This window comes from Amborella trichopoda, chromosome 6 (genome assembly GCF_054954075.1).
Source record: "Amborella trichopoda isolate Santa Cruz 75 chromosome 6, AtrichopodaSantaCruz75HAP2 v2.0, whole genome shotgun sequence".
Taxonomy (NCBI): domain Eukaryota; kingdom Viridiplantae; phylum Streptophyta; class Magnoliopsida; order Amborellales; family Amborellaceae; genus Amborella; species Amborella trichopoda.
In genome coordinates this window covers 14,253,529-14,321,018 of record NC_142341.1, presented here as the reverse complement: position 1 = coordinate 14,321,018, position 67,490 = coordinate 14,253,529, and the positions used below count along the sequence as shown (strand labels likewise).

The 67,490-nt window shown below is 34.2% G+C and overlaps 3 protein-coding genes across 7 annotated transcripts in view; 1 reads left to right on the top strand and 2 right to left on the bottom strand.

The window, feature by feature from the left end:
- Nucleotides 1-7,166: 7,166 nt before the first annotated feature.
- TIC22-III (Tic22-like family protein) lies at nucleotides 7,167-27,220 on the bottom strand. The gene is made up of 8 exons (XM_006848396.4): nucleotides 26,477-27,220; nucleotides 26,217-26,279; nucleotides 14,449-14,523; nucleotides 10,832-10,888; nucleotides 8,304-8,363; nucleotides 8,144-8,221; nucleotides 7,815-7,850; nucleotides 7,167-7,482 (listed from the first exon to the last, which is right to left on the bottom strand). The coding sequence occupies exons 1-8, from the start codon at nucleotides 27,011-27,013 to the stop codon at nucleotides 7,390-7,392; spliced, it is 999 nt and encodes a 332-aa protein (XP_006848459.1). The 5' UTR covers nucleotides 27,014-27,220; the 3' UTR covers nucleotides 7,167-7,389.
- Nucleotides 27,221-32,633: 5,413 nt separating this feature from the next.
- Nucleotides 32,634-37,703, bottom strand: LOC110007617 (uncharacterized). 2 transcript variants are annotated; one of them, XM_020669730.2, is made up of 5 exons: nucleotides 36,671-37,703; nucleotides 35,964-36,066; nucleotides 33,814-35,741; nucleotides 33,297-33,395; nucleotides 32,634-32,974 (listed from the first exon to the last, which is right to left on the bottom strand). In XM_020669730.2, the coding sequence occupies exons 1-5, from the start codon at nucleotides 37,304-37,306 to the stop codon at nucleotides 32,909-32,911; spliced, it is 2,832 nt and encodes a 943-aa protein (XP_020525389.1). In that variant the 5' UTR covers nucleotides 37,307-37,703; the 3' UTR covers nucleotides 32,634-32,908. The 2 variants fall into 2 exon arrangements, with proteins under 2 accessions (XP_020525389.1, XP_088725902.1); XM_088869776.1 differs by having other exon boundaries at nucleotides 36,805-37,604.
- A 22,061-nt stretch (nucleotides 37,704-59,764) lies between these two features.
- Nucleotides 59,765-67,490, top strand: part of LOC110007630 (uncharacterized) — an 8,185-nt gene continuing 459 nt past the window's right edge. The window contains exons 1-6 of one of the 4 annotated variants that reach the window (XM_088869774.1): nucleotides 59,765-60,083; nucleotides 60,968-63,404; nucleotides 63,507-63,569; nucleotides 63,856-63,903; nucleotides 64,115-64,180; nucleotides 64,872-67,490. The exon at nucleotides 64,872-67,490 is cut by the window's right edge and continues 459 nt beyond it. In XM_088869774.1, coding sequence (XP_088725900.1) covers nucleotides 63,182-63,404; nucleotides 63,507-63,569; nucleotides 63,856-63,903; nucleotides 64,115-64,180; nucleotides 64,872-64,972 — 501 coding nt within the window. In that variant the 5' untranslated portion in view covers nucleotides 59,765-60,083; nucleotides 60,968-63,181 and the 3' untranslated portion in view covers nucleotides 64,973-67,490. Of the gene's footprint in view, nucleotides 60,084-60,967; nucleotides 63,405-63,506; nucleotides 63,570-63,855; nucleotides 63,904-64,114; nucleotides 64,362-64,871 lie in introns of those variants that run through there. The other 3 variants (XM_088869775.1, XR_016057780.1, XR_002281641.2) reach the window with 3 other exon arrangements.

Below are 67,490 nucleotides of genomic sequence, written 5' to 3'. Positions count from 1 at the left end.
ATTTTCTGTCTAACATCAGTAATTATTGATCCATTGAGTTTTCATCAATTGAAATGAAAACAAAGAACAAAAACAAAGTAAATTGATTTTAAGATCATCCATTAAACGGAAGGTTTGTGTTCAAAGTTGGAGGGAATCATTTTTGTCATTTTTTAGGTGCTATATTAGGCTTTTTTTCTTCTTCTTTTTTTTATTTATCCTTTATCGTTTTTTTTTTTGTCGAAATCTAGAGCTAGGACAAGTAGGATACAACCATATATTCTAGCCGTCCCAAAAATCCCCCTTACTAGGTTTTTGCCTAAGGGAGTAAGTGTCCATTTTATTCATGGGGGCATGTATTTATGGCGCTAAAAAAATTTCTAGTTTAAGTGTGAAATGAAGCCACATTAAAAAATTTCTAGGGAAATTTACAAAAACAAAATTCCTGGTTTATTGTTGGAATTTAAAATCGGCCTGTCGTATTTCATATTTTGCCTTAAAGTCCACTTTTTGAGTGCATATAGTGTATTTTAATTTTTATTTATTTTTAATACAAATGATTATGTTTAAATTTGACATATCCATACTTCTCATCATCAAACAACTGGAAAAAAATATCAAAGAACAATTTAAAATAATAAATAACTAAAATCCCCTACAATTTTAAAGGTATAATGGTAATTTTATTTATTTCAATTGTTTTGTATTTTTTATAGGCAAATGATGGTAAGTAATATTGAAATACAAAATTCGAATTTAGTCTTATTTATAGAAAATGAATAAAATTAAAATTCACTACTTGGTATCAAAAAGTAGGACTTGAGTATAAAATATAAAAGGCAATTTATCTATAAGGTGCAGTTGGCATATGGATGCATCCGTAGCTATAGAGGTAAGGAGCATCTTCAAATTCTATCATGGTACATAATTTTGATGTAAAATATATTTAGGATTATCTCAAAATTTATTTTTTTGTCTAATTATAAAATTTTAAATTTTAAAACTGGTTAAAATCAAGTAGATCTATAAACATATGAAAATCTTGAAAATGGACGGTGTGGATAATATGTTGTAAAATGTACTATTTATAAAATTGAAAATCTTTTTATTTTTCATGGTCATACATCTCGATGTCGAGATGATCAATCAAAGGGTTTTTCAACATTAAAACTACCTTTTCCGATGGATTTTTTAGATGCATTCATAGTTCTACATTATAAGGTTGCATCCTTATATAAACTTTTTCCTTTATGTATATACCCATAAGAGATGAACATTGCATGATTCAACCCATATATCTTAATTTAGTATCAAAATACCTATCAAATGACACATGTTTATGAGTTAGAATAATTGTAAATGGTACAATGTTGAATAGTCATCTCTTACGATATTTTCATAAATTTCCCCCATCTAAAATAGCGAAAACTATTTTTTAAAAAATTAATACAATATTTTTATAAAATTTCCACATCTAAAATATCAAAAACTATTTTTTTGAAAATAATACAATATTTTTCTATTTATTTCCCATTTTCCTATTATATTTGTGTATATCATGCGTCCGACGCATCCATTAGTTGTTCAAACAAACTCTTTGCATCTTTAAATGGGGAAGATTTTACAAAGCGACCGTATTCGTGACAGCTCATGCAAAATTTGCATCTTCACCATCCATCAAATATGGGTGGTTAATATATATATATTAATGATCCTATGAGACCCTCTTTCACATATATGTATAGGATCTCAAAAGATCATTCTTAAATTTGACACATCTCTAGAAAGTCAAATCTCACACCCATATGATAACTTTGAGATCCTATAGAACCTTTCCCATCCATGTGCGTAGGATCCCAAAGGATCACCATTAAAATTGACATGAATATCTAGAAAAGTTATCATATAGATGTGGGACTTGACATTTCTATAGCTCCATATCAAATTTAATGATGATCATTTGGGGTCTTACAATAGGGATGGAGGAGAGTCCTATAAAATCATTTCTCATATATATATATATATATATATATATATATATATATATATATATATATATATATATATATATATATATATATATATATATATATATATATATATATAACTTGCTAAAATTTTATTGATCACATGAGAAATTACAAACAAACAAAAATAAATAATCTACTTTACAGTTACTTGTAAACAGTCTAAATTCACCTTGTTGAGCAAATTCCTCCCTAGCTAAGACCCAACTAATAAAATACTCCAAAGCACTCCTTTTAATTCTATATCATCCCTACAAACATTACTAAAAGCCTTTATGTTTCTCTCCTTCCAAATCTCCTAAACCCACGTGATTTTACATACATTTGGTAACAATGACAGATTCATATGGTCAATAATATTTGCCTGTCTCAACTAGAGGTAGAGGAAATCCAATTACTCCCAAATCCCATTACCACACCTTGAAAGAATATGGGCGAAAAAGGAAAATATGATCCCTATCCTCTTCATCACTTTTATAAAGCAAATGTATATTAACCAAGACTTTACCTCTCTTTCTTTAAGTTGTCCACAGTGAGAAGATGATCTAAAGATAATACGCGAAGGAGAGCTTGTAACTTGTGCAAAACTACCCACTTCTAGATTTTCACCAAATCACTCCTTGCTTACTTGTATTTATCAGCCAATAACCAATAATACAGAGATTTAACCGTAAAGACTACCCTGGATCCAGTTCTCACACTGCTGCATCTCCTCGATCCAAGCTAAGATACACCTGCTCAAGATCCTTCAAAGAAGTGAATCTCCTTCACAACCTCATCTAACACACGATTACACTGACATCCAAAGTTCCATGTGATTTGATAATCTCCACTGAAAGCCATATCTTTCGAAGTGACATTCTCATTTTCGACTAGTTTAAATACCCCTGAAAACTTAATTATCAACGGTTCATCCCCCAAACATTTATGATGCCAAAAGAAAACATCATCACATTACCAACAATATATCTGACATTCCTTAAAAAGGAATGGCTTGCAATGCCAGACCCCCTTCTAAATAAAGTAGCCATTCTTCTTAAAACTTGAATCCCCAACAAGGGACAATGATCTATCATTGCCATATTTTGCCAACAAAACCTAATTCCATAAATGATCTTGTCCATGGATACTCCTCCACCACTACTTAGATAAAGGGTGCGGTTTATATAGAGCCTAGGCTCCAAACAATCAAATTAGAGCCTACCTTCAAATACTATTGAGAAATGTGGTTTCAATACTGGAAATCTTTGTGATAGCCTTAAAATATATTTTCATTTTTATTTATAAAGTTTAAAGCTTCAAAAATAGTGTCGATCAACAGATCTATAAAAACTTGAAAATCTTGAAAATTGATGGTTAAAAAATATGTTACAAAATACACTATTTTCAAAACTTGAAATCCTTTTTTTTTTTTTTTTCTGATGTCGAGATGATCAATTTGAAAAAATTTAAGCATCTAAACAACCTTTTCTAATTTAATTTTAGAGATGAGCTCTAATTTAATTGTTTAGAGCCTCAGCTCTATATAAACTTTTCCCTTAGATGAAAGAGTTTTAATCATAACTAATTCCCAATCCCCTCTCTACTCTTGGAGTGCGTGTCTTGTCCCATCCAACTAGATGATATTTCCTGTTCTCATTATATAAACTCGTCCCTTAGATGAAAGAGCTTTAATCATAACCATTAACCTTCTAATTCGCAATCCCCTCTTTACTCTTGGAGTGCATGTCTTGTTCCATCCAACTAGATGATATTTCCTGTTCTCATTATGAACGCTCAAAGCAACACTTTTATCAAGTTTTCTTGCTTAAGCACCACTTCATTTGATATACACAACAATGACACAAGATAAATACGTAAATTAGATTTAATTAAAGCGATCCTCCCCCTACTACCAATTGTTAAAACCTACCACGAACTAAAATTTGACATGCCTAAAGTAAGTCTAGTAGATATTGCATGAGAACTCTCAAGTTGAAAAAGAGAATACCTCCGAATATTCGGAAAACATGCCTTAGGATTTTCCTCTTATTGACTTAGCCCCAAAAAAAAATATTTTCCTCTCATTACGAAAATGGGGTTTTATTCTTTATTTATAAATGTTTTGTTTTTTTTGTTTTTGAATTGTTAACTGTTATTTATTTATAAATGTTGAAAGGGACTTTCCTATCATGTCCAAATTCCATCTCTTAGCCTTTCCAATCATACCTTGATGGTAACATGTTTGTACACTTTCACCTCAAAATCTTTGTTCAAATGCTGATGTGAGTGTGGGTTATTCAGAAATTAGGGCTAATACCTTATTAATTTGCTTCACGCTATGTAGTTTCTAAAATAAAATGCATTTTGATCATTTTCCTTTGTTAAGGTAGAAAGAAGCAGCTTCATCGCATCCCTCCCAACTGCGGGTATTAAGGAAGCTTCACTCCATATCACAATCCAATGTGATTCTGGCTATCTTGAAGGCATGTTTCGATGTACTCATAATCACCGATAATTTATCGATTCAACAAAAATTAATCTCGATAATGGATTATCTAGCAATGTCTATTTTATAGTTATATTCAGTGATTCAAAAGTCGGAATCCGATCCGGTTCTAGTGAAATATCGGAAATCGTCCGTTTCTAAATAAGAATCGGCGATTCCATGCCGTAAATCGCCATGTGACGTCATGATTCGGGGCCCGCCGATTCTTTAATGGGCATTTTTGTAAATTTATTGATTCATGATGTCATGGCCCGCCGATTCTTCAAAGTACACATACTTTAAGGTCCGCATACCTCGTCACGTGACTCTCCTCACTTCGCACACGTTATCCTTGTTAACTACAAAGAGGTATTTATTCACTACAACTTCCTTCTACCTCTTCGATGTGGGATAATGTGAGGGTATTAACTTGAAACATTAATATATTATATATTTTGTTTGGGCTTTTAATATTACTAAGTAGCATGTGGCTTACTGGTTATAACTTTCTTTCTCTCATGTGGGGCCTTTCTTTCTGCATGTGGAGGGCGTTGGTTTCTTTCTTTCTGTATGTGGAGGGCGTGAGTTCAATTCTCCTTGGGATGAAAGGGCATCCAATGAAACAAGGGGCTCTTTTATCAATTCTCCTTGGGATGAAAGGGCATCCAATGAAACAAGGGGCTCTTTTATCAACTATTTTTCTTGTCAATTTTATTTTTTTGAGGTCAAATTTTTTTCTTATAAAAAAAATGAAAAGCTTTTTTATCCATTTCGTTTTTTGTCAAATTTTTTTATTATAAAAAAAATGAAAGGTTTTTTTTATCAATTTCACATTTTGTCAAATTTTTTCCATACCAATAAAATAAAAATTTTCTTATAAAAAAAAATGAAAGGTTCTTATCAATTATTTTTAGGTCGATTCCTAATCTGAATGGGTTTTTGAAATGCCCGATCTGGATCACCGACCCGCTTTTTAAACCACTGGTTATATTATTTTATAGTTATATGCAATAAACATTTAGATATTTTATATTTATCTTTAATAAGCAGTTTTGACTTTATTCAAACTTACTGAAAATCAAACTTTTTAACCAAAAAATACTAAAATTAGTTGAGAATCACCAAAAAGTTCAACAATTAAATAATATTATATATAGGGCAAGCTTTCTATACTTCCCCTATAGCATAGAAGTTCTGTCCTCCCCTTTATCCAACCGTCCATTCTAAACGGAGGGCTAAGAATGCCCCAATCACAATGTCATGTCTTACAGTACTTTATTTTTAATTTTTTTTTATAAATTATTTTGACACCAAATTTTGGACTTCCCTCCCTCTATTAAACTCGCACTAACGAAAAATATAATTTTTTTTTTCAATAAAATAAAATGACCAAAATACCCTTGAAAGTTTCAAAAGGTATTTTGGTTGTTATATTTTACCGAAAAATTATTTTTAATATTTTTTATAGGTGCACCCCAATGAGAAGATGACATGTACCAAACTTCATATTCATACAATTTGTATAAAAAACATTAAAAATAAAATACTTTGAGACATCGGATCTACGCTCAAACGGTGAGTGGCTCTCTTGACCAAAATTGGATGGCTAGATGGTGCTGTAAGGGATGCATAGAAACCTTTGCCTTATATATAATGGTACTTGCCAATCAATCAACAAAACAATATTCTCAAAATATATTAATTTCAGATCTAGATTAAACTAATCGCCATCTAGACATGCTCTTAGTCTATCACACGAATGAGTATGCTTCTTAAGCAACGGGGCATTGTACGATTCAATGAAATGCCTTTCATGACTTCTCCAAAATCATATTTCTTTCTTTCTTGTGTTCCAAGTAGGTAGGATGCGATTCAAATCAAGACCAAATCAATCCAATGGTCTAAAATAAAACACTGAGTTTTATCAAGAATTAATCAAAACTAATGTTTGGTCAAATTTAGCCCGTTAGACAGGCCAACTTTAACCAATTCCACCAGTTAAAAAAACTTGAGCAAATTTTTTTAGTATATTTTATATATTTAAACTATTATGTCTATTTTTTTTTTTCTCCTTTATAAAATTTGACCTAAATCCTATCTAATTAGTTCAACCGTTAATTACCAATATTGACCAGACCAAACCCCTCACCAAATCGGTAACTAGTCCGATCCTGATAACACTATTTCAAATAATCATCATCAAACTTAGGTTTAACCACAAAGCCAAGAGGCTAGACCTCATCCCTCTCATTATCTTATCCAAAACAACTTAGTTGCAACGCGACATTAGCCTCTTTTCTTATTATATTCCTCAATAAGAGCCACCTCCAAAAAGAGATCAAATTCTATATTCCTTAATAAGAGCCACCTCCAAAAAGAGATCAAATTCGAAAGCCTCTGGTTGTCCCTTTTCCTTCTCCTTTTGGATGGTGTTGAATGGGATTAAAACCTCGGTTACCAGTGATGCATACTTCGCTACCTAACCCGTGAACCAAGAGGTAAGAACCTGAACCCTTCTCTTAGCATCTCTGCCAAATGAGCACATGAATCCCAACTGATCCAATACTCTCACCTTAACCAATGCCTATGTGCAGTTATCCTTGAAAATCAAAGTTGACGAAAAATTTAAACCTGCATGCTTAGTGCCATAATAGGCACATTAGAGAGGCAAGAGACCCTATGCAACTAACAAATACATCACAAACACATCTAAAATACTTCAAATTCCTGAACAAGTAGAACACTTTACAAAATTGCAAACCACACAACTCCCATCCAGATCTCCAGATGGCATTCTCGGATACATGGCAAGAACAAACTCCTTTTTCTATGTCTAGAAGTAGAAGCTGACTTTGGGAACCTTACCAATCAAAAGAAAGAACAAGAAAAAAAAGCTTCATGACCCTCTTGAATTGTTCAAGCTTGCCGCCTCTGCTGGGCCACATCCGTGGAGACTTCAAAGCCAGGTGGAATGAAGACAACATTATCCCACTTGGTCACATGGTTTTCCTGCAAATGCTTCCCTTGTTAGCATGGACTACATTAAAAGGTGTTATAACATTTGGGATGGCACCTATTCTACAAGTAGTATATTTTCCATAACTATAAGTGCTCTTTAACAGCTATTTTCTATGACGCACAGGATATGAACCATTCCTTTGCTTGAGCGGACAATGGCAAAAAGATGGATCATCTCCACCATTGGTCATTGATAGGGACAATGGAGACCAACATGTAGTAACACACACAATACCACATGTACTATAGTATAGATTCCGACAACATTTTTCAGAAAGGGAAAGGAAAACGAGAGAGAGAGAGAGAGAGAGAGAGAGAGATACCTTCATTCCTTTTATTATTTCTTCAAAAGCACAGACCTACATTGCGAAATATGGAGGACATTATGGAACAGTGTCTCTCTGTATTACGGAAAGTAAATATAGTCCCATGGACTATCAAGGAACCATAGCATCGCTGTCTGATGAAATGAGGAATAATGATAATGAGTGGGACCCACTGTTGAGATCATATCCTGTTCTGGTGGGTCACACTTCGTCACCATCCAATATTTCATCAGATGGTGATGACCAACATATGGTCTGCCAATAGTCCATCATTCCCTTTGTACTAAGGACAAAATTTCGGAAGAATCAAAAGATTCAGAATAAACCTGAATATCTCCTTTCATCAAAGGATTCAATCTTCTTTGATCTCGGGAGGCTCTAGAGAGAGACAACTCCAGATCCTCCTAAAAGAAACGAAAAAATGTTAAAGGGGTTAAGAATGAGTTTCTTGAGCAGAATCAGCAATAGGTATTTTACTTCCTATACCTTTCTGAAGAATACAGGACAATATCTCTTATCTCCGCTCCTCAATATCAAACTCTGAGACTGAAAAGCAGCACAGAAATAAGGTTGTTATAAAAAAGGAAAAAAATCAAACCAAAAAAGGAGGAACTGCGCTTCATTATTGTTTCTTTCTACTAGTTAAGTGCGCATTACACAATAATGACCTCAGAAGAAACAAAATTAAGGAACTTTTATACACAACTTTTGTCCAACAATAGAGAAACAATACTTTGAAGGCATTTTTGCGACCATCATGGTTGTTTTTTAGTCTAGTTTTTGCCTAGTCCAGAAGCACAAATGAGATTTATATTTTGCATGTGGAAAGAGACATAGGTCAGATAGAGACATCCGAACACAGGGAAAGAGATCAGAGTGAAACTGGGAAAACCCAGCACAGGGAAACGAAAATGGGCTTGTCTACCCTTAAGAAAAGGGGCTTTTGGTGCATCGTCTAGCCTTAATTTATTGGAATGAATGCCAAACTGTTGAGTTTCAATATCGATTAAGTACTAAGAATGAGGTTCTTGAGTTCAATAGAGCCACCTGATATTGAAAATGTTGGTGGAGAGATAAGGAAGTATATGGGAGGAAGAAGTCAATAAAAGCACTGAAGAGAGTGGTACGGTAGTGAATAAAAGAACTCCATAAGTATATGGAGATAAGGAAGTATATGGGAGAAAGGGTATCAGAGAGAAGTATGGGATTCAAAGGTTTATTGGGTATATATCTGGGTAAATATACCTTTCTATTTTGATAAATCCAAGGAATACTGATTGTCGCAATGGGTGATAAATGTAATAGATTGAGGCCAGCAGCATTAGATAAAGCCAGTGGATATCCTATTGTCTAGAGAAAGGTGGAGAGAATGGGAGGACAAGGAGTATTGAGGGGTTAGACAAAAGGGAGAACAGGGGATGATGACAAACAGGATAAGGGTAGAGAATACCAATTTTATTCAAGAAAGGGAAGGCAGGAGTTGGATGAATTAGTGGAGGAGAAATACTGCTCTGAAGATAATGATGACCAACTATTTGAAGATTCAGGGAGGGAGAAGGGATGAAAACAATGACATCCTGATGCTTAAACTGGAGGGATTTTATCACGATGCTCCCATAGTTACAACTTAAGAAATACGGGGTTTTTATATTAGCTTCAATACCCATTTCTATGCTTTATACCAAGTACCTTGAGGTTCAATATCATTTTATGAGAAAAGGTGCTCCATGATGAAGTTGATTTGGTTTATGTTTCTACTAGTGAATCCATAAAGATCTATTCAACAGGTTGACGGCAACTGTTAGGTTTGTGTAGTTTAGAGAGCAGCTCGGTATGTTGAGAATGGCAACCCATTGACATAGGTATTAGAAGTCAATTAGACTCCAAAAATTCAGACTTTACTATTCTACTGTTCATTCGAGTGTAGCTCGGCATGTTGAGAATGGCAACCCATTGTCATTTTGGTTTTTACACACATTCTAGTTTTTCTTGGGCTTGACTGCATCCTATGAGAGTACTGTTGGCACTTTGGATTATTCATAGAACTGTTGAAGTCTTTCTGTACCTCGAAGCCTATTGTATGTACAAGATAGTCGGGTATTGTGTATCAACAGCACTTCCTCCAAAACCATAACACCAGAACTAGTCTGAAAAAATTTATATACAACTACTCTGCTAGCAATTGTTCTGGCATTTAAGACAAATATTCTCCTATCATATTCCTATTCAGCTAGTTATTTTGAATAAGCTCAACTTGAATGGTCCTGATCCTAACCAATTTCTTGCTATTTCAGTTCATAGGACTCTTCTATTTCAGGGTAAAATATTGCATCAACCTTATACGTTCTCCTACTTATTCATCTTGATCCCTTGTATTTTGATAATTTGCAATAAACCTGAAACATCCACTAATGGATTTATCATGTCATGTATTATACCCTAGCAAATAATATGATTCATTTCTCACCATTCAGAATTTACTTATCTGCATACTCATATAAAGACAGTAAAAAATGACCAGAATGCTCCAAGATATACATTCAAAACTTTGAACTTTGCCATCTCATAGATATAAGAGTAACTAATTTTCTCCATGAACAAATGATAATGCACCGCTTAAGGTAAACACCCTACAACATTTGCATTATAGTAATAGGCCAAAGATATGAGAATGCGTGTGTGTGTGTGTGTGTGTGTGTGTGTGTGTGTGTGTGAGAAAGAGAGAGAGAGAGAGAGAGAGAGAGAGAGAGACCTTGTAGACTTCCAAAATACAACAAAAAAGATCAGACAAAAAAAAAATAGCTTCCACATGGCAGGATGGACCTTGAAGAACAAGAGAAATAACTGGAGGAAATTTCGAATCATCAAATGGAAAAAGTGCATGGCATGAGATTTCTGAGTTAACAACTTTCCTAGACCACTGAAAAAGAGAACCCAATGCTCATACTGTTGCGCATATATTTACCAAGAGAACACCACATCACATGATTTTGAGAAGGGTATCTGGATCAGACCTTGAAAACAGGGACTCCACAGAAATCCTGGGCAGGAACCCCCTCCTTTTTCTTCTCCTGCATACGAGAATTATTTTTCAACAATGAAATGAGATCCTTTACTTTCTGATTTAGGGCACACCAAGGAATATATTTTTAGTCCCAAAACAGAAATGAAACCCCCACAACAAAATTCTACAATAAGTAATATGGCACAAAAGAAAATGGAAACCATACAGTGAAGTTGCAATTTGTGAAAAATGCAACATTTGACAAGTTCAATATATGCTAATTCAGTTCAAAGGAATAAAAATTGTATTTTAGTTTCTTCTTCTAGTGACAAAACAGAATGGTAGGCTAGCCAATCACTTGTAAGGAATGGAAGGCACAAAATCCAACTTGAGGTAATCCAAGAAGGAACCCTCTTACAAAAAGGTTATATGGCTTCATTGCTGTGAGATATCTTTTGTAGAATTTTTCTATATCTTATATGAAATTGATTTTAACCAATGTTGTCAGATTCGCTTCGGAACCTACTTCAGTTTGGTCTAAACAATGAAGAAATTTGGTGCTTCGGCTTATCGGAGGGAAGACTTTGGTTTTTATTTTAAAATAAATATAAAAATATTTTTATAATTATGTAAAAAATTTAAAAATTAAAAAGCTAATAATTAATAATAAATAATTTTGTTAATACTTTGTTACTACTTATATGTGAAATGTGGATTATGATGATTCTCAAATGGGGCCGATGAGCTTGTGAAGGAAGAGGGAGGAGTGGAGAACGAACGGGAGAGTTGAAGACTTGAATGCTTGAAGGGTGAAGCAGATCGTAAAGTGGCTTATGAATTGAAAACCCAATATTTTTAACTTTTAAGTTTTAACTTTTAATTCTTAAAAATTAAAATGGCTTGAAATCATAGTATTTTAATGCTACCGGTTTTTTTTAATGCCCATGGAACATCATAGAATTACATGTTTACCCCTATCATCTTCGGCTAAATCCACATTCTTCAGCCAAATCAATTCAAATCTGGCCAAAGCGACCGAATCTAGCTGAATTACTAGGTTTTTTTCTTTGCTTTGCTTCGGCACAGAGGGAAAAACTGAAGGCTTCGGCCTCCTCGGCTGAAGCAAAGCAAACTTAACAACACTGATTTTAACATGTGAAATTTGAGGGAGCATTACATCCAAAATCCTAGAAAATATAATTTAATCAAACAGGTGTCATAATTCAGTTGGCTACCTTCATCACAAAGTCCCTTTTCTTATAATTTGTTTAAGCATGGAAGTGAAAAAATAAGTCAATGTATTAGACATGCCCTTTTTTTAAGGAAATCCACTTTATGAAAGGCAGTGCAAGTTCCTTGGAGAAGGTCACTGACTTTTTATCCCTTTTCATTGTTGAGATGGTTGATGACATTTCAAGAGATCTTTTGCTCCTACAAAATACTTCCTTTCATCATGTTTTAAGAGAGGCCGTTTTGTACCAAAGGCATTAGCAAATGTGGGTGTCAATTGTGAGAGTCCAGATATAGACGGTACACTTCACCTCAAATATTGTACCTACATGAGATTATTCATTTAATAAAATTTTCGTATAGATAAAAATGATTCTTGGAGAAAAAGATGGGGATAGGACACAGACCAAAAACCAAGTTTTCATTGAATAGAAAGTGAACATCTGAACATGAGAAACTTTATATTAGGGCTAATTTCGCATGCCGAACCAATAATCAGATTAGGCCATGATTTTAGTCATATAAACCGCTTATAATTATTGGGATGATTTTTTCCTTTTATCCTTGACAACAATTAGTGGAGTTATTTTCTCCTGAGAGAATAAGGGGTTTCTAAATGCTGTGAAATTTTCATGCACTCAATAAGCAATAACACTCCATTGAAGTTAGAGATTTGAACTACAAAACATCATACTAAAGCGAGCGCATCGTCAAAAACTCGGTAACTATTTCTTGCGTCAAACTTTCTTGGAAAACAATGCAAAACACTTGACAGATAGTAGAAGTAAGGTGGTCAAGAATTTATTTTAAAAGTGAAAAGCATGTGCACTATCACCGTAATCAACACTGCAGTGCATATCATGAACATTGATGAGGTAGGAATAGTGTTTTAAAAGTGCATGATGCGGACCCACTGCGATCAGGGTTCCGATGCCGCGATGCGGGTGCATCACCTCTAATGGAGCCAATAAATTTAAAAAGTACAAAAAATATAATAATGCATAAGAAAAAACATAAATGTGATTTATGTAAGGGTTATGTTAGGGTGCTCAGGCTATAGAGCATTTTATAATTGTACTCAACAAATTCTGGACACTTATATACCCTTGTTTTGTAATATAATAGTTTTTTAGAAAGGGTATGTTTGGTCATTACGAGGGGCATGACATGATCCACATGAGGTGTGATGTCACCCACATGGAGTATTAAATACCACTAGTGTGCTCCATATGAGTGATGTCACACCCCATATAGATGATGTCACACCTCTCTTAATGACCAAAAATACCCTTACATGGAGTATTAAATACCACTAGTGTGCTCCATATGAGTGATGTCACACCCCATATAGATGATGTCACACCTCTCTTAATGACCAAAAATACCCTTACTAAAAAAAATGCTCTATGTACAAAAGAAGAATATATAACTGTCTAAAATTTGTTTACAATTATAAAATGTTCTATAGTGTGAGCACCCTAACATAACACTTTATGTAATTATAGATATTTTTATATAAATATTAGCTATCTGAAACTCTGAGTAGTGTATTTTGTTCTAACTTCTTGCCTTTAATAGTTTAAATGTCTAACGCAAACAACATATAAAACAAAGCAATCGACTCCATCTCATAGAAAATATCCAAAGTTCTAAACTTTAAAGTTTAAACTCCAAAGAGAAAAAGACCAAAAGTTTATGACATAAAAAAGAAAAGGATAATCAACTGTCAATTCTCAATCGGTCAAGTCATCAAATACTTCAATTTCTTCTATCAATTCTTGTTGTCATATTTTCTTCTTTTCTTTGCTTTTCTTGGCTATCTTTGTATGCCTTAATCTCTCTTCCAATCTCATCGGTTGCTTGTGGTTCCCGGCAATGCCGGTTTAATCACCCTAGAGCTATATAAAATGGTTCTAATGTGTTTTTTTTTCTTTTTCTTTTTTCTTTTGTGGGTTTTTATTATGGGTGTATGTATGTGCATTTTATATACCCCCTAAACCCGTCCCCCTCTTCTCCACCCACGAGCACAGAGCACACATCACGCGCGATGCAATGCGGCCACATATGCGGGTCATGAACCGTTTATGAAAGCACATCACATTTTTCCACATATGCAGCCTGGAGAGAGGTGCTCCAGGATTGCATAACACATTATGCAGCCGCATTCTAAAACTATGGTAAGAAACATAGGCACATCAAATGAGTTCCCACAATGACCATAACATTTGAAAGAACAAGCATAACATGTCAGTATCCATGACGGAACTTAACTACTTTTGTCACTGATAGGCATCAATAAAATGCTTATAAAAATGGAATCAGTGGTTGTCTTTTACAATAAAAAATCAGCTAAAATAGTTATTAGTACTTCTGGACATCACAAATTTATATACTGACCTTAAGTGCATTCCTGAGCTGGGAATGATCAGGTATGAACCTGAAGGCAACTCCATCAACTTTAAGCTGGACTACCTGTTGAAACTTGAAGTCAGAAACCTAAATATATATAAAGGAAAATAGAAAAGAAAATCAACAGATAAAGTTTTAGAAGATCCAAATTAAGGTCTACTCAACTGTTATATATCTCACAGAATCTGAATGCGCAATCAACTCTTGCTCAAAACTTTCTCCAAATGTTATCAGAATATGTACTCTACTAGTTGTTATAGCTTTGCTATGAAAAAAACAAAAGTACAAAATACAACAGATCCTCAAGGGCACAAGTATAGAGGCCTAGCCTTTTGGACACTTCTTTTGCAATTTCAATAACTTAAACCAAATACAATACCTTACAAGCCAAATTTACAGCAACATAGACCTCATGGTGATGACAGGTTCACCTTTACATATACTTGAAAACAACACTTAACACCTCACTATGGGTCCTACACAAGTTCTCTTAAGGGCCATTTGGGTACCTGAAAATCTATTACAGTGAAACATATTACAAGGACATATGAGATTTAGGTACACTTCAATAGTAAGAAAATGAAAATAAACTACGCAATATTTCTTCAAAATACGTGAATCTATTACGCACAAAATGGCTGTGAAATCTATTATGCGCTTAACGAGTAATCTAACTATGCGCGTCTTTTACCCAAAAAAAATCCTCTATCTACCGCTCTTGTGCCCTTCCATTCTCCCTCTCTCCTGCGCACATCCATTTCTACATCCCTCTATCCCTAATTTGGGTTGTAGCGCTCATCTGAAACCATTAGCTCTTATATAAAAATAATAATAATAAAAATAATAAGTGGTAATCAATGAGAAATTATACAATACAATTATAATAAAAAATTTCACACAACATAATCCTTATAAGAAATTAGTAAAAGCTTAATTAAAATAAGATACCTCTTTAGTCTCCTCCAATGCCTAAAAATTTTCTACTGCAATTACCAAACCTTCTACTTTACTAATCAAACTTCTTTCCATTTTTTAACTTGTACCATAAAGATTTTGAATTCGGTATCATAAATTTATTGTTTATTCGAAATTATATAGAGATACATTTGAAAGACTTCTATAAAAAATAAATAAAAATAAGGCTTATCACAATAAAATCATGTTATTCCAATGACTTATCATGTTGAAACCAAAGTCTAATCATGTTAGAAGACATATGATTCCATGTAAGTGCCTAAGGTATGCAAAATAAATAGGAAATAGTGTCATGATGACTTTAGAATGGTACAAGTTATTATTAAAAAATATTTTTGGAATGGTGATGATGTTATTATTAGAAAATCTTTTTTGAATGGTGTGATGATGACTTTAATTCTGCATTTCAGTGGAATTTTGTGACAAAAAAGAAAGAAATGATAGTTTATAGGCAAGTGTGGGTAAAACGTTGGTAATGTATTTCCCATATTTCTTCCAGACATAGCCAAACAGTAGCAATGTATTTCCCAGGGTGCATCTAAATACTACCCAAACAGTAACAATCCATTTGTAGGTAATGTATTACGCCAGTAATATATTTCACAGACAATAATATATTTTCAGGTATCCAAACGACCCCTTAAAAGACACTTGGAGCTTGACAAATTACACGAATTACGCCACTTACTTGAAAATTTCAGCGACACAACTCTTCAGATAATACATCCAATCACATAAACCAAATTACAAGTCAAGGTCAATCCTGAAAAAACATACAATCAACCAAATATGTGCATCGAGGTCTCTTAAGCATGGAAAGCGAATAATAAAGCTCAAATTGCCTGGCTTGCTGCCACGGGACTTTAGTCACACACCATATCGATGCTCACTTTTGATAGCATAAGACAAGATAATGGGTCAATTCAATCCAGTTTTAGGGAAGCTAATGCATGCAAGGCTCTCTAAAAAAATTCTCTCTCAAATAGAACAAGAAATTCAAACGAGAGATTGATGTGAAATCACACATAAAAGAGAGATGGCACTGTGACATAGATGGCATGCAATGGAGTACTGTGTAGGATTTTGAGTCAAGCAAGTGGGAGTCAAAGTTTCGATATAGTTTTGGCATGTAAAATCAATGTTTGGAGATATGTAGGGACGCAAAAATATTGCTGTTATAAACTCAAAGATCTCAGAAAATAATCTCAAGAAATGCTCATGGAGATGATGGTAGAACTATGCCAAAATATGGAGTCATGCCAACACATCTAGACTTAAGTAGAGCATGGAAGCAAGTAAATCAATGACCATGGAAAGTTTTATACCTTGCTGTTTGGAGGAGTTTAATGCAGCAAGGAGAGGCCAAGAAGAGGGATGTTGGTTTATTTAGGAAGGCTTGGGTGCTTCACGCTCCATTGGACTCCATAGCTTGAACTCAAGAGAAGCAACAATGGGGGCTGTGCCACCTTTTCTCTCTATTTCTCTCTCTAATCTCAACGTGAGCCTCAAGGGGTGAGAATGAACTTAGATGAAAGAGATTAGGGTTTATGGTGTTATACATGTCCTAGTAGAGCGAGAGTATAGGAGCCTTAACCTAGATCTAGTGTGAGCCATTAATGTAGAGCATCTATGGTGTGAGATAGGCTTGATCCTAGCCTTACACGGTTACACCTAACATCAAGCTATCATGATGAGTGGTGTAGATTTTGCCACCTTATTCCCTTAAATCCAAATTCAATGTCCAAATTTCCCTCTTTATCTTTTGAATTTCAAATTCAAAATTCAAAATTCAAATAAAGCCATTTACACAAATGCCCATGGTCTTTGAATAAAGATGAGAGAGAGATCACTTGGTAGGAGCGTGCCCCTCCTTTTTCCATATTTTTCTAACTCTAGCTTCTCTAATTCAAAACAATACGCCTTTCTCTCTTACTATTGTAATTCACACGTGTTGTCATAACCCACCCACACATTTGTTCAATCAAAGAAACCAACATCTCATATGGTTAGAAAGATTGATTTCAATTGGACCCAAGTCCTTAAAATTGGGAAAAGATCATGATCTTAGTTGGCAACCACATGTGTCAAGGTCCTCACACATGTTATTAATATAAACTTCACCAAAATGCAAATAACATAAGCATCCAAGCTCCACCTTATACTCATGCCACCCATGTGATGATATCAGCCACATGGTGCTGACATGGAGCTGGCGTGGCATGGCCCCCACATGTGAAGCTAGGTAGTCATCACATGGAACCAAAAGAATCTTATAAATCGAATTTTACTCGAACAAAAAAAAATCTCAAAATTACCAAAAGTCATTCTCAATGTTCTCTCATCATTTCAATTCAATTTTGAATCCAATAAAATTGTTTTGAGGGGAATTAGATCCTTTAGGAAATGAAATTGGATAATCAGGCACTTTCTCTGGATTGCACATGTGCGTAGCTCTTTCCAGCGGATTAGGACTGAAAAGAGTGGCTTCTTATTTGCAAGTGTCCATGCACATGTGGTGATTCAGTTCGAGTTTAGGGATTTCGTTTATGTCCTCTTAAAGCCTAACCATCTCACACAGGGCTCCAAGAAATTCTCATAGGAAAACTCGAGCTACAGAAATTCTCATATCCATGACATTTATAACAGGCATACTCGTGCCATGGTTCTAATGATCATGAGGTATTTTCTCACCGACCCTTACTAGGGATAACCCTCGACCCTTTTGCCTTATCGTCCCTTATACACTCACCTCATGATCCAGGGTGTTGTGACTCTAAGGACACTAGATCCCATCTTACAAAGATCTGGCAAGTCATGGTGTTCTCATCCACTCCCACTGCATACAAGAATTATAAAAACTGGCGTCTTAAGGCCTTGAAAGGCCATAACCTCAACACAACTTAAACTTAATTCCTAATATACTATGTTACATTCACTCATCGATTTTCTTACCTGTCCTCACAATCACATTATTACTGGTGTGACAGAAAAAGAAAGAGATTATAATGATGTGCAAATATTCTGGTAAGACATCAAGAGCACATATAGGGGTCCTATGTCAACTTAATGGTGTTTTCAGTGTCCCCTTTCATAGTACAGAGAAATACAAAGATGCCAGCACGTTTGTGACCAAAATACCCCCTTCCATAGTATAGTGATGTCCAAAACTGTGACCATGGATGCATTATCAAAAATACCTTCAAATTTTACCTCTACCATGTTCCACATGAAGACATTATCGAACTCCAGCTTAAAGAGACCATTAAAGAGGTGGCTCTGAAGCTTCCTTCTATATTTCCCTTGGCTTTTTGTGATCAATAAGTTGCAAGAACCATCAATGGCAAAGAGCATCATCACCTCATGGTGGATGAGATCTAACCAGTGCCTTACTAATTATCATCCACTGCCTCAACAACAAAAGATTTGAACACAAGAATCTAAAAATAGAAAGGGGAATCTATACAGCAATGTGATCTGTTTTTAATGTAGCAGTTCAATTGGAGTTGGAATATATTCCAGCTGGTCTATCATCTTCAGAGGAATGCAGTTAGATACTCAATATGTATTTTCACAAATTTGCCTTCTTTTTTGAGTAATGTGCAAATGGTGCTAGTTTATGCTGTGCGTCAAAAAGGAAATAATGGTGAACCTCCATTTTCTATAGCAGTAAAACTAACTAGCCTTTCTCTTTAACACATTCTGGTGTCCAATGATTGATGCCTATAACATTTTCGTTTGGCTCATGATATCGTGCCTCTTTTGTAGAAGACATAAATACTTTTACTTTGTATTCTGCATGGAGCAAAAATAATAAATAAAATTTTTGTTAAGTTCATAAAAGTTTAGGCATTTCTTGAAAAATTAAGCAGTCTGGAAAACAAAGCATTACAGAAACGACCAAAGCAGAATAGGTTGTGAGTTCCGTGGAAGATGAAGATGAAAAGGGATCGCTGTAGGAATATGTGAACGTATCTAATAAGCTTGTTCACCCCGTAACAGATTTCTGGGGTGACATCATGTACCGACTAACTCCAAGAACAACACCAAAGACATCAAGACAGGTGAATGCCATTTAAAAGAGACTACCAACAAACGAGCTGTAAGGTCTAAACCTAGTTCCCTCATAGAAACCCTGTTAGCCGGAAGGGACTATCTATTATCTTGCTACTGGTGAGAGAAGCATTACAAATAAGATCCTCTGCATACTTGTGCTAAGGGCAAACATAACACATATGTCTTTCATAAGAAATAAAATGTTTAAGAAGGCCTCTGTCTTTCATATGAAAGAAAGCTTGAGCTGTCATTTGACAGTCCAAAATAACAATATTATCATCAATTTATCACCAAATCTAGCAGTATCATCAACATGCACAAGAACAATAAATATGACATTGATTATTGTGAAAGCAAATAGTGCAGACTAACTCTACTCCAATTTGCAGAATTTTTATTAAAAATCTAACTGAAGAATTAACTTCGAATTTCTCAAACATTGCTGGAAAATGTTGTTTGAGACTAATAAACAAGTCAAGAAAGATGCCTTGGTGGTGTCACATGAAAGCTTTCTCATGCAAATCACCAGTGAATGAATAAATTCTTAATACAAGCACAGATATATACTAGTTACTAAGGAACATTGCACTTATTAACTATAACAAGACCGATAGTTGTTCTCTTAACAACAGGCGCAAAGGTCTTCACATAACAATTTCAGCCTTTTGTGTAAACCCTTGGCAGTTCATAATCAACCTTGCTTAATAACTATCCACGAAATCATCTGTTCTGGCCATGATTTTGTAAACTCATTGGCATCTAGTAGCCCCTTTTACAAGAGGATAAACAAGATATGAAGCATGACTCTAATATAGAGAATCATAATATTCTTTCCTTACTACTAACAAGCCTAAGAAGATCCCTCATAGCATGTGGAGGATACTAAAGAACATTTCAAGGTTGCAAATAGAGGAAATTTTTATTTTGACAAGGTTACATAGGAATGGAACTTAGACTATGAAAACTAAGCCTCTGCCGTATTGACCCAAATCTGATTCCTAAGGTTGCAAATTGAGGAATTGGGAAGAAAAAAAATACAAGAATAAAGAATTAGACAAATCAGAGGAAAATATGTGATTTAGACTCCAGAATTGGCTTGCGTGGGTGAATTATTAACAAAAAAAAAAAAAAAAAGACAACTATGCTTACTTCAATAGAAAAAACTAAAGATATTCAACTTATTCGGCACCATTACCTAAAGTTGGTTGAGTCTATTTTAAGTGTGGTCGTGCAGATTGATTTGTGAAGGACCAATTTGCCCTATGCATGAAAAAGACCTAAGAGCAAGCTCTATGGGACTTAAAGAGGTGTGGCTTTGTGCAGGACCAATTTGCCCTATGCATGAAAAAGACCTTAGAGCAACCTCTATGGGACTTAAAGAGGTGTGGCATGTGTACCACATATTCTCCCCTTGGTTTGCTTTCTAGGCCTTGCCTCAGAGTCAAGAAACCCAGATGTTGGGCTCAATTTTGGCTTAATTTTTGATGCACTAACAGTTCAGGGTTTCAGGTTAACGCTTGTCGAAGTCGGTAGAAAAGCCCAGTCGTAGGTTTGTAGCAAAGGGGGTAAGGATACTTCTGTGTGGGGTCGACAACCATAAAGATCTGGGATAGGCTTCCTGTGTGAGGGTTGGAGACCTATGTGGCCAAGGGCCAAATCTTCAATAAACCAACCTTATGGCATGGATGCACGATAGCCACGACCGACATAGTTCTACATGTGCATGTGCTAAGAGAGGACAACTCATCCAGTGTTTTCTATTTCTTTATGTTTTATTTTTTTAGCAGACAGGAATTAAATTGAGGTTTATTTGGTCTTTTATTTATTTTTTTATTTTAGGGTATCTGTGTCTTTTTTATTGCAGAGAATTGCGGGGTAGGATTTAGGAGTGATGAGGGTTTCTTAAGGGGTAAGTTAGGGATTTAAGGTTCCTTCTATAAGTATACAAGTGTGAGCAAGGAAAAAAAGATAGAAAAGAAGAATTGACCTTTGGATCTTGTGAAAAGACTTTTTTGGTGTGGACTCCCTTGCACACTCAGAGAGAGGATAGATTCTCTCACCTTTTTTAATTTGTTTCTTTATCCCTCACTCTTACATCAAGTGGTATCAGAGCATTGAGAATTGTGCTGCATGAAGCCATAAAAAACATCTACTGATCCATTTTTGGAGTGCATGGATCAAATATTTGAAAGAGTCCAAAAAGATGTAGAAGAAAGCCTTGAAAAATTAATACACCAAGTGGTATCAAATCTTTAGAAGATCCATCCATCAAAATGCCACCAAAGCCCTCTCTTGCAATCATGGATATTGTGAATCAACAAATTAAGAAAGCATAAATCAAGTCATGAAGAATTGTCAAGTCTAGATTGGCAAACTTTGAGGAAAGATCGGCGCAGTCAATAATTTGTTGCAACAATTAGAAAGTACCCATCATCGAGAAGATAGTGCTCGTCATCCAGCAGATCTGACACCGAATCTCAACCTCGGGATCAATCGAGCTCCACAACCAACTCCAAGACTGATCTTGCCTATATCAATATTGAGGCAAGCACCACAAGCATGTAGGGTCCATGAGATCTCAGCTTCAAGGTCAATTTTCCAGAGTTTCATGGGAAGCTCCAAAGTGAGGGTTTTATTGACTTGTTGAATTTGGTTGAAAAATTCTTTCATTGAAATCAATTGCTGAAGGAGCTCAAAAGTGGAATCAAGATTATGCTTGATATCCTAAGGTTTCATTACAAGTTGCACATTAAGTGTTTATTATTTGGTTTATTGAAGTGGAAAAAGTACCACAGCGCACGCATGGTGGAACTCTATCACCAACTACTCAAAAGACCTCTGCAGGATCCCAACCTCAAAAGAATGCCGCAGTTTGGGTTGTTTTTATTTTATTATGTTATTTTTAGGAGATTGGAATTGGGTTTGGCGTTATTTGGCCTTTCAGTGTATTTGTGTTTTTTTCTTTAAACAATTTAGGAATAGAGTTGGAAATTCATTTTTTAGAACATGAATGACTAGGGTTTCTTATAGGCTAAGTTAGGCTTTTAAGGTTTCTTAATAAATACATAAGTGTGGTGAAGGAAAAGAGATAAACAAAAAGAATTGGTCTTTGGGTCTTTTGAAAAGACCTTTGAGGTGGATTCCCTTGCATACCCAAAGAGGTATATTCTCTCACCATTTGTCTTTTTTTTTTTGGTTCGTTTGTTTTCTTTCTCCCTATTTTGTGAATTAGAGGACAATGGAACTAAGATGATGCACAGGTCTGGGATGGACACCGTGCCTGGAATACACATGACTTGTCCTATGGGGAGTATTTTAATCGACAAGCAACCCTGTAGTACATTTGCATCTTGGTTGATATGATAGGCCAATCACGAGCCCCTGCATAGTGGCCAGTGAGTCATGGGTCTAATGGGTTAGTTTGAGGGGTAGAGAGTGAGTACAATACCCAGTTATAAGTTTTTGCGTCATCTCCATGGCATGCCCACTCTTTTAGGCCTGTTTCCCAACATATTATTTTTCTCAATAGTCACTCTAAAAATTGTGTTTTGTATGTTCTTAAAAGAAAGAAGAACATTTTTTAAATTTATGGTTTTGTTATATCCAGTGACTGATTTGGAATAAAATGTTTTTTCTTTGAAAATTATGGAAAAGGAATCAAATATATGATTTGGGGGGTTTAGGTGCATGTGAGCTTGCCATGTGGTACGTAACCCAATAGAGGATCACGTGGGCCCAATGGACATTGGTCTCCCAAGAATCCAAAGAGGATTAGAAGAGGAGCACATGGACCCCACTGGCCACGGGTCCCACATGAGTCCTGGATCTAGTTCAAAATAATTTAAAGCAACCCATATATTTGACATGCAAATTGTCCTAGTTCCAAATATCTTTCAAATCTAATTGAAGAGGAATGCACCATAATTCTCTATACATGGCAGTTGGATGTCCCAATTCACTAAGGAGATGCAAAATCAGGACCAACAAGTCCAAGAATGTGTTAAGCATTCCGTTTGACAAAAATACCCGTGTATTTATTAATTCTAGTTTCTTTAAAAGATCTTCTTGTTTTCAAGATTCCTTCAAGAACCTTCTCAGGTTTAGAGAATGTGGTAAGAAATTTTTTAAACTAGGATTCCTATTTAATGAAACAAAAATTCATTAGAAAGACTGTTTGAATCTCATTCCTCGAATTCTATGTGCCCTAGAATTGGAAGTAGTGTGGCATAAAACAACTGGGTATAAAGGTGTGATCTTCATCCTTGATTTGTGATGACTGACTCATGGGTGGATGGCAGAGATTTAAAGGTATCTGTCCACCCATAGATCTGCTATGAATGCATAGGTCTGAATTCAACTCATACCAAGAACAGTCTATATAAAGGCTCACCCAACTCTCCCAAAAGACACATTTGATTTTTGTGTGGAAGAACTAAGAAAGCTGGGATGTTGGGAGGAGGGTTTCCTAGGGTTTTACACCATTTTCATGAAGAGATGAGGACGCTTTCATGGCTGTATGCGGAGATGTAGGTGCTTCCAGGGCTGGTACATGGTGAAGAAAGGAAGTTAATCCTTCATGGGCTCCACGTGATAGCCGTGAGGTCTCTAGGGTTAATACCTTGGATAAATCATACGATATCATCTCCAAAGCATGCACAAAGTGAAGAGATGATGATTTTCAGTCACAACAGTCAACAAAGGAGGAGCAAAAGGTGGAGGCTCAAGGATGGTAATATTTAGCATAAGAAGAAGACAGAAAGAATTTTTCATGGGCCTGCATGCAACACACCGAGAAGGTATCCTCACGGCGTCAATGACTTGGGTATTAATCTCCATATTATCCCAGATCCAAGAACACATAGAAGGGATTTTCATAGGTTTGTCGATGTGTAATAAAGGGGGAAAGGATTTCCCAAGTGTTGCTGCAAAATCAGGTAGAGAAAAGTGTTCTCTACAGGCTGTTCAAGGTACGCGTGTAGGTACAAAAGTTTCTCTACAGGCTACTGTGCTTGTGTGATAGAGAAAGGCATCCTCTATGAGTTGAAGATGGAAAGATGATCTTCAACGGCTGCTATAATTAGGAGAAAGATCGGAAAGTTCATAAGATGCACAAGTCGTAGACGATCGAGTTCTTTGATAGGCTGAATGTGCATGAGGAAAGAGAAACATTAGAGATGAGGAGAAACCATAAAAGAAAGAGAAACTCCATAAGCCATGGCCCGCAATGTTCTCAAGTTGATTATGAGTTTAACCAGAAAACTTTGCCATGAATTGGAGTGCTATCAATATGTGGAGATCCATCGTGGGGTTAACTAAGTCCCAGAGAGTAAGCCTAGGCAACTCAAACATGTATGTTTTTCTTTGTTGTTTTTGTCGTCGGCTTTGTGCATGTTCATTAAAATGTGGCAGCAAACGGATCCTAAGGTATTGTCTTTATTTTGTTTTGTAATTCTTGATGTTGTAAAGATGTATGTAAGTGTGTGGCAGAACATATACAGTGGGCTTGCCTATACGAGCAATAAAAGTAACTAACAATCTTATGATATTATATAAATGGCATGCACCACTACAGCTTCTCAAAGAAGACCCTCCACTCCCTAAAGAGACCCTTATTAAATCACCAAAAAACAATTCACAGAAAATCATATCAATTTTATCTCCAAAAGATGAGTTTTAAAACATATGATGGTTTCATGAAATATAGGACAGACAGGGAATGCAACCAAAGAGTATTATGAAAGTTCTTCCCCAACACTACAATCTTAAGCAAGGGTTTGGATTGAATGGCAATAATAGAGATACAAATGAATTATTGAAAATAAATATTATTCTAAATCATTAACTATCAGTACCCAAAAACCCTATATCCTTTGAATAATGTTCTATCTAGGTCCAAATGAGCTTAAAAAAGAACCAAGTTTTTTGTCATGAAGAGACCACAATCCCTCAAGAACTTAAAGTGGTGCCACTACCCAATAGTACGATTGCAAGTTTGAGATATGCACCACATGCATGAGGATGTGAGATTGACTTCGCATAGAAGCCTGACAAATACAAACATGTCATTTGAAGTATTGAGGTTTGGTCATTTTGCCAGATTTCAATATATGAGAGCAGAAAATCTACACTTCGATAACTATAGCTCCAATACCACATAAACTAACCACAAGTTATTAATTTTGTGGTTACTTTGATGTGATTAAACTTTTTTAGGTCCATACAGAGATATAGGGTCGAAGAATGAGTAATATTCTCTTTGACTAACATCAATGAACAAAGGAACAATGAGGTCCCTAATACAAACCGTCGTGCGAATTCAAGTACATATAATTTTGCAATAAGCAAATTTATGGAGAACAATAGAAGGGTTTCTATATTAGTAACAAACGTATATGATTGTAATTAGTCCAACTCAAATGAGTAGTGACCTAGTTCTAGAACAAAACTGTGTGGAAAACAATCATTGCAGATAAAATAATTAAATAAGATCACCCAAAAAAGATTTGTTTCGTAACCTTGCCTAGTTTTTTTTGGGTAAGTACCTTTCCTAGTTCAATTTCTAGAACTTCATTTAATTAAAGTATATGGTTTTTGTTAAAAGCAAAAATAATTTTGATTGCATCAGGTGCAAAATATTTCTAGCTTAACCTCATACAAGATTAACAATAAGAAGTCCAGAGTTGTAACTAGAAAATAAAAAAAGTCAAATGAAAAGTGAAAATTTTTACCTTATTCAAAGCAACAGAAACAACCTTCGACCCGTGTCTCATGCCAGGGTCCATGGATTTCATCTACAATTACCCAAAAAAACACATGATTTAGACTTCAGTAAATATTACAGCATGCCAATATCTTTTACATATTTAAAAATAATAACTCAATATTTCCTTTAAACACAACCCAAGCATGAATCATAGTTCTGGGAAAGATTTTCAGGATGCCCAGAATGGGTCTCTGCATAACGACCAAAAAATCACAGTGAAATAACCTGTTGAAGTAGGGTCTCTGCATCCTCTTCTTTGAAACAAAAAAGCCCAAGAGACTTGCCAGTTCTCGAACCAGATATTAAAACGAATTCTTTATCTGAATTGCTCAAACAATACACAGGAATGCCAGCAAGCCTCTCTTCAATGGCTTCAGGGCTCAAAGCCAGACTCATTGCAGAAATGGTTTCATTGATGGGTCTATTTTGTCCTGAAACACGAGCCCAAACTGGATTTTGGCTAGAACCAACTTCAGAAGATGGTCCAGAAAAGAGAGAGGCCCCATTTTTAATGGCTTGTTTTGCTCTGTCCCCAACTGATTCAGCTGCGACTTTGAAGTGGGTTTTCAATTCTGCTCCGTTGATGTGGAAATGGGGAAGAGGGAGTTTCAGTGAAGAGGAGCAGTGAGTTAGGAAGCCATTCCAGTGTTGTTTTAAGCAATGAAGGTCTGGTAATTTGGGTAATGAAGGTAGAGGAGGTTGAAGAGAAGTGGGTGTGGAGGTGTTTGAGGATGATGACTGGTCTCGATTGGGCGACTGCATTTTAGTGCAAGAAATGAGAGAGAAAGAGAGAGCAATTTGCTCTGAAAAATTGTATCAGAGAGAGCAATTTGTTTGAAATTTTGTATGAGAGAAAAAAAAATTGTACGAGAGAGAAAGAGAGAAAATTTGTATGAGAGGGAAAGAGAGCAATTTCTTTGTCCGAGAGAGAGAGAGAGCAATTTTCTCTGAAATTTGTCAGAGAGAGACAGAGAGAGAAAGCAATTTTCTCTGAAAAATAGTATGTTAAAGGCGCGGTGCTGCTGGTGAAAATCCCTATCTTGCTCTGGAACCTTCCGATATGATATCCAAAAGTTTCAGGGTGTGACAAAGTTTGTAAAATAGACTTATAAAGTTGGAAAAAGTTAATATAAGGATGCTACCTTATAATGTAGAACCTCAAAAACCCACCTTATAATGTAGAACCTCAAAAACCCACCCGAAAATGTAGTTTTAATGTTGAAAAACCCTTTAATCGATCTTCTAGTCTCGTAATCGAGATGTACGATTATAAAAAATAAAAAAATTTAAATCTCAAAAATAATATATTTTTCAATATGTTATCTATACCGCCCATTTACAAATTTTTTATATGTTTATAAATCTACTTGATTTTAACCATTTTTAAAATTAAAAAGTTTATAATTAGATATAAAAATAGATTTTAAGATAATCTTAAGAATATTTTACATCAAAATTATTTACTATGATAAAATTTGAAGCTGCACCTTACCTCTACACCTACGGATGCATCCGTATCCAATCTGCAACCTTATTTCAAAATTTATTTTTACATCTAATTATAAAATTTTAAATTTCAAAAATAGTTAAAATCAAATAAATCTTGAAAATAGACCCTATAGATAATATGTTGTAAAATACAGTATTATTGAGACTTAAAATCTTTTTATTTTTCATGGTCATATATCTCAATGTCGAGATGATCAATCAAAGGGTTTTTCAATATTAAAACTACCTTTTCCAATGGATTTTTGAGGTGCATCCACAATTCTACATGTTAAGGTTGCAACCTTATGTAAACTTTTATTCCATATAATAAAGGATCCGGTTTCTATGGAAATATAATTTTGAGATGGATTTTTGGACTTAATTTTTTAGGGCATATAATCTCTAATATGGAATTTATGAATAAACAAATATATTTATAAAATTAAAAATAATAATTTTATTAAAAAACATTTGCACAGGTAGTTTCAATTATTTTTATATGGACCTCTAATTTGTATCCATCTTTAAGATGGATGCCTCATACCTCAGGATCGCATATATAAAAATGCGGTTCAACTCGTATGAAACAATTTTTCTATAATAAATGCAGCTAGCGAATTTTTCATTTAATAGTCAAAATTAATTACAACCACCTTGTACCAATGATAAATGATCCTGCGTTTCCTTTAAATTGCGCCTACGACCAAAATATTTCGAAATTTTTCCTCTTCGTCAAGATCAAGAAACATTTATGGATTTAGAACCCTGAAGATTAGGCATCTTCGGCACCTATCTCGATATTTGATGTGCACTAGCCATCTTAAATGAAGCTAAACTTGTGACACCGTGATAGGAGCTTCATATGTCGTTTTAGTTACAGATTTGAAAGCATCTCAAATTTTGTATCGGAGGGGCGGATCATTCACATATGTTTGTGTTGGATCTGGATTGGCGATCATGATTGGATCTGGATTAGTCTAAATCGGTAATTCAGAAAAATATTAAAAATAAATAAAATAAAATAAAAACTAAAATATAGGTTTATAGGGTGGAGATTTAGAATTGGCTTAAAAACATGTGTTAAAAAAATAAAAAAAATGATAAAAAGAATTAGAATAAAAATATATAAATATCTAAAAGGGGTTTTAGGCAGGGAGCCAAGCCCGGACCTATTTCATTCTGAAACTAGTTTGGTACATATTGATTATCATTTGGATTGACAATATAAATTGGAAATTGTTGGGTTTTAAAAGACTGGATTTGAAGAAGGGGATTTTTTTTCTTTTTCTTTTTCTTTTTCTTTTTAGTAGTTCATGTGTGGAATTGAACTTGAGATGTAGCATTGTTAGATGATAGGGATTTTGTTATGCCTTAGTGGTACCAAGTACTTTTGTATCCTCGTTTATCATAAATTTCATTTGACCTTTATTAAATCAATTAAAGCAAAAGAAAAAAAAGAAACGAATATAGTTTGGGAAAAACAATGCGTGGCTCTCAGCTGTTTGTATTTTGGATGATTGAAGACCCAATAAATGTCAAATCCATCATCTTGACCCTTGAAATAAAGATCTTAAAAAACAAAGATTAAAGTCCTAAAAATGCTCCATCTTTAATATCTTTTCTATTAATAATTTGGACCATCCATTTCTATAACCCTGGTTTGGTTAGATTCACATTATTTTAAGGGTAATAAATCCATGTTTCTACTGTTGAAATGGACTTGCAAAGGTTTAGAATTTTTTTTGCATCCTTGATCCATTAAAAAGTAGAAATTTTTCACAATGTATAGATGATGATACGAAGTTGTTCCCAAGTGAATCAATGATTGAAACAATTTTTTTTTTGTGGATCATAGAGATGAATAAATATGATATGACATATAAATCTCCACGAGCATGTTAGACCACCAAATCTTTTCCATTTCACAATAAGCTTACTTTTGAAAAGGTACTCTCAAGTTTGAAAAATCTGAGTTTTTGCCCGGCTTATGCTTCTAAGGTGACTTCTTTCGTATTCCTCTTTTACTTTCTCTTTAATTATTCTCTTTGTTCTTTCTTTTTAAATTTTTGCCCTTCTCCTTTTATTAATTGCAAATGTTCATACTTGAGCCTGTCCAAAAAAAATTCTAAAAAAATAAAAATAATAATAATAATTATTATTATTATAATAATAATGAAAAACTAGAATTAGCTTTTAACCATGAAAAAAGTTCATATAGAGCCGAGGCTCTAAACAATCAAATTAGAGCCCACTGATTGAAAAACCAACCAATACCTTAGCTAGTCCAATCCAAAGCAGCAACGTTTGAGTGTTGTCAAAAAGTAGGTTAAAACCAATATTTGACAGGCCAAACAAGCCAATATTGACCGATTAGACTGGGAGAATAAAGTTAAGTAATTTTTGCACTATATTTTATATTTTTCAATTATTATCTTAGCTTTTATTCATTAAAATTGGATCTAAATGGATCTTGGCAATCGGACCAATTGACTTTACCCATTACTAATTCAGTGCAATTTTAATAACACTTGGTTAAGCGTTTTTTGGTAACAACCATTCATTCATGAAATTCGAGCTCCCTCCATATATTAACAGTTTTAGACCATGTTTGTTCGGTCGAACTATTCATGAATAACGCCAGTTTCTCTCCCTTCCTAAGTTAAAAATGTCATAACACACTTTCTTTTAGCTTTATTTTCAAATTAACCACCTTAAGAACGAATTATCAAGGTGCCCAGACCGAGCCTACATGTATGACATTGGACCACAAAGGAGGTCAATGTGTGTGCCTTTCCAAAAAAAGATCATCGCTCCTGCATGCATAGGCATGGCATCTTAGAGGCACCTACTCATGCATGACAAATAAATGTGTTTACAGATGATACTCTTGGCTAATCAACTTGGGCTTTAGTACTCCTCAACTATCCATACGATAGGGGTGTGGCGAAACCAATATTGATGCACTGAAGTTAAGCATGCTTGGGCAAAAGTAGCACCAGAATGAGTGACCTTCCGAAGAATAATATTAGGATGTCCTTGTACTGTAGGGTCTCTACTGATTCAACCAAAAAAAACCATTCAGTAAAAGTCACCCTAAGATCCAAAAATGGGTGTTGATTGCTTGAGGCTCCCCAAAGGAGTTACCGAGCTTGACATGCTAGACAAACACAATTCAAATTCAAAGCATGAGGGAACTTTTCAATTAAGATAAGGATGTTGACATACTTGGATTTAGTTTAGCATGTGTATGGAGCTCATACTATGACAGTTCTCATCAATTTGGCTCTTAGAAAATGTGTTTAATCATCATCATAATCCAAGCTTATCCCAATTAATCGGAATCATTAATATGTTTAATTAATGATAAAAAAGAAAGAAAGAAAGAAAATAAGCTCTCTCACAAATAAAGATAAGCTTTTTCACACAACAATATGGCAATTACATAAAAAGTACATAGAAACAAGAGAAAATTATGTTGATATCCCCCAAAATTAGTTTTCCTATTTTACAATTATACTGTTTTTTTCTTTTTTCTTCTCCCAAATTTGCCGCCACTTCGAAATTCAAGATCAAAGTGACAATTATTTTTCTACTTTAAATTTTCAAAATCCAAAATAAAAACCTCCATATACAAAGTCAAATGTAACTTCGAATCACTTGCTTTGTATGCAAGAAGCCAAACATTGGACCTTCAAAATGATAAAATGGTTGTCACTTAGAGTCTTGAAACACCGAAGTGAAAACTTGAGAATTTAGAGAAATAAAAAAAAAAAAGAATACTCACATATAAAAAAAATTGAGAAATATTTATTTAATAATGTTAATTTTCATGACATTAACATAAATTTCTCTAGAAAAAAATGTTTTAAATAAATCAAGTGGTGACCCAAATCATCCATTTGGAAAACTGGTCCAAATCAACAAACCAAAGGTCCAAATCGAGGAATCAATCAAATCCAGCCCTAAAACATTTTTAGAAAAATACCAAAATTCATTATGACTTTTTTGGGTTTCCAAAAAAAAGGATAATGCATTATGAATGTTCATTATCTTGAAAAATACATGAATGGAGAATGATTTCATGCAAGGTTGTATAGTAATATAATACAACCACACTTCTAAAAAATCATATTTATTACATTTGTATAACCCCAAGTTTTGCACTCCTTTCATCCCAATAATCAATATCAAAAAAATAAAATTCAATTTGCATCCTAGATATAGTCAAAATGAGCACCCTCCAACAATGAATCTCGACAATCTATTTGGTGAATTTCAAGATTCAAAATCACCTTTTTAATTTTTCTAGCATTATTAATCTAATGATACTAAAGCAATCTAAAAATTTTGAAAACAAAAAAAAAACCTTCTAAAGCTTTAATCTAAGCATCTCATTAAAATAGACAGCCTATATTAGATGGGCTCAAAAAACACATTTTGGAATGTATTTTCAATTTTTTCTTTTTTGTGATTGTTCAATATATTTAAAAATTGGGTTAAATAAATGGATCTAACATTGCTTTTGAAGGTTGTTGCATTATATTACTATACAAACCTCCGATAAGTATTGAGCTATTTGAATGTATGTTGGCCATTTAATACTCGAGGGTCTAAAAATTCGTGTTGAAGATAACTTCTTTTTTCAAAAATTAGATTTTGCTATTGAAACGAATTGGGTCCAAAATCCATCGCAAAAATGAACTTTTAAGGGGACTCGTAGAATTCCTGTCCGTAAGTTAATGATAGCTTCCTCTGATTCTTCATACCTCTTGCTTACCAAATAAAACAACGATGCTATTTTTGCCCAAATTCAAACGCTGTCCAGAGAGTTTCATTTTACCAGAGGGTCGAAAATTTGAAATCTAAACTTTTCCGATTGCATATTCATGCATGCTGGACCGAAAAACTTGACTTTGAAGTTTGAATGGTCTTGAAAATTTCGATAAGATTACACCCAAGTAGAACCTGAAAAAACAACAATATCTCCACTCCTAACAAGGTCAATCCCCTCCAGCTCCTTTTCACTATTCTTCTGACATTTTCATGATCATAAAACAAACTTAAAATTCCATGCCTCAAGTTCAAATACAATCTTATGGGGTCCAATTATGATGCAAATGGAGGCTAGGCAGGCCTCTAAGCATGCCCAGTACAATGATGTCTCTGCTTTTAGCCGTTTGGAATGAACTTCTCTTCCACCTGCTTGGTGAATTTAACTCTGGCCAGTTGCGCTCTCTGTTTACCCAACCCATGAATAATACTTTCAGTTGGTAAACTTTACAAGGCTTTAAAATATCATATTACAGGGGATACCAGAGCTAGAACCCAACTAATTTGAACCCAATTAATTTTGAAGAAAATTACGGCCAATATTTTATTTTTTAAGAAAATAATTGATTTGAAAAGCAAGAGGCTAATGCCTACTTTTGAGACAAGTTTGGCTAAAACGTGAAACCAAATGTGATAAAAACAAATATCTTTAGCATAAAATGGGGCGAATCAACGACTAAATTTCTCAAGTAAACCAATTCTGATAAGGGAGAGAAAAGAGACTTACAGTGCTTCTGGTGTGGAGGTTTAGTTTGCGGGTCATCTCCCTGAGACGGTTTTTAGCCAATTCCTCTGTTTTAGAGATCTGCCTAAGCATCCTCCTCACCTGTTAACAGAAATGGAGCAAAGAGACTTATTACTGCCATTAGTACAGAGTGCTTATGCATGCAAAATATGCTGTCAAAACTTAAAAGGCAAACTATCCTGTATAACGCAACTAAGGTGAAAGTCAGAAACAGATTTCCAGAAACAAAAGGAAAAGCACATCATACACACAGTGAGCAGGATCCACTATCTGTTCTCAAGATAGATGGTGGAGATGGACCATAGTTCATATCACAGATATATGCACATTTCATCACCACCATCAGTCATCCAGAGAACAGATGGTGGATGTCCTTCCATGTATGATACATACACAGAATATGTATGATATACTTTCCCATAATTGCAAAAGCTAAGACCGCTGAATATTGGACTATCAAACCAATTGAAACTAACATTCAAGTCTCATGTGAAACTACCTGCGATACAGCGATCATAGAAACCTCAGTTCGGCCAGGTACAAGAGAAATATGTTTCTCCATTAAATTTCTCACACACATGAACTCCTTCATCAACTCCGCAATGACTTCTTCAATATTTTGCATCTGCTTTCGATAGAAATCACAAGCTCTCTCTGCTTGAGAGTGAAAACATGCACAATCCGCACACAAACAGAGCCCTTTGCACACTTGTACATCAGACGTCAGTCCACCCTTTGAAGGAGCAGGAAAAGACTTCTCCAAATGAGCAAAACCTTCTTGTTGAGACATAGGGCATTGGGATTGTGTAACTTCCACTGACAGTGGAGCAATTGGATTATCAGGACAAGGGCAAGTGGAAGGAGTATCAAGAATAAGGAATTGATCTGGGAAAAGGGGAGCAGGCTGTCTATCCAATCTAGATGAGCGAAAGCAAGGTGGGTTTGGTATTTTAATAGACCGTGAAGTGTTGTTTAATTCAGGTTGCAAGGTAATGCAGTCCTTTGCATTCCTATGAAAATCAGGCTTCCTAGAAGACTTAGTTTCAAGGATAACTGTGTTATCAGTAGAAATTGAGGCTTCCATGTCATTAGCAAGTACATGCTTTTCAGATACAGAATTTTCCATATATTGAGACACAGGGAAGGTGGTTTTTGTATTGGCCTTTAATGGAGATGAAGCAAACAGGGTTTCAATACCAGGGCAAGTGCCAGGAGTGATTAGAGCACAGATTTGATCATGGATAAGGGAACCAGACTGACCATCCAAGCTAAATAGCCTGGAAGCTGGTGGGTTTGGGATTTCAAAAGAATGAGAAATCTGGTTCCATGTTGACTTGGAAGGTGGGGTTATGAAATCTTTCTCAGATAATGCATCATTTTTATTGAAATCAGGCTTCTCAGGTGGAACAGCACCAAGGGTGACTGTGTCAGTTTTACTAGAAGAAATTAAAGTTTCTATGTCACTTTCAAGAATAGGTTTTTCTGATATAGGAATTTCCTTGTATCTAGACAAAGTGAAGTCAGTTTGTGCATTTACCATTGATTGCTGTGGAACCATTGGGGTTGCAGTACTAGGACAAGTACCAGGAGTATCAAGAATAGGGATTTGGTCTTGGATAAAGGAATTGAGATCGTCATCCAAGCTAAAAAGATGTGAGAGTGGTGAGTTTGAAACTTCACACTTGTCAATATTGGTCAATATACGTGGTGGATTAGGGCATTCCTTTGCAGACCGTTCATCATTTCTATGGAAATCAGGCTTCTCAGATAGAATGGCTTCAAGGTTCCGTGAGTTATCAGAAGTAATTGAAGGTTCAATGTCATAACCAAGTCTGGTATTTCCTGATACAGAAGTTTCCGCAAATTTGGATGAAGGGCAGCCACTTTGTGCAGTAGCAGTTGATGTGTTTGGGACAGATGAGTTCTCAAAACCAGGGCAAGTACTATGAGTATCCAGAAAAGGGGACAGGTCTTGGGCAAGGGAACCAAGCTGACCATCTAGAATTGAGCAAGGTTTTGGTAGTTCAAATGAGTGTGGGAGATTGTTCCATGTTAATTTGGATGTTGGGTTTGTGCAACACTTTGCAGATAACAGATCGTTTCTATTGAAATCAGGCTTCTCAGATGGCATAGCTTCAAGGATTAGTGAGTGACCAGAAGAAACTGAAGCTTCCATGTCGTGAACAAGCATGGGTTTTTCTGACAATGAAATTTCAGAATGGTTTGCTTGATTTTGGCACTTCTCTTCGTGAGAATCAGAAGGAGAGATAAGAGGTTCAAAACCCTCCAAGTTTTGGGTTGGTGAAGTTTTCTCATGGTTATTGTTAGGAGGTGTCGCCTCTGGAACATCTTGTTCGCATCCATCTGTAGGGTCTTTGAAAGAATGCAGGTACGTCATGTCATTCCAAGGTTGAATTTTTGAAACACCTGCATCACATTGATTTTCAGAAGCAAAACTATGAAGTATTTGAAAAGAATTGATAAGCAAAAGAATCAAGAAACAACATCCAGAAAAAAAAACTGCAGAACAATCAGTAAAGTGTTGAAAAGCAAGACAACCCTTCTGAACAAATTGTGAGATTATCACGCATACAGACTGATGAGCAAAACCACCTTTGGTACAAATTGTGAAGGGATATTATACTATACCTGTATCATTTCCTTCAGTTAAAGCAGCAGATGGCCTCATAGTTACATAAGCAGGGGAATTGGAGCTGTGCACTATCCTCAGACTCGAACAAGGAGTAAGCACCTGTAAATGAGTCTCATTCATTAGAACAAACAAACTTGTGAGAGTCCAAAGGCGTAAACCACCGATAAAATTTATTTTGACCTGCTCCACCATTTAGATATACGTTATTTTGAAACTACTTCGAATAAAATATTTACTCTATCTCAGGAGTCAGACCTGCACATGATTGATCAAGATGTTGATGATTGCAGCACTACATCCCAACTTTGAATCCTAAAGGTGAATTACCACAAAACAAAGAAAAAAAAAAGAAGGAAATCTCTTGATCCTATGCTATAAGCATTTCCAAGTTATGTATGCCAAAGCATTTGAGCCAAAGTTATTACATTCCAAGTACTGATCCACAAAAACTGTCAATAAATTACATTGGAATTGCAACTGGCTTCATCCATAGTATCCAATTCTTCATTCATTTTATTTGCAACTAAAGAAAAACATTTATCACTTAAACCGCAAAATTAGGCCATTGTAGTACTTCCTTTGACTGAAGTATCAGCTAAAACAGTTATCTGATCAAATAGATATCTGGTGGCTTTGTTTCATAAACACAACACACAGATGTTTCTCCATTTATCTATGAATTGTTTGAGATTAATTTACTTACTGAGTTTTTCCCTGCAATAAATCCAGCACCAATAATATCTACTTGATTCTTAGTAGTAGAAACTTCACCAATTGAACTCATAAGCCTTAAATCTGTCTCAGATCTCTCAGAGCCTACTTCTGATGAAATCATACCATCAAATTCAGAATGGCATGGAACCTGTAGAATCTCAGCCGTCAAAACACTGTTGATCATGCTCTCAAGCCCTATATCTGTCTCAGACTTCTCAGAAACAGCATCAGACGAATTGGGACATTCAATCTCGGCAGAAACAGCATCCGATAAATCTGGACCATTGATCTTGGGCTTCTCTATGACATTTTGGAAGCTTTCATCACCACTAATGGAAGGTTGGGAGAAAACTCTCCTTGTTCTGAGATCCTTCACCAAGGATAAGCTACATTTATCTTCAATACTCTGCAACTCTCTTGATCTTTTAATCACTCTCTCTTTAGAGTGATTTCCCTTGCGATCTGGTCTTTGAAGGCCTGATCGGCTCTTGTGAACAAAAATTTCAGACCTGCTTCGAGTGAAGATCCCTTGAAAAGCTCCCGATCTCATGAATCGATATGCATTTGTGTCCAACTCTTCAGATCTCTCTCTCTTAAGCTTCTTCCTTGTGCTCGGTCTCTCCATTTCGATGTCAATAATGGCTCCCAGTAAGTCCCAAATCTGGAGCTTGTGAGATAAAAGAGTCGACTTTGATTCTAGAGAAAGAAAATGGCAATTGGTTAATGCTGCTCAAAATCTAGGAAGGAGGGAGATAATGAAGATACAGGGACCAGCTGGTTAATACAAATTGGGTTTGGAGAGATAAAATGGTCCCCTATGGAACCTACTCTGGTTCTAGTGCAATAATCGTGCCCGCTCTCTAGTGAGAGAAAATGATTTCTCTTCTGGTTCGAGAGAGAGAGAGAGACTAAAGGCGTGAACAGAGAGAGGCAACGATGTGAGAATATAAATATATGTAGAGAGAGAAAGAGAGAGGGAGAGAGAGAGAGGAACCCTGAGGCGGGAAAAGCAAAAGCATGACAAGGGGCTCCACGTTTTGAATTTTGGCTCCAAAACTAAGAAATGTGGTTTTTTGGTGGGAAACATAAAAGCGAGCGCGAAAATGTAGTATAGCACGTTGGCTGTGGGTCCAGTTCGAAATCTTCCTCAATTCATTCGAAGACAATAAATGAGCGCATATACTATGCTCCCTAGGGAGAATACTGCTCATCGCTTCCCTTGCTCAAAACACCTTAGGATAATTTTTTAATCTAAATTTTGAGAAACACATAATAATTACTAAATGATTATTTCTAAAATAAAATTTTGAATTTTAAGCTTTATGACACTTAAATCTAGCCATTCAAAAATTGGATGGTTTCTATTCAATCTTAATACATAAGTTTTTTTCTAGGGAAAAAGTTTATGTAGAGCCGAGGCTCTAAACAATTAAATTAGAGCCCATCTCAAAAATTTCACTAGAAGAGGTTGTTTTGATGGTCAAATATCCTCAATTTGATCATCTCAACATCAAGGACATGAGAAAAAAAATCGATTTTAAGTTTTAAAAATAGTGCATATAGTAATACATTTTTGGACCGTCAATTTTCAAGATTTTGAAGTTTTCATATATCTACTCAATCTACACTATTTTTTAAGCTTTAAATTCTATAATTGAAGATGAAAAAATATTTTTAGCCTATCACAAAGTTTTTTCATATTGAAACCACATTTCTTGACGCTATTTGAAGGTATGTTTTACTTTGATTGTTTAGAGCCTCAGCTCTATACAAACCACACCATCTTTCTAGTGCATAGAGCGTGTATTTCCGGAATATTTTTTACCAATATTATTCTAGGGAAAATTTATGTGAACCCCATTTTTTGCACCCATTTCTTTGGAAATCCAAGGATTCAAAATTTTTGTGACACCATATGGTTTTTAACTTTTCTATTTTATGCACCTTTTGACCATGTATTATTAACCTAAACAAATAGTAGGATAATGCCCATTAAACAAAAAAAAAAATTTATAATTTTATATAAATATGCTACCTTATAATATAGAACTAGAGATGAACCTCAAAAATCCATCGTAAAAGGTAGTTTTAACAATGAATAACCCTTTGAGTGATCATCTCAACATCGAGATGTGTGACTATGAAAAAAAAAAGATACTTTTTCCTCCTCTCTTCTCCAGTGAGTTTTGAACCCATATCTCTCCAAACCCAATTTGTATCTTCCCCTTCAGCTCTCAAAAGCCTGTAAATATTGACCCAAGACTCCATGACAACATTCCTTCTTACATTAGAGCTCGTTCTGTTAAGATCGAAGCATGGCTTGGCATTTTGATGAGCTGATTGAGCAGGTAGCGAGCTTTGATGGATGTCCCGCGGCTCTATAATTTTAATAACAGGCAGAAGTGAGCTTATAGAAGAGAACATTCGAAATTACAGAACATAAATCCTTCATCCTTAGGAGAACTAGGTGGTCTTTATCATGGTATGAATACTGATGAATTTTTTAGGACAGAAGGAGGAATTTGATTACAGTGAATTTGTTGTGAGAAATTTTACCTGGTCCAAGTTCTGTTATAGAGGTATCTTTAGTTGAATATGATTCATCGTCGAAGGGTGGATCGAGTACTGAAACATGGCTTGAATTCACGTAGTTTGAACTGTTTTCTCTCTCTCTAACTTTTGTTTGGATCCTCCGTTTCTCCCTCTTCCTGAATTTGTTCTTGCAACTAATGGGTTTCTTTGATCGTGGTTCTTAGTCTTTCCTTTCTTCCTCATTTGGGAACTATCCTGAGTCTCTACAGACTTGTGAATTCTAATTTTCTGATTGGATCTTTGGCTAAAGTAAAATCATGTAACGTATGAGGCCATCCTATTAATAAATCGGTATGGGCCAATTGGTCAGATTCTGATATTCTAGCTCAATTTGGGCGGATATGCAAAAATCTATCTCATAATCACAATGGATCCTCCAAAAAACACAGTTTGTGTTGAAATCACCTTTCCTAAGCTTCTTTACAGTGACCCTCTACACTTTTCCCTATTCTTCTTTTATTACAATTCATCTCTAACTGCAAATCGTCAGTGTCCATGACTTTTACCTGAGAATTCCCCTGATTTTCTTCAATTTATTTCCTCTGCGATCTACTCTCTCTCTTCACGAGCACCTCTGGTTCATCCCTTGCTCTCTGCAACTTCTTCTCCCTCTTGACAACCACCTCTTCTTCAAATGTTTTTTTATTGCTTGTCTTTCTCTCTCTAGGCTGTTTTTATTGCCTCTGGTATGTTGAGAGAGAGAGACATTGTAGAGAGTGGGTTTCTGCAACTGGACTTTGGATATCTAGAGAGAGACGGTGTTTTCAGAGAGAGAGAGGCGAGAAGTTAACGGAAAAAAAAATAGTTGGCTAAAATTTAAAAGGGTGTCATGTTACTTTTTATTTGGACGATTAATATTTGGTCATTAGAGGGTTAATGACATAAAAGATAGAGAATTTATATATCGTAAAAAATTATTCTGAATCCTTAGCTCAAATGGCTGCTAGCAGTTTGGGAGCACCGAGAATTTTTTTATTATTCCATGGCTTTTGCCGAAGGGGAAAATAGACACTATCCTCCCCATGGAGGAGCAAATCTTTTAGCTAATTATTAAAAACTTGAATTTGAAAATGAACGGGTCAGTTATAAAAGAGTATCTCTAAACTTCAAAGTGAAAAAAAAAGAAGACAAAAAAGAGAGAAAAAAAGTGAGGTAAGCAACCACTTTATACCATACATTTAACTCGCGCCCGATATATTTTTGGCCTCGGAAACTTTTAGATGGTTTCAAAATCCATATTCAAATTAAGCACTTGAAAATAATAAACATAGATGGTCTAGATAACTTATTATAAGGTATACTATTTTAAAAATTTGGAATTCTCTTTTTTTATCTTTTTATCAATGTCAGATATAGTCATTTGGAAGGTTTTCCAACTTTAAAATACTCTTTCCTACTATATTTTTAAGGGGTGCCTTGCTTTGCACCTTATATAAACATTTTCCAACTTGTATGTAAATATATGAATATGGGATATGTAAGTTAAAGCTATTAAGATGAAATTAAATTAATAACATTTTTAATACTTAATATATATAGTAATTTAATGTACAATAGAGGGTCTTACAATCATGGATTTTTGTGAAGACAGCTATTGTAATTTCGTACAATTATTTATAAAAATTCTCACTATAAGTAAACTTCATAGATTCTTGATTTCTGTTGATTGGAAACAAATTTTTCTTTAGTTGGTGTTAAATCACTACCAAAATTATCTTATGATCATATTCCATTGTAAATTAGTACATCAAATGCAGTAGTGGGACCTAGACCTTTTAGAATGGAAAATGCTTGGCTGATGGAAAGTGAGGTGAGGGATATCATTAGAAATACATGGTGCAACACTATTGTGCAAGGGTGGTGTGGTTTCAAAGTGCATAAGAATTTGTTAAATGTGGAACATCGATTAATTGAGTGGAAGAAGTATTTAAGATTCAATTTTCGCTTCAAACTTGTATTTCTATTTTTTTAATCTCTCATCTATCTAATAATTATTTTTATTTTTTAAAACTCTCTCATCTAAGTTCTATTTGTGTTAAGTTTTCTATGGATGTGCAACAATCAATTCAATACCCAGTATGAGTAATACTGAAAAATACCTTAGCTATTCTGATGAACATAAATAACTTTATCCATTCACTCATTCACACTAATCTCTGTCCACAAAGTTAGTAAATCCACATGCCACAACTCATTATATCAACCTTTGTAATTTGAGGGATTGTGAACTTTATATTATCCTATATATATATATATATATATATATATATATATATATATATATATATATATATATATAGTTAACAACCCCTCAAAATACACATGTTAATGTTAGAAAGGGTTATGATGGATATATTTATAAAAAAATATCATTACGTTTTATTTAAAATTTTATTTTAATAGATAATTTAACTATTAGGCAATAAAAAATTTGAAATTTTTACAAAAATACAATGACTTATTTTGGAAATTAATGTCCTGAAACTTTATTTGTAGAGTGTCATTGTCTTTTAATAAAAAATTCAACTTTACCTCTTATAAAGTTGACAAAAGTATCTCTTATTTTGTAATGATATTTACAAAATTACCCTTACTTAATGATGAACATATCACAACAAATAAATTTTTAAAAAAGATAAACCACAAAGTCAGTAAATCCACCATTCAAAACTCATTCTATCAACCTTTATAATTTGAGGGGTTGCGAACTTTATATTATCCGATATATATATATATATATATATATATATATATATATATATATATATATATATATATATATATATGGGAGTAGATTCAGTATGCCCACTAGCTGATTGCTGCAGTAAACGCCAATGCTCAAATTGAATCTGGGCCGATCTCACGGTCACGACCTCTTTTCGTGTTTGAATTTTAATTTTTTTTCTATAAATCCAAATCACTTGAAATTTTATGCGTATGTTATTCTCATCAAGGCGCACCTAATAAAATTATAAAAAAATATTCCGCAAAAAACAAAATTGATCAAAATACCCCCAAAACTTTAAAGGGGTATTTTGATCAATATTTTTCATGTAAAATATTTTTTTTTATATTTTTTGAAGATTTGCCTATTTTTTATCTACACACGCTCTAAATTTCAATTCATTATGATTTGTAAAAAAAAATTAAAATTCAAACACTATCAAATATCCAAGATCGTCATATCGGCCCACATTCAATTTGGGTTGTTGGCGTTTACTGTAGCAGTACGCCGTTGGGCTGACAGGATCTTTTCCATATATATATATATATATATATATATATATATTATGTCAAAAAAATCTTATTTAGGTTTGGAAAAGCTTTATCTTTTTAACATATACTACCAATCCAGTTTGTCTTTAGGAAGATCTTTAAATGCTTCCAATGTTGTTCTACTGATTTTGAGAAAGTAATAACATCATTAATATAGACGATAACAAACTGGGATAAGGATTGAATATGTTAGTCATAATATTTTGAAACTCGGATGGGGCATTTTTAAGCCCAAAAGGCATCACATTCCATTCATAATATCCAAAATAAACGGTAAATGTTGTTTTATATTGGTCATTTCTATCATTTGGATTTACCAATATCGAGATTTCATATCAAATTTTGAAAAAATTATTACATTATGAAGTCTATTAAGTAAATCCCTTTTATTAGGGATGGGGTATCTTATCCACTTAAGGACTTTATTAAGAGCTTTATAATTTATTACCAATCTGGGTACGCCTCTTTCTATTTCTGTAGCATTTTCAATATAGAAAGCTAGGTAGCTCGAAGGAGAGTGGCTTGGCCTAATTATACCTTTATCCAAGAGTTATTGAATTTATTTGTTACAAATTTCTAATAATCTTCTATTCATTTTTGGTAGGAATAAGTCGTTCATTAAAAGCAGGCTCGTAAGGTAATTATACTACATGTTGTTTCCGGTCCCATAAAGTATTAGGTATATCTGCACAAACTTCTTTTTCAATCTTGCTTTGGAACTCTTTTATTTTCTTTTGAAATTAAGGATTTTCTAATTTTTCACTAATTGTCTTATGTTTTATTCCTTCTTTAAGATGTAATAGGATTTTTTTTTTATTATGTATTTTATCTTTTATTTGATTGTTTTTTTGGAACTTTGGTTTGTCTATAAATTCAAATTTAACCTTGTGGTTGTCAATTTCTGACTCTATTCCAGTTTCATCTAATTTTATTATCGGATAAAGCATATTGAGGAGCGGGGTACCTAATATAATAGGCTGGCTTAGATTTTTTACCACGATAAAAGGCATTATGAAGCAAGTTCCATTATTACATATAGCAGCTTTTGATAACTTATATATATATATATATATATATATATATATATATATATATATGAAAAAGCTGGGGTTAGCCCACTAGCTCATATGAATATATAAGCCCAACGACCCATATTGAATTTGGGCTGATCTGATGACCAAAGATGTCTGGTAGTACTTGATTTTATTTAATTGACTACAAATGCAAATTATTTGAAATTTTAGGTGTATATTCTTTTCATCAAGGCGCATCTAATAAAAATATAAAAAACAATTATTTATGAAAACAAAATGACTTTCGGGGTATTTTGGTTAATTTATTTAATATAAAATATGTTTTTGATATTTTTTTGAAGATTAACCTATTTTTGATGAACACACGTCTAAAATTTCAAGTGATTTGGATTTGTAAAAAAACAATAAAATTCAAACACTACTGCACATCCGTGATCGTCAGATTGGCGCAGATTCAATTTGAGCTGTTGAGCTCATATGTTCATATGAGTCAGTGGGCTAACCCCAACTTTATATATATATATATATATATATATATATATATATATATATATATAATTGTCTATAATAAATATGAAAAGATTGCGGAATTATAAACTATTAGCTGTTGAAGAACAGAAATATAATAGAGAAATACAAATAAAATGATAATTATTGGAAGTACAGAAATGTCAAATATAATCCAAGATGTATGAGTATAATCACAAATCTTAAATGTAAAGATAAATTTAAACTGCATAACTTACTGATTATATATACAGAGACTTGCGAATTTCTTCCACTCAGGAGGATAAAAAGAAGGTAAAGAAGATAGATTACAATCACACATATTACACTAGAGAAGTCATAGAAGTTACCGACTTTAGTGGTATACATGTGTCGATGACTTGAATCTAGACCTACGGTCTAAGTACAGGGTGAAACAGAAGAAGGTAAGAAGAAGAGAAGAGAGAGAGAGAGAGAGAGTATGAGAAACTCTGAAAAGCTATGCTGCTATTGCTGGACTCGCTCTGCTGCTTGAATGTTATCCTTGATGCTCTGATTTGCCTTCGGGGGATCCTTGGTATTTATAGAGGATTGCTGAAGTAGTGGATGTGGCTGAGAATGGTTGCTTCCTCGCGAAGGAATTCTTGTGGCTCTCCTTTGTTGCGTAAGAATAACATTGTCGGTGGTAAAGGAGTACACGTGGCTGAGGTAGAGAGGCTCTGGGCGACTGATGATGATTGATAAGAGATATAGAGAATATTTTGGTTTGTGCGAGCGGCACGTATGAGTCTTCAACGAAGAGGGAAGGGGCACGTCAGTAGATGATGTGACTTCAAACCGTCATATCAGTGAACAGTGATGAAGGAATCTTTACTATGCATTTGTCGCTTCTATTTGAAAAGCATCTTTGTACTATTGAGCTGTCAAATCGGTCAGATGAAGGGAATCTTTTCTTGTTTGTTTATGCAAAGAGAGATAGAAGGGAATCTTTTCAGAAGGATTGAAGGAGTAGACTGTCTTGGGCCGGAGATGTCTTGTCGGGTCGTCGGGTCAGAGATGAACTGTCATTCTGGATCATTCTGGTCTTTGACTGGTCGGGTCGTCGGGTCAGAGATGAACTGTCATTCTGGATCATTCTGGTATTTGACTAAAATCGTCCAATAGGGGATTTCCAGACTGGACCGCTTCATCGGAGGTTGCTGGCCTGGTGGTGTCAGGAGCAAAGACATGTAACAGTGTCTTTTCTATTTCTTCAATCGTGGCATTGGGGTGTGACTGTTTCAGTTTCTTGAGATATGCTGAAAAAGTAGGGAGGCTTACAGTATTATTTGACACAGGTCTGAGAGGTTCAGATTGAGGAGGCATTCTTTTTAATGGTAATGTGGTAGGATTGGTGCTAAAAATATCCCACCATTTTACTTTCACAGTTTTGCCAAGTTGGGGAATATATGTGTAATCATGAGTATTATTTTCAGAGATAGAATATTCCCATTTAAGAATCCAAGGGATTTGATAAATGGCCATGAAATAAAGATGGTAGTCATCTAGTTCGGTGCAAGTATTATATTCAGCAAATTTGGTCTGTAAGGCTTGGAAGGTATCTGGCATTATTTGGGTTAAAGATCCCCATACTAAAAACCAGTGGCGAAACCAACTGGGGAATCTTTCAAGAATGGGACATTTGAATTGAACATACCAGGAGTGTGTATTATTTGGATTTTGGTAGGCAAAGACTTTATGCCATGCTTCAACATATTCACTATATTTATAAGATTTATAAGGAAATTCCGGATTGAGCAGCCTTTTTCCCTGGATGGGATTACAGCCCCAATCTTCGTATGAAAGTAATTTCTTTATTTGTAATTTAGAATATACATATAATTTAGTATTTCCTTGGTAGAAATGTACTATGGAAACTGAACCAGTTTCCATGAGAATAGCCTCATACCATTCACGGGTCTTGATACCATAGGATGAATTCATATGGTTGGATAAGTAAAGGGGAGCTATTTTATATGGGTCTAGTTCAGCATGATTATCGGAAATAATAGCTTCTGGTAAAAAGGCGGTATCAGTATAAATGGATTTGGAGGAGTTTGAGGTCTGTTTATTTGGGTATGATGCTGGAGAAAATGCCGGGCTTGGAGTAGCTAATGAACTTAGGGGAGGAGTCTGTATTATATACTCTGGAACATTTGTAGATCTCAGAGGTGACATTGGTGTTAAGTCAAGAGGAGAATGGTTGGGCATAAGGGGCCCATACCTATTGCTTGGGATGAGATCCATTGGCTGTTTTCCTTTGGAATGAGGATTCATATTTGTATTAGTATTTTTATTTGAAAGGAAGAGTTGCAAACCGTAGGAGGGAAATCCGTAGGAAGAGATGGTCTCGTCTTTAGGTTGCGGTATATGGTCCCCCCTGCAAAAATTCACGGGTTAAGAAGTCAGGTAGAGAATTAGAAGAACCGTGAAGATGTTCAATCGAAAAATCAAAAGCAGATAAGATAGCTTGCCATCTGGCAAATATTTGTTTTGATACAAGGTTTTGGACATCCTTTTACAGAATGTCTTTGGCGGCTTTGCAATCAGTGCGAATCAAAAATTGTTGATTGAGAATATCAGTTTGAAATTTGCATACGCAATGAATAATCGCAAGCAATTCTTTTTTGACAGTAGAATAATTCTTTTGGGTTAGATTCCAAGCTTTAGAGGTAAAACGTATTAACTGTTCTTTAGAATTAATGGATTGCTTTAATATGCCACCTAGGCCTATATCGGAAGCATCACATTCAATAATTTTAGAAGCTTGTGGATCAGCTAAATTTAAACATGGAAGCTCTCTAGCTTTAAGTTTAAGTTTTTGGACAGCGAGAGTATGAATATTAGTCAATGGGGGCGGATTCTTTTTTAAACGATCATATAGAGGTTTTGCATCTAAAGCCAGATTTTGGTAAAAATCACTTATATAATTAAGACATCCTAAAAATCGTTGTAATTCAGTTTTATCTAAGATTTTATCGGGAAATTTATCAGCAAAAAGTATTGAGCGATCAATTGGAATGATTGTTCCCTGATTGATATTATGTTCGAGGAATCGTATTTTTGTTTGGAATAAATTTATCTTTTTAGAAGAAACCACTAGACCAGAGGTTTTTACTGTGTGAATAAAAGTATGAAGGTGTTTGAAATGTTGTTCTATTGATTCTGAAAAAACTAAAATATCATCAATATATACAATCATAAATTTATAAAAGGGATTGAATATATCATTCATTATTTTTTGAAATTCTGATGGAGCATTTTTAAGGCCGAAAGGCATAACGTTCCACTCATATTGGCCGAAAGGGACATTGAAGGCTGTTTTGTATTTATCTTTTTCTTCTATTTGTATTTGCCAAAAACCAGATTTTAAATCGAATTTGGAGAAGATTACAGCATGTAATAATCTATCAAGTAGATCTTTTTTATTTGGAATGGGATATCTAATCCATTTTAAGACTTTATTAAGAGGTTTATAATTGATAACTAATCGAGGGACACCTCGTTCTTGTTCAGCATTTTTATTGACATAAAAGGCAGAACAACTCCAAGGAGAAGAACTGGGACGTATTAATTTCTTTTGGAGTAGGTTATCTATTTCTATTTGACATGTTTGTAGTAATTCAGTATTCATTTGGATTGGTCTAGCTTTTGTTGGTATTTTTGCTTCACTAAAACCAGGCTCATATGGTAATCCTACAATATGTTGTTTTCTATGCCAAAAGGCATTAGGTAATTCATTACATATTTCCTTTTCCATAAAGCTTTTGAGGTGTTGTATTTTTTGTATTATTTCAGGAGATTGAAGCTTTTCACTGATGAGCTTATGTTTGATTTCGAGTTGTAAAGATCCTAAAAAATTTTCTTTGTATTTCATATCCTGTTTAACAGTATTGATTTCTTTAATTTTTGGTTTATCAAGAAATTCAAATCGAATAGGTGTACCATGTGTATTTGTTTCAAGACCAGTATGGGAAACTGTAACTGGATATAATAGAGTAAGAAAAGGGACGCCTAGGATTACAGCTTGACTGAGTCCTTTGACCATGATGAATGGGGTAGGGAAGCAATGTCCTTCCGTACATATTTTTGCATTTGAAAGTTTATATTTGATAAATAGTCTACTGCCATCAGCTGTATTGAGAATTTGAGTAGTTTTATCAAAATATTTGGTAGGGACTAGTCCCTCATTAAGACAATTTAAATCAGCACCTGAATCTATTAATGCTAAAGATTGAAATTCGAATTCGTTATTTATTACGATAGTTATTAATACAAACCATTTTTGGGTTAGTACCCTATTTATTATATTTACCGAATGTCTATTGGATGATGATTCACCATAAGTCATTTGGTCTAAATAATCATTGGGATGATATGACTTGAGTAAATGATTGAATTCTACTATGTCTTCTTCAGTATGTTCAGTATGTACTTCAGAAGTATTATTATGAAGTTCGAGGATTTGAATCCTTGTTTTTAATTGAGATAATTCTATTTTTACAGTATTGACTTCAGCTTTGAGGTCAGCAATAGTAGGTTCCTTTTGGATAGCTTCATGCTGACTGATCCTTTTCATGATATCAGAAAAATTATAATTATCAGGAGGTTTAACCAATGGTGTATGTTTTGTTTTTGTTTTGGTTAAATTGATAAACTGAGTAATTATTTCTCTTTTTTCATTAGGGTCGGATATTTTCTCTATTAGGTCCAAAATAAGATTATCTTCTTTTGTCAATGTATGAATATCAGAAGATGTAATAGGGCATCTACATATTTCATTTTCTGTATCTGAACTATTATCTGACCAATAAAAGTCATCATTATGTATTGTGCCTATAAAAGAAGTATCACTATTGGAAGAAGTATTATCGGAGTCTGAACTATTTGATGAATCGTATAATTGAATAATATCATATATTTTGTTTCTGATAGATTCATCCAAAGTAATAGAGTCTAATTTTTGTTTGACTTTGCATTGTCTCTTATAATGGCCCACTTTGCCACATTTATAACAAACAGGTAATTTGTTCTTATTTTGGGATGATTTAGAAGCAAAACGTTTTGTAAACTTCTTGTATTTTTTCTGCTTAGTTGGAAAAGACTTATAAGTTTTGTCTGGTTTATTTCGATGTTTTTTCTTTTTATATACTTTATGTATTTTATGCGGTTTGGTTTTATCTATATGACCTAGGTCCATATGATAGCCAAATTGTTGGCAAAAATCTCCTAATTCCTTTTTGCCACTTAGATTCTGTTTATCAAGTTGTTTTTTGAGTTTTAGATCTGTGCACAAGGCTAGGCCCTCGGCGCATATTTCTGAAGATAATTCTCCTAATGTATATTGGGAATAATTTATGACACCACTATTCTTATTTTTGAGGCGTTCCTTAACCTTTTCAGCAAATAGGTAGGGTAATCCTGCAACAAATTTTTCTTTCCAGTGATCAAGGTTACTATCTTCTCGTATAAGTAATCGAGAGAAAAAAACATCTTTATACCATTTATAATGTGATAATGTAGGACATCTTAAGTTGGATAAAAGATCAGCTGTTCTAGCCGCAAGTATTGAAGTATTTCCTATAAAATGAAGGGCGATTGTATATATCAATGAATTGACAGCATCACTCTCAGAATATACCATATCTTGGTTATGTTCGTTTTTTGCTGTCCACTGTCTAGTATTTGTTAATATTTGTTGTTTTACTTGTTCATCTAGGTATGAGTCCCACCATCCTCTCAGCCATCCAGTGAATCCTGAAACTATAGCTTTGGCTATTTCTTGGTCATGGCTTCCAGCCATTTTACAAGCAGATGCATACATCGTCATATGTTTCATTGTATCTAGGATTCTATGATCAGAGATACCGTCTATATTCCAGTCTATAATAGTTCGTCCTGAATATGTAGAAGTATGACTTGTTAGGTCTTCTTCTAATTGTATATCCACGGGAGTTGGTCTTTTATAATACGGTCGAGCATTTATTGGTTGCCAATTCTTATTATAATTGATACGATTAATACTTTCTGGATTTAGTTGTATTTCTGAAAATGCCTTTTGCATATTTTGTATTGTATTGGCAATAGATGGTCCTATAGATGGTTCTATGGTTTCATTAGTTTGAAAAAGCATTTCTTCTTGTAAAGTCATATTATCATGTTCAAGGATTTTTGCTTTTCCCTTATCATTATCTGGGAGAATAGGAGTAGATATAATCATTGATGGTTTGGGTTCTTTTATTTCTAATTTGGATAATTTAGAAATTAGTTGTCCCATAAGGGTTGTATTATCTTCTCCTATAAGAAATTTTTCTTTATTCAAGTCAGGAGGTGGCTTGAAAAATAATTGTTTTTTCTCTTTGTGAATAGGAGGTTGTAATAAATTTTCTATTCTATTAGATTGTTTTCCAAGTGTATGAAGACAGAGATTGGTATAATTATTTTGTTCAATTATGTGTGGAAGTAATTCTATACGAGGTATATTAGCATTATTAAGCTTATATGGTGTGGCTACTGTTTCATAGACAACTATTTGAGTAGATGACAATCCTTCAGTTTGATCTGAAGATTTTGGTACTGTAGTTGCCATTCCTTGTATCTTCAAACTTTGTTCAGGAGGGTGTATGGATTTAATAGTTTTTCCCTCTGTTGTATTGAATGTAGTATATTGGTTTTCTACTGTATTTAGTTCAAACTCAAGAATTGGTATATTATGTTGTTTAAGAGTATCTCTTAACCAATCAAAAAAACATTTTCCTTTATTACCCTTTTGTCTCCATTTATTAAATTGAGAATGAAATAATTCCACTAACCTAGGTTTAAATTCTTTAACATACCATTTTCTAATATTATCATTTTCTGGGGACAGAAAATCATTTATAATATCATCTCTTGTGAATGTTTCTTCAAGCTGTAGTACTTGGATAAATTCTGTCTCTGCGGGTTCATTTTCAGCTTGTCTGTATTGGGGGATAATGATATTATTAGAAGTTCGTATAAGTCCATCAAGCTGTGGTTTTGGAGTAGATGGAATGTTTACTATAGGAGGAATTCGAGCATAATTAGTGACGGATTTTCTTGGGGGTTCTAGGTCTCGAAAAGAATGATTAGTCGATGTATCTGAGATGGATGCATCAGAGATGGATGCATTATTCAGAATTCTATTATTTGTAGTAAATTGTATTTCAATATTTCCATCCGTATATTCTGTAATTCTGTCTGGAATAGTTTGAATAGGATGTTGTGATGGTTGGTTTTCATTATGAATAGCCCATGTTTGGGGTAGAACAATATCTGACCATGTTATTGTTTTTGGTATGATTGTATTTGATTTTTCTATATTAGTTTGGAAAAATATAGTTTGCCCTCTATTATCTATTTGAAGTATATTTGGACATAATGTAGTCATTACCTTATAATATATTCTATAAACAATGGCTATGTTTTGGGAACCTGCCATCATATCGAAACCTTGTGTTTTGAGGTTCAAAGATAAGACATTTAAAATATTTGGATCAGTTAAAGATACAGAATAATTCGGAAAACAATTGAAATATATTGGTCCACTACATAAACTAATTTCGACCATTCCTAATAATGAATCTGAAAATCTATTATGTCTAGTATCTCGTAAACAAACTAAAATAGAGTTATTTAGTCCTAACCGAGTCAAAGGTTTGACTGCTACTTGTATTAATCCTATGTGTAAATATTTATAATTCTTATTTTGATGAACTTGTAATATTTTTTTAGATAATAGTTGGAAATCCTCTTGATTCTTAGTAACAGAGAGAGTCTCTTCTACTGTTTTTATGGCATATCCGGTTTTGAAGTCGAATGTTCCTTTTTTGTAAATATCTGATATAGGAACTTTGGGGATGTTCCAATTCTGCATTTGGCTTTCGATATCATTGATAATGATTTCTTCTTTGTTTTTAATCCTTAGAGTTCTATTAGTTTTACTGGTTGTGGTATCTGTTAGATTCTTAATAAATTTCTCCATTATTAGGTTGCGGATAATGACAACTCAGGACGACCAAAAGTCCAGCGTTTTCCCTAGCGGCTCTTCCTCGGCCTTGGCGGTACTTTGCATAAGACTTTTTCGTCTCGTGTCTTAACACTCGGACCAACTTTCTCTAATGGATAAATTTCTTAAGTTTCTTAAGATAACAAAACTCGTAACACTAGGAGATCTCTAAAACAGGGTTGGCTCTGATACCATTTTAGCCCAAGAATCTACCCTAATTCTTTTTACTTAATTGTCTATAATAAATATGAAAAGATTGCGGAATTATAAACTATTAGCTGTTGAAGAACAAAAATATAATAGAGAAATACAAATAAAATGATAATTATTGGAAGTACAGAAATGTCAAATATAATCCAAGATGTATGAGTATAATCACAAATCTTAAATGTAAAGAAAAATTTAAACTGCATAACTTACTGATTACATATACAGAGACTTGCGAATTTCTTCCACTCAGGAGGATAAAAAGAAGGTAAAGAAGATAGATTACAATCACACATATTACACTAGAGAAGTCATAGAAGTTACCGACTTTAGTGGTATACAGGTGTCGATGACTTGAATCTAGACCTACGGTCTAAGTACATGGTGAAACAGAAGAAGGTAAGAAGAAGAGAAGAGAGAGAGAGAGAGAGTATGAGAAACTCTGAAAAGCTATGCTGCTATTGCTGGACTCGCTCTGCTGCTTGAATGTTATCCTTGATACTCTGATTTGCCTTCGGGGGATCCTTGGTATTTATAGAGGATTGCTGAAGTAGTGGATGTGGCTGAGAATGGTTGCTTCCTCGCGAAGGAATTCTTGTGGCTCTCCTTTGTTGCGTAGGAATAACATTGTCGGTGGTAAAGGAGTACACGTGGCTGAGGTAGAGAGGCTCTGGGCGACTGATGATGATTGATAAGAGATATAGAGAATATTTTGGTTTGTGCGAGCGGCACGTATGAGTCTTCAACGAAGAGGGAAGGGGCACGTCAGTAGATGATGTGACTTCAAATCGTCATATCAGTGAACAGTGATGAAGGAATCTTTACTATGCATTTGTCGCTTCTATTTGAAAAGCATCTTTGTACTATTGAGCTGTCAAATCGGTCAGATGAAGGGAATCTTTTCTTGTTTGTTTATGCAAAGAGAGATAGAAGGGAATCTTTTCAGAAGGATTGAAGGAGTAGACTGTCTTGGGCCGGAGATGTCTTGTCGGGTCGTCGGGTCAGAGATGAACTGTCATTCTGGATCATTCTGGTCTTTGACTGGTCGGGTCGTCGGGTCAGAGATGAACTGTCATTCTGGATCATTCTGGTCTTTGACTAAAATCATCCAATAGGGGATTTCCAGACTGGACCGCTTCATCGGAGGTTGCTGGCCTGGTGGTGTCAGGAGCAAAGACATGTAACAGTGTCTTTTCTATTTCTTCAATCGTGGCATTGGGGTGTGACTGTTTCAGTTTCTTGAGATATGCTGAAAAGGTAGGGAGGCTTACAGTATTATTTGACACAGGTCTGAGAGGTTCAGATTGAGGAGGCATTCTTTTTAATGGTAATGTGGTAGGATTGGTGCTAAAAATATCCCACCATTTTACTTTCACAGTTTTGCCAAGTTGGGGAATATATGTGTAATCATGAGTATTATTTTCAGACAAAAGGGTAATAAAGGAAAATGTTTTTTTGATTGGTTAAGAGATACTCTTAAACAACATAATATACCAATTCTTGAGTTTGAACTAAATACAGTAGAAAACCAATATACTACATTCAATACAACAGAGGGAAAAACTATTAAATCCATACACCCTCCTGAACAAAGTTTGAAGATACAAGGAATGGCAACTACAGTACCAAAATCTTCAGATCAAACTGAAGGATTGTCATCTACTCAAATAGTTGTCTATGAAACAGTAGCCACACCATATAAGCTTAATAATGCTAATATACCTCGTATAGAATTACTTCCACACATAATTGAACAAAATAATTATACCAATCTCTGTCTTCATACACTTGGAAAACAATCTAATAGAATAGAAAATTTATTACAACCTCCTATTCACAAAGAGAAAAAACAATTATTTTTCAAGCCACCTCCTGACTTGAATAAAGAAAAATTTCTTATAGGAGAAGATAATACAACCCTTATGGGACAACTAATTTCTAAATTATCCAAATTAGAAATAAAAGAACCCAAACCATCAATGATTATATCTACTCCTATTCTCCCAGATAATGATAAGGGAAAAGTAAAAATCCTTGAACATGATAATATGACTTTACAAGAAGAAATGCTTTTTCAAACTAATGAAACCATAGAACCATCTATAGGACCATCTATTGCCAATACAATACAAAATATGCAAAAGGCATTTTCAGAAATACAACTAAATCCAGAAAGTATTAATCGTATCAATTATAATAAGAATTGGCAACCAATAAATGCTCGACCGTATTATAAAAGACCAACTCCCGTGGATATACAATTAGAAGAAGACCTAACAAGTCATACTTCTACATATTCAGGACGAACTATTATAGACTGGAATATAGACGGTATCTCTGATCATAGAATCCTAGATACAATGAAACATATGACGATGTATGCATCTGCTTGTAAAATGGCTGGAAGCCATGACCAAGAAATAGCCAAAGCTATAGTTTCAGGATTCACTGGATGGCTGAGAGGATGGTGGGACTCATACCTAGATGAACAAGTAAAACAACAAATATTAACAAATACTAGACAGTGGACAGCAAAAAACGAACATAACCAAGATATGGTATATTCTGAGAGTGATGCTGTCAATTCATTGATATATACAATCGCCCTTCATTTTATAGGAAATACTTCAATACTTGCGGCTAGAACAGCTGATCTTTTATCCAACTTAAGATGTCCTACATTATCACATTATAAATGGTATAAAGATGTTTTTTTCTCTCGATTACTTATACGAGAAGATAGTAACCTTGATCACTGGAAAGAAAAATTTGTTGCAGGATTACCCTACCTATTTGCTGAAAAGGTTAAGGAACGCCTCAAAAATAAGAATAGTGGTGTCATAAATTATTCCCAATATACATTAGGAGAATTATCTTCAGAAATATGCGCCGAGGGCCTAGCCTTGTGCACAGATCTAAAACTCAAAAAACAACTTGATAAACAGAATCTAAGTGGCAAAAAGGAATTAGGAGATTTTTGCCAACAATTTGGCTATCATATGGACCTAGGTCATATAGATAAAACCAAACCGCATAAAATACATAAAGTATATAAAAAGAAAAAACATCGAAATAAACCAGACAAAACTTATAAGTCTTTTCCAACTAAGCAGAAAAAATACAAGAAGTTTACAAAACGTTTTGCTTCTAAATCATCCCAAAATAAGAACAAATTACCTGTTTGTTATAAATGTGGCAAAGTGGGCCATTATAAGAGACAATGCAAAGTCAAACAAAAATTAGACTCTATTACTTTGGATGAATCTATCAGAAACAAAATATATGATATTATTCAATTATACGATTCATCAAATAGTTCAGACTCCGATAATACTTCTTCCAATAGTGATACTTCTTTTATAGGCACAATACATAATGATGACTTTTATTGGTCAGATAATAGTTCAGATACAGAAAATGAAATATGTAGATGCCCTATTACATCTTCTGATATTCATACATTGACAAAAGAAGATAATCTTATTTTGGACCTAATAGAGAAAATATCCGACCCTAATGAAAAAAGAGAAATAATTACTCAGTTTATCAATTTAACCAAAACAAAAACAAAACATACACCATTGGTTAAACCTCCTGATAATTATAATTTTTCTGATATCATGAAAAGGATCAGTCAGCATGAAGCTATCCAAAAGGAACCTACTATTGCTGACCTCAAAGCTGAAGTCAATACTGTAAAAATAGAATTATCTCAATTAAAAACAAGGATTCAAATCCTCGAACTTCATAATAATACTTCTGAAGTACATACTGAACATACTGAAGAAGACATAGTAGAATTCAATCATTTACTCAAGTCATATCATCCCAATGATTATTTAGACCAAATGACTTATGGTGAATCATCATCCAATAGACATTCGGTAAATATAATAAATAGGGTACTAACCCAAAAATGGTTTGTATTAATAACTATCGTAATAAATAACGAATTCGAATTTCAATCTTTAGCATTAATAGATTCAGGTGCTGATTTAAATTGTCTTAATGAGGGACTAGTCCCTACCAAATATTTTGATAAAACTACTCAAATTCTCAATACAGCTGATGGCAGTAGACTATTTATCAAATATAAACTTTCAAATGCAAAAATATGTACGGAAGGACATTGCTTCCCTACCCCATTCATCATGGTCAAAGGACTCAGTCAAGCTGTAATCCTAGGCGTCCCTTTTCTTACTCTATTATATCCAGTTACAGTTTCCCATACTGGTCTTGAAACAAATACACATGGTACACCTATTCGATTTGAATTTCTTGATAAACCAAAAATTAAAGAAATCAATACTGTTAAACAGGATATGAAATACAAAGAAAATTTTTTAGGATCTTTACAACTCGAAATCAAACATAAGCTCATCAGTGAAAAGCTTCAATCTCCTGAAATAATACAAAAAATACAACACCTCAAAAGCTTTATGGAAAAGGAAATATGTAATGAATTACCTAATGCCTTTTGGCATAGAAAACAACATATTGTAGGATTACCATATGAGCCTGGTTTTAGTGAAGCAAAAATACCAACAAAAGCTAGACCAATCCAAATGAATACTGAATTACTACAAACATGTCAAATAGAAATAGATAACCTACTCCAAAAGAAATTAATACGTCCCAGTTCTTCTCCTTGGAGTTGTTCTGCCTTTTATGTCAATAAAAATGCTGAACAAGAACGAGGTGTCCCTCGATTAGTTATCAATTATAAACCTCTTAATAAAGTCTTAAAATGGATTAGATATCCCATTCCAAATAAAAAAGATCTACTTGATAGATTATTACATGCTGTAATCTTCTCCAAATTCGATTTAAAATCTGGTTTTTGGCAAATACAAATAGAAGAAAAAGATAAATACAAAACAGCCTTCAATGTCCCTTTCGGCCAATATGAGTGGAACGTTATGCCTTTCGGCCTTAAAAATGCTCCATCAGAATTTCAAAAAATAATGAATGATATATTCAATCCCTTTTATAAATTTATGATTGTATATATTGATGATATTTTAGTTTTTTCAGAATCAATAGAACAACATTTCAAACACCTTCATACTTTTATTCACACAGTAAAAACCTCTGGTCTAGTGGTTTCTTCTAAAAAGATAAATTTATTCCAAACAAAAATACGATTCCTCGAACATAATATCAATCAGGGAACAATCATTCCAATTGATCGCTCAATACTTTTTGCTGATAAATTTCCCGATAAAATCTTAGATAAAACTGAATTACAACGATTTTTAGGATGTCTTAATTATATAAGTGATTTTTACCAAAATCTGGCTTTAGATGCAAAACCTCTATATGATCGTTTAAAAAAGAATCCGCCCCCATGGACGAATATTCATACTCTCGCTGTCCAAAAACTTAAACTTAAAGCTAGAGAGCTTCCATGTTTAAATTTAGCTGATCCACAAGCTTCTAAAATTATTGAATGTGATGCTTCCGATATAGGCCTAGGTGGCATATTAAAACAATCCATTAATTATAAAGAACAGTTAATACGTTTTACCTCTAAAGCTTGGAATCCAACCCAAAAGAATTATTCTACTGTCAAAAAAGAATTGCTTGCGATTATTCATTGCGTATGCAAATTTCAAACTGATATTCTCAATCAACAATTTTTGATTCGCACTGATTGCAAAGCCGCCAAAGACATTCTGCAAAAGGATGTCCAAAACCTTGTATCAAAACAAATATTTGCCAGATGGCAAGCTATCTTATATATATGGGTTTTGTTAGGCTACACCACATGTGATGTAGACCTCTAAAGTGTTTAACATATTTAGACATTTAGATACCCTTATCCTATAGTATAGTAACTTTTTGTTTAGGGGTATTTTAAGTAATTAGTCAATTGTAAACTATAAATTCTTAATAGAAATAAAAACATTTATTAACAATAGTGGAAAATGACATCATCGATATGGTGTGCGACATCACCCACAAGATGCATTCATTGTTTTCAACTACTGATATAATGCCACTATTTTATTATAAAATTATCTATTATACCATTCTAAATGATAAAAAAAGCCTTTATTTAAAAAAAAATGTATTACAATTCAAAGGTATTTTAGTGTAAACAAATGTTTAGCACTTTAAGAGTCTACACTACCAAGTGGTGCAGCCTAACAAAACCATATATATATATATATATATATATATATATATATATATATATATAAACACATATATCCAACTATCCATTCTGAATGGAGGGCTAAGATTGCCCCAATCATGATGTCACGTTTCTTCACTAATTTATTTTTAATTTTTTTCTATAAACTATTTTGACACCAAAATTTGGACATTTATTCCTCTATTAAATTCGCACTAGCAAATAATATATAAAAATATATTTTCAATAAAATAAAATGGCCAAAATACCCCTAAAAGTTTCAAGGTGTATCTTGGTCATTATATTTTATCGAAAATTTTTTTTTAATATTTTTTATAGGTGTGCCCCAATGAAAAGATGGCACATACCGAATTTCATATTCATACAATTTGTATAAAAGAATACAAATGAAATACTTTGAGACGTCAAATCTAAGATCAAATGGTAAGTGGATCTCTTAATCAAAATTGGATGGCTGGATAGTAGGAGGAGGATAAAACTTCTATGTTGTAGGAGAAGCATAGAAACCTTTCCCTATATATATATAGGAATATTCTAAACTTCACAACCCTTCAAATTATAAAAGTTTAAGGTAGATAGAGTTGTGAAGGGTAGATTTATTAATTTTGTTTTATATTTTTTTAAAAATTTTACTTTTATGAGTCAATTTTACAAATATTACTACAAGATAAAAGGTATTTTTGTCATTTTTATAAAAGGTAAAATTGAAATTTTAACTAAAGGACAACGGTACGCTACAAATAAAGTTTTAAGACACTAACTTCCAAAATGCCATTGTATTTTTGTGAAAATTTCAAATTTGTTATTATTTAATGGTAAAATTACCTATTTAAATAATATTTTTTTTAAAAAAATTTTACTTAACGATAAAGTTATCTATTTAAATAACTTTTTAATAAAAAATAATAATTATTTTGATAAATACACCCATCACAACCCCTTACTCACTTATAAATTTTGGATTTTGAGGAATTGTTAATTCTTGAAAAACCTCGATATATATATATATATATATATGAGAAATCAGCGGCGCTCATTCAAAAGGGTGAGAAATCAGCGGCGCTCATTCAAAAGGGAAAATGCAGGCTTTGGAGAAGGGAAACGCGCTTTGGAGAAGAGAAACACGGGCAGGGTCGGCCTGCGAACTCCCGCCAACACTCCCACCTACTGTGCAGAGATGGCAGGCCTACCAGCCTCGAGCCCTTCTCCTACTCCATCTCTCTCTCTCTACTGATGCATCCAATCCGTCTCTCTCTCTCTCTTTAAACCACATGATTTCAAAAACCATTCCCTTTCTCTCTCTAAAACCAGAGGACCCCTATCTCTCACTCGCGCCCAGTTTCTACCTGCCTCAAGCCCATCTCCTACTCCATCTCTCTCCCTCTACCGATGCATCCACTCCCTCTCTCTCTAAACCGCACAAAACAAAGCCCATTCCTTTTCTCTATCTAAAACCAGAGGACCACATGAAAACAAAAACCAGTTTCCTTTCTATCTTTTACAAACTACAGGAGCCCTAATACACCCTCTGCGCCTCTCATTGGTGAATAGAAGTGAAACCCTTATCTTAATCGTAGTCACACAGGTACGAATAGAACGGATTGTTCATTTTTTTTGTTTTGAATACCCTGTGATACATGTTTCAGATTCAATTGGTGAGCTATTTCTTTTTTAATGGCAATTTTTTTTAATACATTGGTGTAAGTCTACCGATGGGCTTGAATTTGATTCATATGTTCTTATCCTATTTGTCTTTCATCACCATTTTGAAGAGCTACTTCTTTTTCAATGGCAATTTTTAATTTAATACATTAGCTGTCGCATTATCATTGTTATTTTAATGGAAATTGTTATTGTTGAAGTTCACATCATCCTTGACATTTCAATGGAAAAGTATAATGATGGGACTGAATTTGATTCACATGTGCTCATCCTATTTAACTTTCATAACCATTTATTAGGGCTATTTCTTGTTCAGCGACATTTATTCTTAATTCATTAGTTGTCCCATCATTATTGTTATTTCAATCGAAAATGCTACTGATGAAGTTCCTATTATCCTTGATATTTCAATGGAAAATTCTACTGATGGGCTTGAAGAATTTTGAGTATGTTGTGTACTTTATGCACAATGTGTGATGTGATGGGCTGATGAACTTGTCAATTTTGGGTTATCTTAATGCATGGTTTGCGGACTATGGGTTGTGGTTCCTAAAAGTGATTATATATGCCGTAATGTGTAGGTGCACTTAATAAGCTATGATGTCTAATCTAATGTTTAATGCTTATACACATTACTTTAAGAGTTAAGTTCAAATTAATGGAGTGCACCCCTGTTGTCTACAATCGCTTTGAATATGGTTGATCCTATAATGGAAGCAAGATTACTTGAATAGTTAACTAGGAGTGTTGTTATGTTTATATAAAGGTTTGAATACATATATTTATGTAGTTTGTTTTTCTACGTAGGGTTAGTTGAAAGACTTAGATGGATCGCACCGTTTCAGATTGTGTGTCATCTCCCACTTGTGCAATTGGAGACAACATGGGTGACACAAATGAGCCCATGGCAGGTTCCTTATCTTGCAACCCCTCTTAGAAAATTTACAGAAATACAAGATGGAGAACCTAACGCCTCAACCAAAGGCTTAGAAACAAATGTACCCTGTATAGGAATGAAGTTCTCTTCAGAGGAAGATGCAATTGACTATTATAAGGCTTATGCATTGGCCAAAGGCTTTGGTTTCCAATTGGGCACTTCCCATAATAATAAAATGTGAGAGGCTTATTAGAGAAATTAATTGCTCTAAGGAAGGATTTCACAAAGTGAAAGAGCAAGTCAGTGGAAATGTACTCCCTGAATTAAGGTGTGGGTGTAAGGCTAAGCTAGGACTCAGTAGAAAAGCTGACAATGAGTGGGTTGTGATTAGGTTTATTGATGATCACAATCACGATCTAGTTAGTTCAAGAAAAGCTTGTCTAATTCACAGCCACCGAACGTTGTCTAGTGCCACAAAGTTGATGATAAATTCAATGAGTTCGGCAATGGTTAGGCCAAGACATATTCATGACATATTTATAGAGCAAGCTGGAGGGATCGAGAATGTTACATGTACGCAAAAAGACATCGAAAATGAAATTGCTAGTGCCAGAAGAAAACTAAGAGGAGAAGATGGTAGTCTAGTTATACAATGGCTCTATTAAATGAAAGAATCAAACCCATTTTTTTTCTATAGATTGAAATTAGATAAAGATGGTCACATTCTTAGCATCTTAAGGGTAGATGCCACATGTAAAGTTTTTTATCGATGTTTATCTGATGTGGTTACATTTGATACTACATATAAAACAAATACTTTTAGTATGTCCTTTGCTCCAATACTTAGTGTAAATTACCATTTCAATACAACTTTATTTGGATTTGCACTCATATTTGATGAGAAGATAGAATCATTTATTTGGGTATTTGAAAATTGGTTGGAAGCAATGGATGGAGAACAATTGGGTGTTATTATCAATGATCAAGACCATGCAATTTCAGCCGCAGTGAGACAAGTTTTTTTACCGTAGTGAGCATCATTACTGTAAGTGGCATATACTATTGAAAGTTAAAGAAAAACTATGTCATGTCTTGCGCATGCATCCTTCTTTTTCAGATACTTTTAGGAGTTGTATAGCTAGCCCAACAGTAGAAGAATTTGAAAATGGATGGAAATTGATGATTGAGAAATATGAGTTGGAAAGCAATGAATGGCTAAATAGGTTATATGGTTGTCGCATGCAATGGGTGGATGCATACATGCTAGCCCAATAGTAGAAGAATTTGAAAATGGATGGAAATTGATGATTGAGAAATATGAGTTGGAAAGCAATGAATGGCTAAATAGGTTATATGGTTGTCGCATGCAATGGGTGGATGCATACATGATTGGCAGGTTCACAGCGGGTATGACTTCTACCCAAAAGTGTGAAGGGATGAATAAGCTTTTCAATATGTACTTGACCTCCAAAACAAGCCCATGTACATTATTGAAAATGTGTGCCACGGTGCAAGATAAGAAGGTACGACAAGAAAAGGAAAACGACTTAAATGACATTACAACTACTCCAATCTTAAGAACAACTTTTTTATTTGAGTCACAGGCATAAAAAATTTATACTAAATTTTTTTTGAAGATATTTGTGGGAAAGGTTGCCAATTGTATGAATTTGATGAGTGAGTTAGTTGATGAAAATGGACAGCTTGCCACTTTTATGGTGGCAGATATGGGAACAGATCTAGATCATACTTAGTGGAATTCAATCCCCACGAGAAGAGAGCTACTTGCAGTTGTCACTTATATGAGAGGATGGGCTTCTCTGCAGGCATGTGTTGCAGATTTTTATGATGAAAAATATTTTTGAAATCCCGCCAAAATACACAATGAGGTGTTGGTCAAAGAACGCAAAGAGTGGGGTTTTTGTTGATGAACGAGGCAAAGAACTTCATGATGCATCTACACTACCACTTTCCATTCGATATAACGATGTCATGTAGGCTGTTTGATACCTTGCTGAGTGTGCGTCAGAAAGTGTGGAGGTTCATGAATTTGTAATGTCTTTAATACATGATGATATCATTGAGGTCAAACAATAAATTCGGTTTTAAGCGACGCCCATAGGTTGACACTATGAGCCATGTAAATGATGAGAAGAGTGCTACTAGTTGTAGTGACACACCAAATGGAAATTACAACTGCAAGAATGTTCTTAATCCTCCACAAGCACGGGGAAAGGGACGGCCAACAAATGCAAGAAAAAAAGCTCGATCAGAGGGATGGAAGCCAACGGAGAAGTCTAGGAAATGCGCAGTTTGCCAGGGCAGTGAGCATGATAGAAGAAATTGTCCATCATACGTTCGTGAAAAGTAGTAACACATACCTTTATATTTTTTTGATTTTTAATTGTATAAGCATTTTCAATCTAGATGTATTACCATTTTAATTGTATAAGCTTTTTCAATCTACAGGGTTATTTCCAAAGTCCACCATAAGATTCTGTCTCATAAGAACGTGGGACATGAGCATTGACGGTAAGCGGCATTATGTATTATGCATGTATGTATGAATTATTTCCAATATTTTATTTACTCAGGGTAAGCAACATTATGGTAAGCAACATTATGTATTATGCATGTATGTATGAATTATTTCAAATATTTTATTTACTCAGGGTAAGCAACATTATGGTAAGCAGCATTATATATTATGCATGTATTTATGAATTATTTCAAATATTTTATTTACTCAGGGTAATCAACATTATGGTAAGCAACATTATATATTATGCTTGTGACCAGATATGGATTGCTCTTTCAGGATGTCATTGGTTGGAACATCAGCTTAAATACAATATTAGAATATCAGGTATAAACTAAATTTTTTATGTCTATCATTCTTATGAATTTTAATCTTTGTTTGACCTCTCTCTCTTTCTTAAGAATTTAATCATTGTAACCTCTCTCTAAAGGTTTCTCTCTCTCTAAATTCCAACAGGTCCTCATTCTCTCTCCATGTATTCAATGCTATTATCATTGTGCATTTTGGTAAAAGATCAATACTATTCTTCTTATTGTAGGTCGAAAAGATGCTCCACAGAAGATGCGGATAATTTTTGCCAAAGATTCAAGAGCAATTTTTTGTGGTAAAATCTAGTATTGTAATGGACATATGTGTGGTGAATGTGGTGATTGTGTTGTATGGAAATGGGGCAGTAAAGAGCCATTTTTTTGGTAAAATTAAATTCTGTATTAGCTATGTGTAGTGAATATGGTGATTGTGTTGTATAGAAAAGGCGGCAGCAAAGAATCATGTTTTTGGTAAAATCCAATATTGTAATGGACGTATGTATGGTGAAGTATGTCTCATGACATCAATCTGGAACCTGAGAAGTCAATATGCTAGTTAGTCTATATCGAATTTATCCGGCCATATCCTTGCATTTTCTTGCTAATGAACGTGGGAGCCTATGGAACGATAGTTTTGTTGATACATGAATTATATGTGGGAGAGCACTTATGCACTGTATCACTGTCTTTGTGTCGTATGGTGAAGAAACATGGGTGTCGGTTTGTGTCGTGGCAGCAAAAACCCAAAATTACTGAAATGAGTATGCATTTGTTGAGTACAAAAAATGGGTATTGTATAATGTTTTTAAAATCATACTCGAAACATAAATTCTTGCAATAATGTTTGTAATAGTTCATGTTTGTAACGTATGCAATGAATTCTTTCATTCTACTGCATACTTTCTATGCACAAGTTTATAACTTTCTACTTCCTCTTTTGGATGCAAACTGAAAATACATTTAATAAGAATGTCTTTTCATGGATAGGTCCTGATAAACATGGATCAATGTGCATCTCAAACAAATGGCCACAAATGGAAGCCAACAATGTGACAGTGCAGAGAGAGGAAAACAAAGTGAGAGTTTAGACACAGAAAGTGTAGAGAGAGAATAAGAATGTGACTGCATACAGGGAGAAAGTGCAAAGAGATTTACTCTGCAGTAACAATCTGTAGAGGGAGAATTCAAACACATTTCAAGGTAGTCTTCTACAAGCACGCAATTCATATCGACTGAAATTTACTCTAATGTAAATCCAATATCGACACCAATAACTGTTTCATGGGTTGTGAGACCAACTATCTAGCGATATCACATACTTTTAAACAAAAGTAATACAAACATAATCGCATTCATTACACACAAGAAAAATATACTGTTGCATCCGCCCTAAAGTATCAACAATTTATTGTTGAATGACCATCAGTTCAGGCTTGACCATAATATGCTCTTCCGATTCTTATATCTGATTGTTTTGATGTATATCACGGTGCCTCAGCTTTACATTATAATTCATCCCTTCCAAATAATCACCATACCATTGACAGCTTTACATTATAATTCATCCCTTCCAAATAATCACCATACCATTGAAAAAATGTACAATTTGGACATCGGTAGTACATTATTCTTAGGTTAGATCGGGAGCTTGATATACTTAAGTTGCATTGTAAGTTGCACCGTGGACAGGTTCGCCGTTGATATCCTCCAGCACTAGTGGAAATTGATGACATGCTATGTACTTCAAAGGTGTAGACCTGAATCCCAATTTCATAAGAAGTAAACAAAGGAAATTAATTATTTACCCCAGATAGCATGAAACAATGGAAAAAAATTCTTACACTGAGTGCTTTTCTTTCAAGTCAAACAATTACAATTTGCAGATTAAAGAAATAAGCATATTCAAATAAAATATGCTTGCAAGTAAACAATAACAATTTATACATGATGCGTATAGTAGGAATGAGTAGGTACAGAAGAAACAATGGAATCATGTGGTATGGTTTGGCGATCCAACAGAAAGGCTAGCAGATAATACAAACGACCAGCACGTCAATAGCTCAAGGTTTTGGAAAGAAACCAATGATGCTATACATTCAATTAATATAGATATATACCTTCAAAAATAAGGTATACTCTCCTTGTATATAACATACATAAGACAACGAATAAAATAAAGAGATTTCAATCACTAATATATACATTCAAGCAGATGAGCAACTAGAGCAAAGACAATGCCAATGAACGATCTATGGAGGGAATTGGTGAAGACATCAACACCTGGTGAAACATAAATTACATGGTACGGCATGATATGCAATTCCTAACATATTTTCCTCTTTAATACATAGCATTCATTGACAACTAGAAAGAATACACGCATCAAATTGCATCAAATATATACAACGTTCAAAGAATACTTTGACTCTTTTTGATATTTTATTTTCAATTTATTTTCTTTATCGAACGAATATAATTTATATCAAGCTTTCTTCTCAGCTTAATGTTCTAGAGTGATTTGCAGAATGCAACTTGCGGAAATTTTACGCTGCTATGTTGGAAATTGCATCATTGTTCTTGCAATTTACAAATTGATTGGTGGCATCCAAAATTAGTAGTTTGAAAAAGAGATTCAACTTCTGTGACATTCGGTGGAAATCTTGGGCTTGTTTCCTGAGAAATTTTTTATTTATGAATTATTAGGGAAATTTGGACTGTGCATTGGTGCATACTTTTGATTTTATGTTAATAGTATTGTGCTAAGGTTGGTTTGTGGCCATATGTTGGTCCCTTATGTCTAGTCTTCTTTTGAGTTTCATATGCGAAAAATCAGAAAGTAAAAAGGCTTAGTTTGGGATAGTCAGACATTTAAGTGAAATTTCTGGTTATTGGATTTGGAATTGTGATGGAGATATCTGCAGAAAATTTCCTTAATATAATCCTTCTAAAATTTTCTATCAATAATGAGTCGTGCTTTATTTGATTGTGAGATATTTTATTCAATCGTGATTTCGTATTTGATCATTTATTTCTTTGCAACTTGTTTGATACATGGGATGGTCTAAAGGGCTTGTCCAATGTGGAGGTAATGTAATTTGAGAGGGCATTTTGTGTTAGTTATTGCAAATGTATACCTCAAATGCATCATATTGCATCCAATATCGCAGATTTACAGCATTAGAACTCCAAATTTTCAAAGCAAAAAAACGAGATTTACAGTATTAGAACAAACATCCTATTTTTCATAGCAAAAACGCAGATCAGTAATGAATACCTCAAATGCATCATAGAAAAAAAACCAGATTTACAACATTAGAACTCCAATTTTTCAAAGCAAAAAAACCAGATTTACAGCATTAGATCGAACATCCTATTTTCCATAGCAAAAAACGTAGATAAGTAATGAATACCCCAAATGCATCATAGAAAAAAAAACCAGATTTACAGCATTAGAACTACAATTTTTCAAAGCAAAAAAAACCAAATTTACAGCATTAGAACGAACATCCTATTTTTCATAGCAAAAAACGCATATTAGTCATGAATACCCCAAATGCAAACCCATCTCATTGGTTTTCAAACCAATAACCCATGTCTATAAACCCA

Coding starts and splice junctions, on each gene's coding strand:
- TIC22-III (XM_006848396.4), bottom strand. CDS start 27,013: ATGCAGTCGCCCAATCGAGACCAGTCATCATCCTCAAACACCTCCACA. Junction 26,280..26,476: donor CAGAGACCCTACTTCAACAG/GTTATTTCACTG, acceptor GGGTAATTGTAG/ATGAAATCCATGGACCCTGG. Junction 7,851..8,143: donor TGATGAAAGGAGATATTCAG/GTTTATTCTGAA, acceptor TTCGCAATGTAG/GTCTGTGCTTTTGAAGAAAT.
- LOC110007617 (XM_020669730.2), bottom strand. CDS start 37,306: ATGGAGAGACCGAGCACAAGGAAGAAGCTTAAGAGAGAGAGATCTGAA. Junction 35,742..35,963: donor AACTGAAGGAAATGATACAG/GTATAGTATAAT, acceptor AATGTGATGCAG/GTGTTTCAAAAATTCAACCT. Junction 33,396..33,813: donor CTATGATCGCTGTATCGCAG/GTAGTTTCACAT, acceptor TTCTGTTAACAG/GTGAGGAGGATGCTTAGGCA.